This window comes from Chrysoperla carnea, chromosome 3 (assembly GCF_905475395.1).
Source record: "Chrysoperla carnea chromosome 3, inChrCarn1.1, whole genome shotgun sequence".
Taxonomy (NCBI): Eukaryota; Metazoa; Arthropoda; class Insecta; order Neuroptera; family Chrysopidae; genus Chrysoperla; species Chrysoperla carnea.
In genome coordinates, this window is record NC_058339.1 from 83829392 (window position 1) to 83896891 (window position 67500).

The following is a 67500-nucleotide window of genomic DNA, read 5'->3' on the forward strand; positions in this document are numbered from 1 at the left end:
CCATCTTGATAAATAAAAAATAAATAAAATATATATTGTAAATAATATAAAATAGTTATTATAATTTTCATAAACAATTTTTCAAATACATAATTAAAGAAAAACTATTTTCTATTTTAATTTTTTTTATGATTATTGTAAATATTGTCTTTTTGTTTGAATTTGATTAAAATAAAAAAATGTAAATAATATTCCAGGTGTTTATTTTTTTAAATTCCAAATAGATTTTTTTCAGATTTTTTGAGGAAAATTGTTGTAGTTGTCGAAAATGAAGTGAGCAAAATTAACACGACTTTTAAAAATTTATTAATTCTCTTGAAAGATAAAAATAAGTCCCTAAGAGGATAAAAGATGGATAGATTCTTAAAAAGATCAAATTTAGTTGATTTATAAAGTTTCTAGATGTTTCCTTTTCGTTTAGGATTGCAGCGGCTATGTACATGATGGATTTTATGAATTCTATTCAATTTCGTTCTATTAAAACAAAACAAAATTGGATTCTGGTAGTATGGTAGCATCGAAGGTCACAGTTAATTACTTATTTTTAAAAGGGCATAGTTTTCTACGTTAAGAGAAAAAAATTGTGATTTTTTACCGTAGCGCTTAAGAGATATAATTAATTAAAATATGTAAAAGTACACGGGCTCTTACGAATGTCTTTGGTCAATATAGACCGGAAATGGTTTGTGTATGCAAAATTGACACATTTTACCAAAATCTTGATGTATTAAATTTTAAACATGATTTACCGTGCAGTTTTTTTTAATTAAACATGATTTACGTTTTTTAAGGAGGAAAAAGGAGGAAAAATATAATAAATAACATAATTGGTTATGAGAATGGTTATGTTATTTATTGTATTTTTAATTAATAATTACTCTATTAATACATATAATACGAGATCCAATGCTCCATACACAATAGACCAGACAAAATTTAATTTAATACTTGATGGCCCATATAATAACCTGATGAAAGTTTTCAATAAAATACCAATTAAAATTCGTAATCTACATAGTGACTCAAGATTTAAGAAAGGACTAAAAAGTTTATTGACTGAAAGGTGTGATTATAAAGTTAAAGACTTTCTGTACGTTATGTAAGCTAATTATAAAGATCATGACTATTTTCCATGTACAGTTTTGTATACATATTTTGGAAATAAATTATTATTATTGTTATTATTATTATTATATGGTATTTAATAGGACGTTAGTAGTCGGATAACTTTAAGAATATTATTATTTCTTTAATTTTCTCCATAATCATTATTTTTTCCGCACCAGTATAAATCAAGCTTATGTTTGGACAAGTTAAAAAAGAATCGATTTAAAATTTTATTTTTTTTAATGAAAATATCAAATTGATTCTTGATTAACAATATAATTGCACAAGTAATTACCTGAAAAAGTAGAAATTGTTGAATAGGAAAGTAATAATTACTGAACTGCGTACCGAATCTGTAAAATTTATGATAAAAATATAAACAATAAATTAAATTTTCACTAATTTTCTTGCCCAATCGATGTGGTTGGAATAAACCGATGGCAGGTAGTAAACGTAATTTCAAACTGTAGGTAACATTTTTGATGTAACTTGTCCCACTCAAGTGAAAAATTTATTTTGATATATTTATTTTTATTTAACTTTTATGTATGTATTGCATATACTTTTTTCCTAAATCAAAGTATGAAGTTAATAAATTTACTCCTGCACGCCATATCCAGTTAAGTAACTTCTTATACAAGAAAATTCTGGCAAGCGAAGCTATTCTCTGTCACTGGGTACAAAAAACTTTGGAGAAATTTGATAATTGAAAAGTGAATTTTTGAACATGTCGATCACTAAACACCCCGTTTAATTGAATGTCGGAATAAATGATTTTTCCATTTATTATTCGATGATCTTCAATTTGAAGCTAGGGGGCGAATTAAAAATTTTCCGATCTGCGTGAAAGCGAATAGCCAACACCAAAAATTTTCTTCTATAAAATGTTATTTAACAGAACATATACAAATACAAAGTCGTAAAGATGATGCAATCAGTAGGTAAGTTTTTTAGGCATTGGGTAACGGCCTATTTACTTGTAGAAAAATCATTTGAATTCACTGCTGTATTTAAAAAAAAGGGAACTCAAAATTTCCAATGTTTTTACCCTACTGTCAACGAGTGGACTGTCAACGAGTGGCTATGTTTTTCGCACGTATCTTGTATGTATGTATGCATATTTGTTTGTAAGTTTCTTTATTACCTCGTATCTTCCAAGCGGCTCAATAGACCTCCAAGAGGCTTCAACATTTAAAGTTACCATTATATTGGTCTCAAAACCCAAGTGTTTACAGATATTTACTTGAAAAAACAAAACAAAATGGCGGATTTTTGAAGCGAAATAGTAATAAGTAAATAAAAAAAAATTAACAACACCTACCGAGTAGGGGATTACAAAAATACATATAAGTTATATGATTAAATTTAATTAGGTATAATAAATAGCTTTTTTGGTGCTGGGACACTAAAAAGTCTAAAGTAAAATAAAAAACCCGACTGCGTTAAATAAAATCTGTGAAGAAAGAAACAAGTCCAGTATTTTATATAGAGACTTTAACAGTCGGAGCCCATTAAAATCCAGACCGACTCAAATGTTCCCATTAATGAACCCCAACTGTAAAAGTCGCTATGTAAACTACTGGATTTGTTTTCAGATGTGTCATTATTTTCAGATTTTATTTAAGGCAGTCGGGTTTTTCATTTCTTTAATTCTTGATTTTATTAAATAAATAACTATATTTTTAAAAAGATTTTCTAATTTCACAAGGGTAATTCTTTGGATGAATAATAGTCACGATTCAAGATCCAAGTCATAATTAATAAAATATTGACGAATGCATATAATATTTTGATAATAACATGAAAAAATAATTTGAATTTTCGCCAATTTTCATGCCAAGTATATCATATAAGTATTAAGCGCACGTATAAATATTGATTTTTCAAACGTAAACCAATCGTGTTAGCATATTATACGTCTGCGTAAAGATTTTCTCAACAATGGCCTGAACTTGGATAAACAACACCCTTAAAAATGTCATAAGAACGAAAAATTTACTAGAAACATTTGAATTAAATCGGTGATTAAATAAATTATGTATTAAAAAGTGGTGATGATTCAATGCCAGAAATAATGGAATAATAATTGAATTATAATGACGTTGAATGATGCAAATTGAAAATTGTTGAAAAAGACTTTGACTTGTTACCAAAAAAGGTCAAAGTTTATTAAATAAAATACTATTTTATTGTTGTTTATAAATGTATTTATTCTATAAAAATATTTGCAAGACAGCACAAGCATTATGAGCAAAACAAAAATTATATAATTACTAAAAAAATAATAATATTTTGAAGAGTAAAGAAAAGAAGTTAATATCAAAATGGGTAACTTACAAAGTGGTAATGATAAGAAAAGTGGTAAAGTAAAAACACCAAAAAAAGATAAGAATAAAGATCGTAAATCACCAGCAAAAGAAATACAAAAGGATAAATTAAGAAAGGATTCGGAATTACAATTTACAGGTATCGTACCACAAGATATTTCAACAGATGAATATTATGTAATATCTCTATCGGATAAAGATAAAAAACACGTGGAAGACAAAGTACTAACACCAACAGCAGTAGAGGTAACGGGACCACGAGGTTCTTCTAAGCGGTCAGTGCCCTATAAAGAAGAACAACAAATGGCCTCTACTGCTGTTATAAACACCATAGTACCAGCAACAAGCAACGAACAACATACCACAATTAATAATAACACAGCTATAATTCCATTATCAACGTCCTCAGCGTCATCAACACATCAACAAAAAATTGATAATAATAAAAATGAAAACAGTTGTGAATCATCTTCAACGGCAACAGCTAGTCAATTTTTAGTGACAGATTCATGGCGTAAAGTGAATAAACTTGATCAAACAAAAGGTGATGATAAAAATTCAAAAAAAAGTACACAAATAACACCACCAAGTCGTGATTCAAGTAGTGATTCCGTATTTACAGATCCATTAACAACTCCAATCGGTGGATTTACAACTGAAATCAATCAGTGTTATTGTAGTGAAGAAAGTGTTGATAATACATTAAGGAGTAGTGATCAACAATTTACTCCATTAAATAATTTTAAATTAAATGAATTCGATTCAAAAGTGAATAAAACAAAATATGGCAGTGGAACGAAAACATTTGAAAAATCAACAATCACCGATTTACAAGAATATCGTAAGAAAAAATTGGCAATATCAAAAACAAGTTTAATTAGTGTGAGTTCGGATGAGAATTATGCTAGTGACAATATTTATGTGTTTGAATGCAAGGCAGAAGAAAATACGATGTTATCTTTGGATAAAATTAGTTCACCAAATGATTCGGGGAATCATACAGCACAATCGACGGATCCATTACAGGATTCAACATCGGCCGTATTTAGCAGTGCAACAGGAATGTTTGATACAACGTTGAGTAATTCGTTACAAGAACGTCGTTTATCACAACCGACAGGAACAAGTTTTGTTTTGAAGCGTCATAAAAAAGTTGATTTAGCACCTACAAAACCATTAACAGGTAATTATAACTTAATTAGTGGAAACTTTTTAATGAATGTTACTGTACGAGAAATTATTTCATAGGCGTCTGCAAAAAATTTATTGGGTTCTTGAAATTATAATCTGTATCCTTTTTTTTTACAAATGACATATTTGGTTATAAATATTAAAAAGAGATAAATATTATTTGCCATTCTTTCTCTCAAATCAATGCGTGGAGAGTTAATAGGAAAATCAGACCGAACTTCCGAAGTACGTTTCGAAAATTATTGGTATTCGTGCCTTACTATTTACGAATTTCATAAAGGCGCAAATGTTTCTTACGTTTCTTCAGATTACTTAAGGCTCATCTTTAGCAATTTAAAAATTAATATTTCCTTGAAATTGACCTGAAAAAGTAAGCTATTTTACTTACTTTTCATAAAAAAATTATGCAAAACATAAGGAATGTATGACGTCACAGAAAATTCAACATGGTGGACGCAATGTACCTACTTATTTATTTTAGAAAAATAAGGAAGTATTTTTCTGTTATCAACAAATTATGGATACAAACTTTTCTAACTTTAATTCACATGCTCTTACGAAGAAATATACAAAAAAAATTTTCTAAGCCCATGCTGTCAGTAAATTTAGTATTTTTCCCTGTAAAAAACAGAGCTTATCAATACATGGGGGTGCTAAATTACCAGAGAGACATCCGCTTCAAGAAACTTCTTACGATTAAACATTTTAAACAATTCTGTAATTCCCAAGATCTTTAATTTAATAATTTAAGAAATGGCAGAATAATATTTCTTTGTTTACTTGATTGCCAGAATTTTCCAAATTGAATTACCTACGGCGTCATGTATCCTTTTTTCGATTTTATAAATGCGCTTTTGAATCTCTCAATTAAGAATTGGATCTCAAATTAGAAATTTTTAACTTTCTACAATTTTCTATGATTTTTATTCATAAACAAAGCCTCCATTTCTTTGTTTATACACCGTCTATGCGTTTTATTGTTATTATTTTTTTCAAACAATAAAAAATTATTATTTACTTTTATTTAAAAATATAATTTATTGCTTTCTAATTACACTTCACTAACTATGTAAAGAGATCATTATTATTATTATTATTATTATAAGTTTTTTTTGTATTCATGGAAGTCGTTATTCTAATAATATAATATAATTTTTATAAACAAAGATGTGATTTTTGCACCAATAAAGAATATAAAATTATTTTTAAAAATATACAATTAAACAAATACTTATGTGAGTTATCCACACGCTAGCATGATAATTAATTTATATGTTTATCTCACGCGAATGTCGTACATATGATTATTATACCTACCTTCATTGAAGCGACAAAATATAAAATTCCAACCAATATTATCTAGACCAATAACAAAATTTTGGAAATATTCTCAAGATTTCTAGATAAATTATCGCATATAATATCTTAAGGAAGTATAACCGTATCGAGACCGGAAACAGATAAGTCGAATCAGCAATCATTTATGAATTGATTTTTAAAACGAATGCTACAAAAGAATTTGTAATAAAATAACACACAATATAATATTTCATTGATCAAATTTAATACGTATTATACAATAATTAAAAATCATAAAAACATTCTTAAAAATCCAGTTGACTAAAATTTAACTGTCAAATTCAATGATCAGTTGTTTTAATTCAAAAACTTAAACTCAACATTTCCCACTTTTTTACAAAAGGCATCGTAATTTTATTCTATATATTGTTTTGATTATGGATAAAATAATAAAACTTATTATATTATATATTATCCATATTTTTTATTATTTATTATTCGATTGCTTTTAATTAATCATAAACGCGTTATGTGATAACGGTGGTAACTGAGAGTTGCAACTCGCCAACTAGCGATAATAATTTGTACTAATTAAAAGCAGAAGAAAACCCGAATTCAGTAGTTAAAATTTCGACTGCCAGGTGGCAATACTTGTACCATTTTTTAAGGCCTATAAAAATATTCAAATTCAAATCATTTATAAATTCCGCCAAGTGACGATAAAAATTTGTACTATTAAACAGGAAGTGGACCACTTTTTCAGTAGTTTCAATTTCAGTAGTTCCAACCACCTGATTGATTACCAAGGTTCCATTATCAATAATCTAAATCCTTTACAATTTTTTTTCAGTAGAAATTTGAGACATATTTCTAACTAAGAATTATGGCAGGACAATAAAATTTATGAATTTGCCAACCCTTGGTAACTTACTTGAGTTAAATATAAAATCACGCTAGCGTGTGAGTAGATATAGCGAAAAATATACAATAATATTATCTATAGTTTTTAAATTATTAGGGCCGTCACACCTGCGGATACATTGTCTGGTAGATTATTTAATGTTACATATATGTATTTTTATACCTTTTAAACCAACTTCCGGTCAGTCGTCCGTAACCATCAGGGGGAAGATATAATTATAAGTATAGAGTTTCCTGTGAGTAGGTTTATTTTGTTTCAAAATAGATCATCTTCATTAGTTTCATATAAATTTATTTATTTATTGTTTATTACTGTTCAATTAAATGTAAAATCATACCTTTCTGATTTCCGGTATTTGTAGGAGGATGTAGGGTTGTTTGTTTATACGAAAAAGGTGGGGATTAAAATATGCTCTCTGTTCTTTAAAACTTCTGAATGTCATTAATGGCGCCACTTATACGTCCTTGAATTGAATTAGTACGATATTTGTGTTTTGTACTGGCGCATTAAGAACGAAACGTGTATGGACACTCAAAGACGCACTAGATACTCTACGTCGGATATACAATAGCTGCTCAAGAGTCAAGAAGAATTAAGGTATCTTTTCAGTTTTTGTACCTGTATATATGAAATAAATATACAGGCTGGGTCATTTTAATCTATGCATCAGAATATCTCGTTTTGTAGTTAACCAATAGAAAAAGAACTAATACAAAAGTTGTAGAATTTGATGGGGGACATAATGTTCTGATATCAGATTGGACCTAGTTCTTCGGGTAAAAATTACCTTATAAAAAAAAAAACTTTTGTTTGAAACATTTTTTCGTAAACACCACTTTACCTGTGAGAGTGCCAATTTATGACAAAAATTTGATGTCCATTTTCTCCAAGCTATAGAAGATAGGAAGTTGAAAATTTGCAACTAGATTAAACTAGTCGTGTTGTAAAAATGTAAATTCTAGAGAATACTTGAAATTTCACTTTCAAATATTCTCAATGATTGTTCTCCAAGTTTGTGCAACGGAATGCTAAATTTTTTTGAGATGAGTATATGACATAAAAAAGTCTCTCTAACCTCGATAGTTATGATAAAATAATATGGCGACAGACCTCGGGGTTATCACTCAATATATTTGCAGTTTTTTGAGAAATAAAAGGTCAAGTTCGCAAAGCGAAACGAAGTATTTATTAATTAATATAAATTAATTATGAATGCAATTTATTAGAATAAAAATATTTTCTGCTTTATTTAAATCACGGTTACAATTTTCATGAAAAATCATATTATTTGCTTAATTGGTCCCAAAAAATCATTTATGTATAGTTTGTTGCTTTTTGCGACCTTCATATAAATTTCCCCCGAAATTGTATACGCTTTATCTTGGAAGCTGAATGAATTGTTATTTTATTTTAACTTTAATCCCGTTTCACTAGATAGCTCTAAGTCTTTAGGTATTATGGCAGTGAAAGTGGTTTCCCAATAGGTGTACTCATCTGGATAGACATGAAGCGAAAAAACTAATGCACAATGTTTAAATAAATGTAAAGCATATTTCTTTTGCTACAATATCATCTAAGTACTACTACCACCTAAAGAACAGCTGTTCATTTCACCCATTTTAAGAAAAGAGATTTCATCCATTTAAGGTAATACGAGCGCCAAGGCAAGTTTAGACTTGTGGTTGAAATTATTTGTACCTTACTTTCAACTTTGATGATGAATTTTGTTATAACTTCATAAAGGTAGACGAAGAATAAGAATAAAATTTTTCGATATCGGTCTTGGTTTTCGAAATATCGAAAGCTAAATAATTATACAAAATTTTAAATTTTCGATATTTTGAAAATTACTTCAGATAGCGAAAAATTTTATTCTTACTTTTTATCTTATATTGCCACCCACTAGTTTTGGAGAATATCATGTCATCCATCTACCGTTTTCCCATAAGACCAATGTTAAACATAATAATCGGGCAATCCCTCCCCCCAAAATTTGCAGAATTGATTTAGACTTAGTCCAACTTCATATAAAATAAAATTAAACCTTTTATCCAAAATTGCCCTGGTGTTCGTACATCCTTAAAGAGATTTCACTGTAAATTATTCAGTTCAAACACTTATCTACAATGCAAAGACATTTATTTATGAATGAATAAAATGCAACTGAGCGTATAAAACTTACCAATTAAAATTTTTAAAAAAAAAAAAAACAAAAGGTGATTATTGTTAACTAGTTAATATACTTTTGTTAACTCGTTGACTTAATTTCGTTAATAATTGTCGGGTTTAATTAATAAACGACCGCATGGATTAATTGACATTTTATTCAATACTCAAACACTTCTAACCTCATTCTCCATCCAATCACACTGCATAATATATATTATTATGCCTGACCTACACTTGTACATAAATCACATTTATGCCTGATATACACTCATGCCTGACATCCTCCTCTTTAACACAAATTAGTTACAAAATTATAAAAAACATAAAACATAATTCTTAGCACAAATTATTGTTAAAAAAAACATACACTTAAATTATCATGAATTTATGATTTTAAAATTCACAAATCTAACCTCCTAGGAGGTTTAATCAATCTTCCACTAGCCGTTCTATGGCTTGGTAACTTTGTTGGTAAGGTTTCTTCCGCACTTACTCTTTGTTGATCGCCTTGATTGTTAAGATCTTGCATATTTAATTCTTGACTACTTGCATTATCTGTAGCTGGTACATTTGGACTGGTATGATTTTGTCTAAGAAAGCCTTGATTGTTAAGATCTTGCGTATTTAATTCTTGACTACTTGCATTATCTGTAGCTGGTACATTTGAACTGGTGTGATTTTGTCTAAGAAACCACGAGTTTCTACGATATCTAATTCCTTCCGGGGTTTGGATAATGTAAGAATTCGATACAGGATGTTTGTCTATCACTTCGGCCGGAGTCCAATCCCGTGGAGCTCTTCTCCACAAAACTTTTTGCCCCACCTCGAATATTTGATTTGGTGTTTTACCTTTATCAGCCGTAGCTTTATGTTCAGTCTGCCATTTATTTAAAGCTTTTGAAACTTCAGCCGGATCTATTATTTTTGGCTGAAGACCGTGAGGTGGGCACGGTAACAGAGATTTAGTTTTTCTTCCCATTAATCTTTGAGCGGGAGAGCCGATGTTTCCTCTCGGTGTATTACGATTATTTAATAGAGCCAGATATATGTCAGAGTTTTCTTTTATACATTTTTTAAGTAAAATTTTTCCTTCTTGAACGTATCGTTCTGCGAGTCCATTGGATCTTGCAAAGTGAGGGCTAGATATTCTGTGCTTAATATTCCATTGATTCATGAATATCTGGAACTCTTGACTTGTAAACTGTGGACCTCCATCTGAGTTTAATTGATCTGGGATTCCAAACGTAGCAAACCATCTTTTTATAGCATTAATGGCCATCGACGTAGTTGTTGATTTTAGACAGACGAAGTCGAAAAATCCCGAATAGCTATCTGCTATTACAAGATAATCTTTTTGATTCAAAGAAAACAAATCGGTTGCCACAATTTGCCATGGTCTATTAGGAACTGGTTCTACTGTGAGGATTTCCATTGGTTTATCTTTTTGTATTGCTTGACAAATGGAACAAGCTTTTACATAATTACTGATATCTTGGCTAATCTTGGGCCAGAAGACATTTTCCCTAGCTATGCGGAGACAACTTTCCACTCCTTTGTGACTCCTATGTATTTCTCTGAGTATTATTGATTGGAAGCTCTTGGGAATGACTAGTTGTCCTCCTTTTACTACCAAACCTTCATAATAACCTAACTCTTCTTTAAAACTAAAATATGCTTGAACGTCTAAAGGAAGTTCTTCTTTGCTGTTGGGCCAACCTTCTTGAATAAGTTTTATAACCTTGGGCAACGTTGGATCTTCTTGAATTTCTTCTTTCAACTGCTCTAATCTGGATTTTGATAACGGCACATTTACATGGATTGTGATGTTTGATCCGTTTTCATTTTCTGTTTGATCTATTTCAGAATAAGCGTCACGGCTAAAAATATCAGCTAAAACCATATCTGTCCCTCTTTTATATTTAATTTTCGGACAATATGGCATTATTTCAAAAAGTATACGCTGAAGCCGAGCTGGGGCACAATGTAGCGGTTTCTTAGCGATTGCTTCTAGCGGTTTATGATCCGTCTCTATAGTCAAATTTGGGTTCCCCCAGATATATGAATGATATTTTTTACAGCCAACTAGAATGGCCGTAGCCTCTTTTTCAATTTGGCTATAATTCAGTTGACTTGTGGTCAACGCTTTGGAGCTAAAAGCAACTGGTCGATCTCCTTGCAACAAAACAGCTCCTACTGAATGTTTACTGGCATCAACAGACAGAGTAATACTTTCATTTGGATTATAATGTTTTAATATGGGGGCTGTTTTAATAGCATCTTTGATTTTATTAACAGCTTGTGTATGCTCTGCTTCCCAACACCACTCCACGTCTTTAATTAGAAGTTTTCTTAAAGGCGCTGTCAATTCTGATAAATTGTTGATAAATTTTGACAGATATGTAACCATCCCAATATACCTCTGCAGCTCCTTGACATTCTGTGGAATTTTTAGATTGTCGATTGCTTTCATTTTATTTTCATCAATTCCTAGGCCATGTTTTGATACGATATGTCCTAGAAATTTAACAACAGGAACGTTAAAAATGCATTTGTCCGGATTTAATTTTAGCCCAGCCTTTTTGATTCTATCTAGCACTGTTTTCGTGATCGTTTCCATTTCCGCTTCACACGACGCATGTATTAATATATCATCTATGGCTACTTCCACTCCCTCTAAATCGCCCAGTAACGAAGACATCCAACACTGAAACACTTCGGGAGCTGATGCTAATCCAAATGGTAGCCGTAAACTACAATATCTACCCCACGGAGTGGCTATCCCCAAGTATTTCGAAGTTCGATCAGTAACTGGGATTTGCCAAAACCCTTTCGCACAATCTAATTTCGTAAATATTGATGAATTGTGTAGTTTTACCGCCACTTCCTCTATTGTTTTAAGCGGAAATTGTCTACGTCTGACATTTTTGTTTACGTCAGTTAAATCGATACAAATTCTGGGTTTATTGTTTTTCCAAACTACCACCATCGGGGAAACTGCTTGTGCTGGTTCCGTCATTGGAGCTATTATTTTATTTTTTACCATTTTTTCCAACTCTTCTTTGACTGCATTTCTTATTGAAAATGGAATTTTCCTTGGCGGAAAGATTTTAAACGATGGATTATCTATAAGATCAATATCATAAACATAACTGGTAGCACAACCAATTCCGGTGAATAAATCCCTGTCGTATTTAATGGTTTCCACTCTTTTCACTAGCCCCAAAGTTTCACATGTATTTTTCCCAATAATGCACTGGTGTCCCGAGGCTACAACTAAGAATTTTAATATAACTTTTTGTCCTCTTTTTGTACGTATTTCCACGCTTGTTTCCCCAATTACTGGCGTTCTATTGTTACTATATGATATGAGTGATTTAACTTTAGATTTTATCAATATTAACTTAGATTTTTTTACTTCGTCCATTGTTAAAATATCGGCTTGAGCACCCGTATCCAGTTTAAAATTTACTGTTTTGTTTTTCGGAAGTATCAATTTTTCTATCCAATCATTTTTGTCACAACTATTACTTTGAATGGACCCCACATAAATATTATCTTCCTCAGAACTTGAACGTATTGAAGAATTTTGATTCTCATTATCTTCACTAACCGTATTTACCTTTCGTAGTCGCGTACGGCAGGTTTCTTTAAAGTGCCCCGGAACTCCGCATTTTTGGCACTTCTTACCATACGCAGGACATGCGCGTTTTCCATGTTTGGAATTACATCTTCTACAAAAAAAATTGTCGTTCGATTTTTCCGTAGTATGATCAGAACTAGAACGAATATTATTTTTCCTAATTTCATTGACTGGTAGTGTTTGTAGTTGTTCTGAAATTTTCATTTCTGAAAGATGCTTTTCGGCTAATTCTGCCGCTCTGCATATAGAAACTGCTTTATCGTACTTTAGTTCATCTTCAGATAATAATTTTTTACGAACTTCATCGTTTATAATACCCACTACAATTTTATCACACAAAAGTTCATCTTTTAATGCGCCAAATTGGCATTTATTCACTTGATTTATAATCAGAGTCAAAAATTCATCAAATGTTTGTTGCTGCGATTGCATCATTTTATTAAAAAGCAATCTTTCATATGTTTTGTTTTGTTTTGGTATAAAATATTTTTCAAATTTTTCAATAATTACTATTAAATCCTTTTTTTCCGCATCCGAAAGTTCCAACGAATCGTAAATTTCTAAAGCTTCAGGTCCAATAACTGTCATAAATGTCGCAACTTGTTTTTTGGCACTTTTTTTTGATAAATTCGTTGCTTCTGCGTACCATTCGAAAGAATTTTTCCACTGTTTCCATATTTGGCAGATATTTTTGGTTTTATTTGAAATTTGCAAAGGCGGCGGAGGCCGCAAGTTTACTCCAGAATCAGGATCAGACATATTTTCGAATAACACTTTTAACATAGAATTTATAAGTTTTGTTATAATAATTTATTTATCCAACCATTATTTTCTAATTTACTGGTTATAACCACTATTTCGGCACCATGTTAACTAGTTAATATACTTTTGTTAACTCGTTGACTTAATTTCGTTAATAATTGTCGGGTTTAATTAATAAACGACCGCATGGATTAATTGACATTTTATTCAATACTCAAACACTTCTAACCTCATTCTCCATCCAATCACACTGCATAATATATATTATTATGCCTGACCTACACTTGTACATAAATCACATTTATGCCTGATATACACTCATGCCTGACAATTATCTCTTCTTGTCAATTGACTTTTAACATGAATATTCAAAACTTTTTCTTAATAACATATCATGTCCATGCATCATAGTAAATGGCAAAACCGACCCATTTACATATTTTTATGATTTGAACCATAGAGAGTGGAAAGTTCTCCAATACAAAAACATTGTTTTCTGACTGATTACTTGATTCAATCGGAATATTTATCAAAGATTTATTTCTAGTTGATATGGAATCAATTTTAATATAAGTTTATTTGTATAATTAATTAAATTTATTTTATTAATTAATTGAATCACAGAAATGATAATATAGTTTTCTAAAAATTCAATCGATGGCGCTAACATACCAAGAATTAAAATTCATCATTTAAAAAATAAATTATTTTGCAAATAAATTGAATACGTACGATTGAATAGTGCCAAAACTCGCAAATATACAGTACGTAAAAAATCCCATTATATATCCAGGATCTCATTTACAACGTGGCAGAAAGTTAGGGTTCATGGATTTTTCTACGTGCTATATCCAAGAAGCTTAAATATAACTCGGAAGTGATTAGTCTGACTAGCTTTTTCGACTTTCTTATTTGTGTTTTAGAAATGTTTTAAATTTTAAAATTATTATCTTTTTTTCATTACTTCTCTATTGCTTGTCAAGTACTAAGTATTTAAAGAGGATTTTTATATGAATATTTTTTCTTACTTTCGTGTAACGAATCTCATACAGCTATCATACAACCAATAGCTTAAATGGTTAAAGTTCAAGATTGGAAAGCGGGAAGAAGTTTTTATTTGAATCCCCACTCCGGTGCGCTTTTCTTCATACCTAGCTTGCTTCGACTAATAGCTGGCAGGTTGCAGGTTCGAATCCAGGCAGCAGCAGTGTGAACAAAAAAAGTTAATGGGGTGATAAACATCATAAAATTAATTGTACATTCGAATGTAATTTTTCAAATAAATAAAGATTAAATATAATGATGTGAGTGGCCTCTGTTATAGATGTGGTATCAGAAACGTAGGTTAAACCCTATTATTATAGATTTCCATATCTAATGCTAGCGTCAATAAATGAGAGCTATATAGGTTTTGGCATGTGATGTGCTCAACTTCTACTCTCCAATGTTCTTTATGATTTAAGTATTATGGAAAAAGAAAAAAATTAATGAAGCATTTATTATGATTGTTTTACATAAAATTTTATGTTCGTAACAATAATTATAATAAAAAATAACCGTTTTAAAATTATGGCATATACTTTTATATTTATTTTAATAAATATTCTTATAATCTTTTAAAATTATGAATATGGAATGATTTTAATAGAAAACCTACATTAAATAAAACTGTGAACTTGAATATAATATGTAAATATGAAAACCGTTACAGATAACGTAGTTAAAAACATCATCGGTTAAATAGGATTAGATATTGTGGGTTTTTTTTTTCTTCTTACAAGTTTCACTAGTTAGTTCATGGTGAATTTTTTGCACTCTAGGATAAACGGATATATTTTATAACAAGTTTTTATTTTTGCGAAGTCATTATTTTCATTTAATCAAGAGTACAGGCCAACAAAACGGTCTTAGGAGTTAGGTGTTAATTAGAGTATACAGTGTGTCCAATTAAGTCGGTACCATATAGAAAACTTTTGTATTATTTGAGCAAAATTTACATTTTTTGACAAATCTCGCATTCGAATGCAAAAAATTAATATCTGATTATTTCATTTTGCGTTTTAGTATATGCAGAACTTTTTATTAAGAATAACTTACTTTCATAAAAAAAATAAGAAAAGAATTTTCAATATGGTGTCGACTTAATTGGAGACACTGTATATTAGAATCAAGATTTGAGATTAAGAAATGATCGTACTAAGGTATTTCTTGTAGACTGTTGAAGGTTTGAATCACATTTATTTGGCAAAGCAAGTTTATGAGGATGCTGGAAGTATTGAACCCAAATTCTTTTTTAAGTATTTCCTGATTGCTTATTTTTCTTAATCGATTACGTTGAAGTTTCTCTGAGAATTTTCAATTTTATAAGTATTCGGTGAAAGATGTTAGAATTCATTAATTATGTAAGCGGGTTTTTCACGATTTTTAACCCCCTCCCCCTTCTTACGTAAGATTCAATTTCGTTTTTCCAAATAATAAAACGTTGTTAGAGAAGAATCGGTTACACTAAACCCCATAGTTTGACGTAAATTAAAGATTTTTATTCTTTAGCAAATAATTTAGGTTCACATTATATTTCTAATACTTCTAATACATTATATTTCAACTCATAAAATCTTATGTAAGAATGAGTTTTACCACCCCTTCTCCCCGCATAAGGGTATGTATAGATTTTTTGAACCCCCCCCCTCCAAATTGCTTACGTAATTAAAGTATAGCCCTTTTTATGGAACATCCTCCTACTGTCCTGTCTTAAATAAGTACTTTTTAAATCGATAAAAAATTGTAGATATTTCCCATTGTGGACTTTGCGCAATAAAATTAGAAATTTTAAAAATAAAATAATGTCAAGTATTTGAGTACTCATGCTTTTATTATTTTTAGATTTTGAAATTTTGCTGACGTGATTTTTAGTTATTAGAAGATTAAATTTTCATTTTTAATGTTAACTATTATCTAACTCACATGGGAAAAACACTGTTTTTTAAGAATTTACTATTTTTCTTGTACTCCTCCTGGGCTACTAACTTATCTGGTCGCTCTAAGTGTGATACACTCAGGAACAATGTTACCAGTAAAATGATCTTTTAACAGACGTATCAAATTCGAATAGAAATTTAATATTGAAAATTCTTCTAAATCATCAAGTCTTATTGTTTATATGATAAATTCTCAGTAATTAATTAATCCTCAAAATTAACTAAAAGATGAATCATTATAATAATTCTCACAGCTGATACAGTAAAAAATTATCCAGCTTTGTGATGATTTTTCAATAGAATAAGTGATTAGTATGCAAATACATGAATGGATTTTATTTTTAAAAGTAGGTCGTTTGATATTGGATAAAAGACTATAGGCAGCAAGCAGGTGCCTAAAAAGCTTATTTATTATTATATGATCGTTGAGACTTTGTATAATGTGTTCTTCATGTCGCGTTGGACAATTTGTACCAAAGAAAATCCTGGATAGCGAGGCATTCTATCTTTAGAACTCGATGAATGTTCGATATTCAGAAAATTGCAGTTTTCAAGATAACATTGATCAACAATGTGGGGATACCACATTTTATTGAATGTCAGATAAAATGATTTTTCCAGTTATTATTCGATGATATTCCTTTTAGAATTATATTATTTCTGTTAGAAAATTTCCTTATGCAACAAGTTGTCCATGAGAATATAATAAAGAACATATGGCGTGGGTTACCGGACTATAAGTACTATACAATAAACAGGCATTAGGTAATACAGTCAAAAACAAATTATTGTGATAAAAATATATCTTACTGAAGGTCAGAAGGTCAAAAACTAAGTATTAAAATAATTCATTCATACATTTCAAAAATAGCTATGAAGAAATTCGTATTGATCCGTGTAATTAACACAAATAAATTTCTTATAAATATGTTCAATTTTTATGAAAACTCTATACTAGTAAGGAAAACTAAATAGATTTCTGATGAATAATTTAATTAATCATATTAAAAATTTACGACATATTATTACAGATACTCCACCGTCTTCGACACAAAGTCAAAGAAGACCATCATCCGTTTCTGATGCTGCTGTTGTGGGTGGATTTACACCGCCGAATGGTGCATCATCACCTATACCAGAATGTAATGTCCTACGTAAAGTCGCTTCGTTAACATTAGATAAAGCAACATTGGAATCTGCTGCACGTCTATCAAAGCCAAAATTTGTTCCGGAAAAATTGGATTTTAAAATTTATGAAAAGTTTGAAGGTAAATGATATATATTTTTAAAATTATTCTTTAAATTAATTTAAGATATGAATTGATATGAATTAAAATCAAGCCCAATTAAAAAACTGTTTTTAATTGAAAGGTTTTCTTAAGCCTAATCTTCAAAATGAGGGAATAGAGATGGGGCCCCAATAAAATTGTGAACTTTTCTCAGAAAGAATTTTAAGCTCAAAGGTATTAAAATAGTTTTAATATTGATAAACAATAATTTTAATGTAAACATTTATATCATGTTATGTGACAAATAATTAATTATGGTCATAAATTCTTGATATTTTTTGTTGTTGAAAAAATGTGAAAATATTTACTATATACAGATATACCCATCTATGCGAAATAATATTAATTTCAATTCAAATTAGGTTTTGAAATTGATAAAATATTGCAAATATGTAAGGTATTTTAGTGTTGGTATAATCTTTTTGATTGGATATTATAAAATGTGGGGGATGGCCGATCGTATGATCGTTATATGAAATGTCTCGTTCAAACATTATCAATTTCCCTCCCCATATTATAATCCATTACTTTATTAAGAGACTGGTAAGCGGTTTAGAATTAAAAATATAAAATTAGAAACATTTTGCTGTTTTGAAGATAAATTCATTCAAGTTTTATCACTAATCAAGTTCATTCCATAATCGGAAATTAAGGTATACTAATTTCATTAATCTGGTGACTTAATTCCAATACGAATCTAAACTTTAACAAGAGAATTTAAAATCGTTCGAGCCATAATGTCAGTCAAAAAAATTTTTATTCCTTGTCATCCCTTGTCATGCTCCGGTTAGTGCAGAACCAAAATAAGAACAAATTAAAGAAGAAACGGATAGGTAGGTAAGGTACCATCTAGGTAAAAAGAAAAACCCCAAGTTTAGATCTCCAGATTAAGTCCAGCGAAGTGAGTGGGTATCAAGCTAGTAATAAATAATCAAGTTAAGCTGACTAATAAACAAAAAAGCAATATGGTCCAGTTGGTAAAGGCGCTTGGCGTGATTCCAAGAGACTTGGGCTCGAATCCTGGTACATATAATGTCTACTTTTTTAATTTTCTTTAATTAGGATATTTTATTTAATCAAGTCTCGTTGAGCGATAAAATTGTGAAACCTTTGTAAACGCTTAACGACAGTGTGTCTAGTGTCTAGATCGTTAGAAAGAATAATGTCGAATTATTGAATGCTTACGACAAAAATAAAGTTGGATACCTCTCTAGAATTGTAGATAAATATGTATTTTTAAATAATGCTTGAGTTTAATAAAACAACACCACACAAGCTAAATAAACATTACCTTAATAAAATTCACTCATTTAACTGAAATACAAGCAATAATTTATAATATCTTCTCTTATCAGTTGTGTAAAAATATTAAAGATTATAAATAAACTCTTTTTAATATTTAAAATAAAATTTCATTATAACTGAGCGAGTTCTGATAATATGATAAAACATATAATAATACAATTTTTAAGCTTATAATTATAAAAAACGAATTTTAAAAAAACGTTAGCGCTTACAAAATATTGTTGGTTTTATCAATAAAAACAAAAAATTATTTATTAATAATAAGTTTTTGAGTATTGGACATTAGTTATTTACGTTTGATTGTTTAAAATCGTTGTTGTCGTGTGCATACTTCGGAGTTTCGGTCCGGAGACGGTTTTGTTTATAAACTTTTCTCCGTAAACATTTACAATATCGATGCTGCAATGTGTATTCATTTCAATTATTACAAAGTGCCACCGTATAAACATGTTGACGACAATGTTTATAATAATAAAAATAATGTGATGAATTATTTCAAATATAATAATTATAATAAAATAAAAAATAATACTTTAATAATTAATAATAATAGACAATTATTATTTGTTGGTGACATACAAAAACATTTAATTAATAATAATAATTATAAAAATAAATTTAATTTATATATTTTATACGATGAACAATCTGAACGGGTTATATTTTTTATTAAAAATCAGACATTTCAAACGATTTTATTTTCAATTGAATTAAAATTGTTTTTACAATTAATTTGTAAATTTTTAAAACGTAAAAATAATGTTAACATGAAATATTTTCATGGTATGAAAACAATATTTAAAACGGTTTTTAGTGAATGTGATGATGAATATGATCTTGATTTGGATTATTTAACGAAGAAATTTTATAAAAATTATGATAATGGTAGGTAATTTGTGTTTGAAAATTGTAATTGTCAGTTTAAATATGCATGGTAGTAAATAATCAAAAATTGTATTGACATCAATGTGAGATAATTATGTAAATTTATGTAATCAATACTGGAGGAAAAAATAATATAAACGATTAAATAATAATAGGTATGAATCTAGAATTAACAATGATGTTAGTGCTTATTTTTAGGCACCGGTATTTCGATTGAAACATAAATATCATCAACAAATATAAGCGACCAGTTTTTGGTACTAGTCAAAAAAAAAATGTTTCAGATATCTTTTAAAGTATGACACCCAAAGCTTTATGAATTTCATACGTAAAAACTATAACTTGGTAACGAACAATTCTCGAATAACAATAGAAGTTTCTTAGGCTTGTTTTCGTAGCTCAATGAGTTCTTTCTAAGTCATTATACCATGTATATATATGAAATATATATCAAGGTATACTAAGTTTAGTCCCAAGTTTGTAACGCTTAAAAATATTGATGTTACGAACAAAATTTTGTTACAGGTGTTCATAAAATCACCTAATTAGTCCATTCTCGGCTGTCTGTCCGTCTGGTTGTTTGTCTGTCTGACAACACGATAACTCAAAAACGAAAAAAGATATCAATCTGAAATTTTTACAGCGTGCTCAAGCCGTGAACAGTGAGATAAATGAGCAACATAGGTCGATTGAATTTTGTAAACCGTTAGAGATAGAACAAAAGTTTAAGCGTATAAAAATGTTCCTTATAAAAAAGTAAATAAATTTTGTTTCAAACATTTTTTCGTAAACAGCACTGTTTACCCGTGTGGGCGCAAATTAGGCGCATTATTATATAATATGTGTTATATGGGGATATCTGTCATGTGTGTGTGTGACATGTTTGTATGCTGTATCTAAGAGTGGCTGTCTCTCTTTTCTTACATGACGTGAAAAAACAAATGATTCCGTAATCAATACTGTCTATACATGGTATTTCAACAATTAACCCAGGCAATTGTTTGTTTTAACTTTTTATTTTATTTTATTTATTTATTTATTTTTTTTAATATTGGAAAAAGGTATTGGAAAATGTTTTAATCTATTCTTGAGCTTATAATGGTTAAAAATATTGATAATAGGAAAGTAGTTTTGGCATAGTTATTCCTGAAATAATGAATTCTATTTTCATAAACCTGCCTCAGAATCTGCATTAAAATGGTAATTCAAAAATAATAGATTTTATTTGAAAACATTGTAAATTTTTTCTGATTTTCATCTAATATAATAGCTATTAGATTACAGACTACGACAAAAGAAAATAGAAAATAATTATTTAAAAAAAAAAGTTGCCCAATGCCTAACTTTTACAAAATTTACTGCGTGCATATATTATAATCGATTGATTCCATTTTTATCTAAGTATTATTTTTATAATTAGCATTAAGATAAGATTTGAACAAAATAGGATTACGGCCTTGCAAAGGCCATTTTACATGACTGTGTAGGTAGTCTATTGTTATTTTTGAAAATTGATTTTTTTTTTTTACGTTTCTATAAGTTGATAGGAATTTTTTATGTTGGCAGTGGCGTCAAAACAAAAATTAGATCATATGAATTGATATTAAGCAAAGCACAATCAAAAAAATTGCCAGGGGCTTCAGACAGAGTAACTACGGCCCTGCATGTAGGATAACCTTAAAAGAATTTTTTTGACGTCATTTAGAGATTAAAATATAAGACATTGATCGATAATATCTTAACAAATATTTGCCAAAAATAATTTAGAAGGATTTAATGTTGTGATGGAATTTGCCATCTTTGTTTTATCATGCTCTTTTAAGAGGATTTTGTTTATTAAAACTTTTTTTCGAATTTGTTTCTTGAAATGCCTGGAAATTTCAATAAAAACTGGATGGGGTTAAGTGTGCAAAATATGAGTACCACATTTTGTCAATTGATTCTTGATCAGAAAAGCTTATAGATTAATATTGTGAATCTTGCCAGATCCATAGCCTGTGCATCCACAGCCTGTTCTACTGTTCTGATTAAAATTAGTGCAATTATTTGAATAAACTATTCGTATTGCGTCTTTTATTGTAAATACTTAACATTATTACTCACATTATGTTTACATACTTGTTAAAATTTCGAGTGAATTTTGATAATTCAAATACTTAAATAGACAAATAGTCAATTGTTATTACAATTTACAAATGTTATTTGAATTTCCCGACCATTAACACAGAAATAAAAGTGTTTGCGTAAACATACACAATTTTGAATTTGTTATTTACACGTTAACGTTGAAATAAATGCAAATACTGAGTGTAACGCCTTTCATCTGTTGAAATTATTATTTAAGTACAAAAATGAAAAAAATACTCACCTAAATTTTTACAAATTTAAAAACTTCCTGAAAAAATAAATTTTTTTTGAAGTTTTGATGAAATTCAATTTGGATTATCTGTCCTGAAATTCGTCTCTGCAATTTACATTACACATTTGCTTTGCTTACAGCATAAACGTGGCTATCGTATTTGTTCAATAATTTTTTCATGTGATGCTTACAGTCTAAGACTGCTATTAGAAATATTGTCAGATCACTGAATCGTGTGAATGGCCTTGTACAGTAAGTTTCATTAAATTTGATGACAGAATTTAGAATTTAAAAAAATAGTAATTGTTTTAAATTTTGCATTAGCATGCAAATAGCAACTCGTTAAAAAAATTGGTAATATACCTATAGATACAATTTAATTGAAAAATTAATCTTTGGAATTGATAAGATATAAATAATAATAATTTTTATTAAAAAGTACAAATCATAAAATTCAAGTATTTCTTCAAATTTTTGCAAAACAAAATGATCACGTACGCTAATTTTCATGTTAAATTAGTACAGGGTGGTGAGCAAGAAGTGATAAGAAGGTTTAAATTCATACAGTGAACAAATTTCTCTTATTTTTAGTAAAATCTCACTGTATTGAAAATAAGACTTAAAAAGAATTGTTGCCACAAATGGCTTTACCGCAAAAATTGGCATATTTTAGTATTTATTTGTTGCCCTTAAATACTTCAATTTTTCAATTCTTTGGCTCTTAAAAATCTTATAAGTCACACAATTTGTTATTTTCACAAAGAAATTTGTCATTTTCACTAAGTATTTGAGTTATAAAAAACTGAAGTACCGAATAACCTTTAAAGTTTATTAGTAATAATAATCTGTTCTTGCCTTATGTTGCTTTAGTAAGAAATAGAGTTGATAGAGTGGTTGGTATATAATTATTAATGTCATATGTATTAATTTTGCGCGTATGGATTTAACATATGTATTTTTCGAAATGGTCTGGACAAGTGTTTCGTACCTCGAATCGTAACATGCTTCTAGTTATTACTTAAGTGCATCATAAGAAATGCTGTTATTGAAAAATTGTCGGTGTCGAAGAATAAACAGGGTGGAAAAATAAAAACCTGATGCTTTTTACCCTGTTATTATTTTTTCATTGAAAATGCCTTAAAATTAGAGTCGAAAATTCAATGAATTAAAAAAGTCGAGTCTTGCCAAACACGCATGACTTAATAACAATAAATGTACCTTAAAACTTTACCTGAATCGTTAGTACGAAATTTTTTTAACGGCATTTACATTATCTTCAATAGAGCTTGTGACTCGCACATGAAAACAAAAATTACCATCCCACCCTGTATATTGAAAATTGAGTATAAATGATTTAATTAATTAAAACTATCTTTCAATTCAAATAGACAGGTAGGATTAATTCTACATTGGACTTTAGTTCTATTCTTAAATATAAAAAGTTAAATTGAAAATTATGAAAATGGTATAAATTGATTTTTCTTAAGCTGCCACTTAGGCGGGAACAAATATCTCAAGTGATTCTGATGGCCATTAACGAGATATTTTAATGAATGATTTGAATGAGCTATCGGCGAGTGTGACTGTAGATCTGATATGGGTGCCGGGCTTTCGAGACTAAAAAATTAGCTACCTAAAAATGACACAAAATGTTTTATACATAAGAACGTCCGTAAAAACTCTTTGTTTTATATATAAGAACGTCCGTAAAAACTCTTCTTATTTCATAGAATATAAATGGTTAACGATATGATTTACTAACAGTAAGGTTGGCTGATAAGTCCCCGGTCTGACACATAGATGCCGTCGCTAGTATTAAATGCATATTATTTTTATATAGTACCAACCTTCAAATGATTCGTGTCAAAATTTGACGTCTGTAAGTCAATTAGTTTGTGAGATAGAGCGTCTTTTGTGAAGCAACTTTTGTTATTGTGAAAAAAATGGAAAAAATGGAATTTCGTGTTTTGATAAAATACTGTTTTCTGAAGGGAAAAAATACAGAGTCCGGAAACTCATTATCAAGCCAAGTTTTTGCTTCCACTGTATTTTTTCCCTTCAGAAAACAGTATTTTATCAAAACACGAAATTCCTTTTTTTCCATTTTTTTCACAATAACAAAAGTTGCTTCACAAAAGACGCTCTATCTCACAAACTAATTGACTTACAGACGTCAAATTTTGACACGAATCATTTGAAGGTTGGTACTATATAAAAATAATATGCATTTAATACTAGCGACGCCATCTATGTGTCAGACCGGGGACTTATCAGCCAACCTATTATACGTAATTAAATACAGAGTTTTATTATTATATGCAACAAACATTACAATCAGTTCTAACAAATCCTCGGTTTACCACATTGCACATCTGTGCAATATATCGAATTAAAATCATTTTAATAATCATTAAATTTATAACAAATAATATTTTATTATTAAAAAGATATATAATGATATATGGTTCAATGCATTTTAGTGTCGGAAGTTTTATACAACAAACATTACTTATAGACCACAAGCCCATGCTGAAATTTTTCGGGTAAAATGATTCACCAGGAATCATGTTGAAAAAGATGCTCATATACGTAAAAGTAAGTTTAAGCACCATGGCATCAGTTTTGCGCGGTGCAGATCAGTACAGGTGAGAATATGGATGTCCCACCCCTGCACCAGCAAATTTGTACGGCGTTGCTAGATACTAACTCTACATTAGAATTCGAAACGTATTACATAAATGTCGTACAGAAATAAATCCGGTAACTTCGGTAACGAGAGTTAAACAAATATTTGATCTCCCGTCATTTCTGAAGCCTTACGGGTTTACTTCTATACGGTATTTATATCATTCGCTTCGAATACTTATGCAGAGTTAGTATTCAGTAACGCCGTACATATTTGCTGGTGCAAGGGTGTGACATCCATATTTTCACCTGTACTCACAGCATGGGCTTGTGGTCTATTAGTGATTACTACATTTATGAAATTATTTGCATATTTTCAATTATATTTTTTATATTTTATCTTTTACAATTTCATTCTTAATAATATTTCAGTTCAATATATATATATATAAATTCATATATATATTGTATAATATATATTGTATATAATAATAAATAAATATTTTATTTCTAAATAATTTTAATTAATTTTTAAGCGATTATTATATTTTAATATATAATTTCATCCAAATATTTATTAATAAAACTTTTTTTTTTCATTATAAATTTACAGTGAAAACTGGTTACGGTTGGCGTAAAATTTTTTTCGTTAGAACAGTTTTTTCGTAAGACGTCCGTATTACAAGCAAAAAGCATAATGTGTAAATAATACCAAATAAGTTAATTTTTTCAAAAGTTTATTGTTGGAAATATTATACTAGCTTGATACCCTCCCACTTCACTGTGTTTAAAAGCAAAGACTGGTCAAGACTACCGAGTAACGCGTTATAGCTTCCATCTCCTTTGCTTTCACATATTCTCCTTCCATAACACTCGAAGTAGGGGTTATTTCACTTGAAGTAGGGGTAAAATATATGTACAGTTTTTAATTTTTTTTAAATGAAAAATAGTCACAATTTATTTAGTATATCAGAATAGATGGCCATGAATTGTATTTTTGCCTTTTTTACATTTTTACGCTTACCATTTTTACAGAAAGCTTTACTTTATAGTTCAAAATGATGCTCATAGATGGCGAAGTAAAATGGTAGGCTAAAAATTTTTTAATTAAAAAAAAATATATTTATAAATTATAGCCCATGTGTTATTCTGATGTACGAGTTGTATTATTGTAGAGTTTCAAACAAATCCATTCAGTAGTTTAGTAGTGCGTCAAAGCGTCACAAACAAACTAACAAACAACCTTACTTTTACATTTAAAATATGTATAAGGGGTAAGGATAGGCATTAGTTTAGATTTGAGTTAGAAGTAAGTATCCATTGTACCTCCTTATCTTAGGAGGAAGTCTACCGGTGAATATCTTTGAGCCTTTGAGTTTCTATGACGTGGTGAAATGAGCAAAATTATAGCTTGTAATTAACAAATTGAAAGGTTTCTCATTTTCAAAAAAAATAACAATCAAGAAACTGGTGTTTTATAAATTTCTACATAGAAGAGCTTGAATTTTTTTATTTTGAGGAAAATTAAATGATTTTTGAATATTTAAAGATGTGTGGATACATGTTCATAGCTTATTCCAAAATTTAAAATTGGTCCATACGTTCATAACAATGTGCGTTCATTTTTGAACAAGCGCCCCAAAAAAGAAAAGCGTATATTTTTTTTGTAATAAGTTAAACGTACATTAATGTAGATAATCATTTATTCGCCATTTAAAAACTGGCGTTCACTGTATTTTAAAACAAAAATATTTTTAATTTTTTAATTATAATTACTTTTAGTATCCATTATGGTCTGCATTTGATTATAGTTTATGTTATGAAATCGGTATTTCTTTTTATTGGAGTAAATTATCTTTTTACACTAATTTTTATGGTATTTATTAAAAATATTTCATAAAACAATTTTGTAAATATTATAAAAATTTCAATTTTTTATTTTACCAAAAAAAAGATGGTTTTGTAGTACCCCGTTGAATTAGCAAGGTTTCCAATTTACCATAATCAGCAGCTTCCTCTAAAACTTAAAAAAAATTTTATTCTCTATATTTTATCACATTTAATGAATTTAACCCATGAAACAAGGAAATGGATAATTTAATGATTTGGAAAGTGATTTTAGAATTAACATCTGAAATCTGATAGACACTATCGGTTCGAAAGTCGAAATTTTCTACATATCTTTACGTTTCATGGTTAGAGCTATGTGTTAACGAAACTTATTAGATGGAAGTCTGTAGTGTGTACGCCTTTTGTATGTGTGTTCGGGGTGATTTTATCGTTCACGATTTCTCTTCAAGGAAAGGTAACAGCGATTTTTGATTTACGCCAATCGTTACGTAATAACATTAATATCTGCTTAACAAAATGCCAAAATTGCGTATTAATTGGGGTGTTAGGGGGGAGGAGAAAAATATAATTTAAATTTTTTTTCGTTAATATAATAAAACTGAAAATTTTGATCAGTAAAGGTGTACAAAAACAAACAATAATTTATCCCCTGATAATTATTTATAGAAATAATTACGATAATTGATTTTATGATTTTGTTTAACTTTAAAAAAAAATTTTCCACGTGCCGGATTGTGATCTTAGTATTGTGAGATCACAACCCGGTGAATGAAGTTGAATTTGTGGACCAAGGGGACGTACTCATACGAACAGCTTTTTTAAATGAATACGCTGGTTAATACTTAGAATCCCGATAGACATGATATTAATTTGTGCATGTATAAATAATACAACGAAACATAATAAACTGTTGGTAAATTTCCAAAACTATAATAAATTACGGTATAAATTTTGACGGTTATCTACACTAAAAAAAAAACTAGTTTTATAACATCAACTGACGTCATTTCGATTAATATCTATCAAATAAAACAAAAGTAATTAATTTTGTTACCGACATTTACAAAATCCTTATGGGGGAATGAATTATTAAAGACAGAATAAAATAATTATGCGGGGGACTTGTTTAATTTACTGTAGGTAATAATTAGTTTTAGCACATTTTTTGCAATATATTTAGGTTATAAAAAAAATTATTGTCTACCAATTTAAACAAAATTGGGAAGAATATACACTAGAATTCAATAAAAATGAACGAATAGAACAAAATCTGTTACTGATTACACTAAATATTTACCGCTAGTACACAATTTAAATTTTTTTTACCGTCTTTGGCGAGCGTCAAATAAAATATTTTTCTAATTTTTATTAAATGACTTTCTTTTATTTGAATGGCAACAAAATTCAATACCACTCAATTTTCTGCCCTTCTAAAAAGATACAATTTTTGTAAGGAAAAATGTTGTTAGACTTAGCATAATTAAGCCACACAAGAACTTCTAGAACAGTATCTGAACTTTAAGATGTAAACAATCTAGAAATATTTTTCTCTAGAAAATAGTTGGGAAAAAATAAGAAACGGATTTTTAGCAAACTACTGAAAAAACATTCTGAGGCGTGAAATAATGGTAAAAGGTAAGCTTTTGTCGAATTAATCGACGTTGGGTCAAATCTGTGCTATAACTTATCGTAATACTTATGATTAGTCAAACTAATCTAAGAAAACAAAACTAATTTAGAATCAAACGAATAATAATTATTTTTATGTGTTATAAATATGGAATGATGACATTTTACAAATTTGATAATCAATTTAGTCTTAAATCATTTAATTTAAAATAAATTTTGACAAATTTACTATCAAAATATTAATTTGATAACAAATTATGAATAAATTAAGTCATTGATTTAAAAATTTTGCTGCAAGTTTATGGTAAATAGTAATTTTTAACCGCCTTCAAACAAAAATGGAGAAGGTTATCAATTCGACTGTATTTTTTTTTTATGTGTGTTACCTCAGAACTTTCGACTGGGTGAACCAATTTTTATGATTCTTTATCTATTTGAAAACTGGTGCTTCCCGTGTGGTCTCATTTCATTTTGGTGCAGTTCTGACAACGGCATCCATGAGAAAATCATAAAAGTCTTAAATTTGCATTAAGTATGCACGACAAGAGGACGAATAATTCGACAAGAGGACAATTAATTTAAGAGGATTCCATTCTTTTTTTAGTGACAAATTAGTTAGTGTCCTTCAGATTCACTAAATATCACAAAATAAGAAAAACTTTTCCAAAACAAATTAATATGCACTAAAAAGTAAAAAAATATCGATAATATAATGTAGTTAAAATTATTGTTATTTTTGGAGTCGGTGTCAGCCAAGGAAACGACTCTTGACAGAACAGTTTGCTACATTAGCTCAGCTGACACCGACTTCAAAAATAATTATAATTTTAACTATATTATATTATCGTTATTTTTTTACTTTTTAGTGCAAATTAATTTGTTTTGGAAAAGTTTTTCTTTTGAAGTCAATTTTCTGTTTGTTAATTTTATTTATAGAAATTATAAGCGTTTATAATTCTATGCACAGTTTTGCAGAATTCATTGCAAACTTGTTAACACCTATAATTATACTGCACACTTTTCAAATAAATCTACTATTTAATTATTTGCATAAAGTTGATATTGGTTGACCCATGTTAAATAGTTCTCTGATAAAAAACAAAAAACGAGTTGATTTATAATGAATGTTAAATATGTTGGTTGTATATGAAAGTGATGTGAGAATGTTAAAAATTTATTATTTTGTTATGCTTATGTGATGATACTAATATATATGTTACGTATAGTAATTTAATGTTTTTTTTTCTTTAAATGTTCATTCAATAATTTCAAATTACTATTGTTTCATAATAATAGAGGTATATTTGTTCATTTATATTAAGTGATCCACACAAAAAAGGTATTTCTAACGACATTAGAAGACGACTTTTTGATAAATCTAAAATCATCAACCTATTTCACATTCCTTAGGTTTCAAACTACCAGCCTTTCCCCTAAAATAAAAAAGGGTACGTTCGCTAGTGAAAAATAAATTATGAAATTTGATAAAATTAAAATTTATGTAGAAATATACTTAAATATTCTGATTTTGAGTCATAAAAGCATATTATTGTTTTATTATATTAAAATTAAAAGTCGTAATTTCACGTGACCTAAAACATGAGCCGCCATGATGTGACATCATATAAGCAAAAATAATATGCACTAATGACTAATTTGCTGATGCCTTTCGTAATTTTAGGTTATCAACTTTAATTATACATATAATTATTACATACACCAATGTTGTTTTTACCAATATTACGCCACCAAAATGGTTGACAGTGTTTTTGCGAGAATAAAAAAGATTTAAAATTTAATTTAATTTTATTTTTTGTGGCTTTTTATTAGGAAAATCAACATTTTGAAATACTTTTTCAAACATAGTAGAATACTCTATAAGGTACTGTACCTCGTAGCCAGTTTTGTAACATTTTTAGGATGAAATGCATTCGGCATTTATTGTATCAACCTGTAAAATTTATACCATTATGTTTATATTGGTAATACGTCTATATTGTATTATAAATTAAACTTAACACTATTTTATTTATTTATTTATTCAAAAAAAATAAAAAGAAGTTAAAAAGTCAGTTTAATAAAACATACATAAGCCACAATAGTTGAATAGTTAGTTAGTTAGTTTAAGTTGACTTAACTATAAAGTGATCAAAGTTGAACTGGTTTTGCAAAATATCATGTTCAATAAATTTATATTTTATAAATATTTATTATATTATATACTTAATTATTTAATATGAGATATTTATATATACATAGTTAATAGTCTAGGAGGTGGTAGTGAGTGTAAGTGGGTTCAAATTATGCTTTTTTAAATTGATATTCGAAGTGTGATGTGTTAAATAGAGTTAAAAAAAACCTTAAAAGTAGTTTTCTCCAACAATTATTTTGGAATGTTCGAAATTCTTTTTGATCATTCATGAATCAAGATAAAATGTACTAAAACCGTATGAAAAACGGAATGTTAAGTGCCCAGTCGATCGAAATGATCAGAGTGAAACCTACCCATTTCAAATTTGGTTTTAAAGTGTGAATCCTCTTTATGTCATGTATGAGTGGCTCATAAGAAAACATATTTTCTCTTTTATATCACAATAAAAGCTTGTCCCCAAAAAAGAATTTTTATTAAATTTTTTGGTATATATATTTTAGGTCTAGAGTGAGAAGGGATGATACTAAATGGGGTATAAAATTTCGGATCGAAGTAATTTGATCTATAATAAAGGCTGAATTTTAAGGAAAAAGTTGCGATTGAAGAATGTTGAAAAGCCGTTTTACTAAACGAAAGAAAAATTTGTAACACATGTGCTATTTCCTCCTTGACTATAAAATACATATATACTAAAAAATATTGTGTAACCAAAACAACTGGTGCTCTTAAAACTCTCTGCAACTCCAACTCTTTTTTTTCAATAATAATTTTACTCTTAAATCATTTCTAAAAGTTCTTTTATAATAATCGCACATATTTATTATTATTTATTGACTTTCAATAGTGTGTATTGTTTTATGTTTTAGTGGTTTTTAATTTATCGTATGATTAATGATGATTTGAAAAAAAAAAATATAATAATAATTATTTAATTATTTTTAATTATATAAAATTATTCTTCATTATTGGTTTGGAATAAATTAATAATATATTGTGACTCGTGTGTTCTGTGAAAATTGGTTTTTTTGTGTTTTTATTGTGATGTCAATAAGTTTTGGATTTAATGTGAATTAAAAATTTAATAGATATATTTTTTTGTTGATAGGTAATTAAAAGTTTTACATTATATTGTTAGTGTTATTGATTGGATCCAATAATTCAATGTTTAAAATAAATTTCAAAATAATCCATTTTTGAATGAGCAAATTTTAAAAATTGTCACGTTAATTGTTAAAACAAAGATTTTGCGCGCATCTACTAAAATAGATTAACTCTAAATCTTCTTAGCAGGATCTTTCAAATGAATACCTTACACAGAAAAAATGGTTTACTTGGTTCAATAATGTTAAAAGAAAAACAAAACACTTTCTACAAGAAATGTCTCTTGAGAATAATTCTTTCTTTCTTTTAAATTCTTGTTTCAAGAAAAAAACATTATTGGTTGACTCAAGAAAAAAAATTTGCGGCAAGAAATTCTTTTTTTTTTCTGTAGTTTTCATATAGTTGCCTTTTAAAACAGACGGTGTCGAATTTCAGTAATTTTATTACTAACTTACAGTAGGTTAAGTACCCTTTTTCCACATGGTTTTCATTGCAGCTAATTATTCCTTGCGTGCGTATTTCTTTGCAATTTTGAATTAAATTTTTTGTCATAATAAAAAGAACAAAAAATTGCACAGAAAAAACGAGTGTTTTAGTCGAAAATTAGTATGAAAGTGGCAATAAAAAAATTGTATTTTTTTTTGAAAAATTTTTGATATTCGGAGTCTGGTTTTATCTTTTTCCAAACAAGTGTCATGAAGATTTCAGCCGATAAGTTAAATAGTTTTTTTCAGAGTCGTGGCAACCGTCCTGTGTATGTATATCTACTTTATGGAAATAGGGCTGTCAAATCAAAATTTAAAAAAACCGCAGATCATACCACTAAAACCGGAGAAAAAAATTTTTTTTTTGTCTTCTTACATTTAAAAAGAGTAAATAATGCATAAAAAACCGGGTATTATACTTCGAAAACCGAAGACGCCGGTCCAAGACCGAAGAGTTAGCAGACCTACGAGGAAAACGCTTTTAAAGTTTTTTTTAATGTTTTTCAAATAATTCCCCATAAGCTTCGTTCTGTTCCGCTAGTTGCTATTTTTAAGCTTTTAGTTTTTTAGAAGCGATTGTTATTAAGCGCGTTAAATATAACACGCTAATTTTTTTGTACTTATTTGTTTATAACTTCAAAAATAATACGAATTTTGCTTTGTAATTTTTGGAGTAAAAATGAAAAAAATTATCCATCCAGCATAATATTTTAAAATGCATAAAAATTGGCGACTAATATTTTAAAATTATAAAATTGACAGTTAATATTTTTAATTATAGAAATACATACACTCAACCTACCTACAAATTATTTATTATAATAATTGTCGAAATATTCGATATTAAATTACAAAAAAATTATTAAATTAATTATTAATTGAAATTAATTCGATTAATCTAGAACTTGTTGCACAATATAAAAATTTTAATTTGAAATTAATTGAATGAAGAAAACTTGTTTTTCCAGTTTCAAAATCATTAATCTTTTATGTTTATGATAATTTTTCTATTTCCGCGTGGCTTGTTTTAATCAGTTTGTTTTTGAAAAAAAAAGGAATTATTTACCTTCGGAAAAACTTTTTTTTAGATGTTTGTTAGAAATTATTAAAACAAATATAGAAAATAATGAATAATTAATTTTAAAAAAAGTTGTCTGTACTTAAAAAGTCAGTGCTACTTGAAATACCTTTTTCGGTTCCTCGTTTCTGAGTCATTTTTATTCTTGCTTCTATTAGCAACAAAATCTAGAACAAATGCCATAATTTGGTAAACTTTACCGTGTATCGTTTAAAATGCACCCCCTTATTAGACTAGTGCCTTCACTCAGATTTAAGAAATGTTTTTCGTTTCCAATCTTACAAGTATTTTAATAGCTATCAAAAGTAGCCAAGTATAAAATTTCAGAATAATTTAGAAAAATTTATAAATCTGTATGTGGTTTTACCTACCCTTCATAAGGAATATGAGTAGTTAATGCCTGGAAAAATTTGTTTAAGTCTAATAGTGGAGAGCCGTTAGATTTATACCTCTGAATCCAGGGATAGTCAACGAATCTTTATAAAAACTGTTCGACTGCATCGTTTAAAGCTTAATTAAAGAAGTTAAAAACAAAAATTTGTGCGATCTTGCCCAGGGGGTGAAAGCCACCCCTTCTGGGACGTGGAAAAATTTCGTTGAAAATGACAACGGAAATCGACAGAAGGATAAATTCTAGGTAAAAAGAGTCATTTAAGCATATTTCGAAAAGTCAATTGGCAATTGAATTTCGGAGTATTTAACGTCAAATAACTTTCAAATTTGAAGTTTTTTGAAAAAAGTATACCATACACTCTTTAAAGCACTATATAAACCATGAAAATGAAAACAATTTCAAGTCATTTGCGTGAAAATTGGTAGAGCTATAATGAAAACAAAGTTCCTTGGACTATTCTTTTTATGTTTTATTTAGTACAAAAACTGATGAACTTACCACGAGAACTTAAATTAATGCTTTCCGCATTCCAATTAACTTTATTTAGGTTCTAGAAACATGCTCAAATAACATAATAAGAAAGGTATGAAAAACTTTGTTTTCATTATAACTCCGTCAATTTTCATGCAAATGACTTTAAATTTTTTCCATTTTCATGGTTTTTTTATAGTACTTTAAAAAGTGTACGATATGCTCTCTTCAAAAAACTTCAAATTTTTCAGTTATTTGACGTTAAATACTCCAAATTTCAATCGCTAATAGCTTGGAAAGTATTGACTTTTCGCAATATACTTAAATGACTTGCTTTGCTTAGAATTCATCCTTCTATCGATTGTTATTTTCAACATAAACTTATCCACCCCCAAGAAGGGGTGGAAAAACAACAAACGAACAGTTTTTTTAAAGATTCATTGACTACTATCCCTGGATTCCGAGCTTTTAACATATTTATACCTTACGGATCTCTGTTATAAGAAAAAATAACAAAAAATAACCCCTGGGTTGTTTATTCGTTGCATGCAAAACCAAATTCAGTGTTTTTAGCGAAAGAGTTGCAAATTCATAATATTATTAATTTGAGTTTTCACACAATGTTTGCATCATTAATGTTATAATTTTGTTTGTATCACCAATTAATGACAGGTATTCTTTGTTTATAGACATAGGCAATATTATTACATAAATGAGGAAATTATGCATGAAAAATATAATGAAAGGAAATAAGTATTTCCACGAGTGGTGCTAAAAAAAATTCTGCACGCAACGAATAAGCCGATTCTAAAACAAATTATTGGAAGTATCTTAGATAAAGTCTTCTGTGCATATATCAGCCAAATGGAGCTGTCTATCACTTTTATTTTTTTTTGAATAGATAATTAATTTTAAATGTGTACAAATTTTTTAATTTAGAGAAAATGATTTTTCATAAATCATTTAAAACGGAAGGACAGTTTAAAATAAATAATAAAACCTAATCATGATTATTAATAATTCATAAAAGAAAATACCCACACGACTCAGTGTCTGTGGTGCTATGTGCTGTGGGAATTTAACTTGTATGAATATACATAACCACCCACACTTTAAATAAAAATAGGTATCTATTACCACTCCTTCATGATGGAAAGTTTAAATAAGCAAATCATTTTGATTTCATGTACTTCAGATATACAGTCTGTCTTTTAAACTATCGAAAACTTCGCGAAAACGACCTCTCTGTAAATTTGCCACCCGATGTTAGATGTAAAAGATAGCTTATCAATGTATGGGAGTGCTAAATTTGCAGAAGTGCGGAGTATATAATCTAAGCACAACTATTTTTATCACTTATTTAGCTTGTTCAAATTGAAATGAGACCGCATAAGAGAAAGTGTAGATATATTATACATGTTGGTATAAATATGGACCCATCTAATATTCTCTCTCGAATGGTCCCATTCCAGGTTAAACGATGTGTGACGCTATAGACAGTGCGAAATAGGAATCGTACCCTTAGAGCATTTAACAGGTTAGACATTCTGGATTTCAATCAAAACTATGTCAATTGGGGCTATAATCTAATGATGTTTACTCAAAATAAGAAAAATAGAACGAATGACAAAGGAATACAGGAAAATAAGAAGCTTTAGATGGAGAAAAGTGAAATGGTGTTACTTGCAAAGACAAAAGCAAATTTAAAGGAGCAAGAACGAAACAAATTCTTGGTATATTTGTATTTTAAATCAATCTTAATTCAGGTGATCTGCAATGAGTTTCGCGGTTTTATCGCCATTCTTTTTCTGAAGCTGATGACGAGCACTGCCGCATTTACAACTTATATGGCTTCTAGTCGGACTTTGTTGTGGCCACTACATCATTGTTGATACTGCCGCTTTTTTTTTTTTTTTAGTAAATGTACCTAATGCCCCCAACGAGAGTACTTTGACTATAAATTGGGATCTCGTAGGTTAACTAAATGGTAAATGCGGCACTGATGGTTAGGCACACGTGCGAACGTGCGAATCCTATTTCACTGATAGATCTTATAAGCCATAGGTACTCTCATCTTAAAGAAAATGCAAGCCATAAAGTTTGTTGATGTACTAAATTAGCACTAAAAGAGTTAAATTTTTTTGGCTAGACTAATTTTGTGTTTCCTATATCAAATAATTAAAAAGACAATCTGTATACCGAATTTTAGAACCATCCATAATACAAGACATTAGAAACAATTCAAACAAAAAATAAACAATGCGTTATTCATTGTTAAAAAATTTTTGGTATTTATTGATTTTTATGCAATACCCATTTATCTCATCTGTCGTATTGTTTCATTGTTTTCAGATGTCAAAAATTTTAAAATATTTCATTTTCATAATTTACGAGTAAAAGTTGTTTTAAATTTAGAACAAGTGAATTTAACGTCTTTGCAATCTTTTTGCATCATAATCGATTTGATTAAAAAAAAACTAACATGCCATGCCAATGATGTAACAAAAGGGCAGCTATGCCAAAAATATCGCATAAATGTTTTAGAATGCGGCTGGACTCTGCAACGCATATGGGTTGAAAGACCAATAGCTTACTCATGTATTGGAACAGTACTACCGATAAAATTCTCTCGTATTCTCAACTTTGATGAAATGATGGCTTAAAAACTGTATCCAGATCACCATTATGGGATTGATTTAAAACTGGAATCTATAACCCAATTACCAATGTTCTATCTTTTATTTTATAGTTTTGGGGAAAAGCTATGAAAACTTCGAATAAAATTCTAAAGATGAATAGAGTCATTAAACTTTTATTCTGTATTACTATACATAATACATAATTCCATAGCTTTCTAGTCAGTCTAGACAAGTAAATATCGAAAGTACTTACGTGCATTTACCTTCTGTTGGTGATAGCTATCAATCATGATATAAAATATTTATTGTGAAATACAGTCAAACCTGGGTAAGTGAGAACTGGATAAGTGAGAAAACTCTATAAGTGAGAGTAAGAGCCAGGACCGGTCATTTTAATCCCCCAAAACCTCTATTAGCGAGAAACAGAAACCTCTTGAGAGAGTCGTTTTTCCCTCATGGACCTCCGTAAATGAGACTGCTACTTATCTATACCTCTATAAGTGACAGTCGAGCTTAATTTATTTATATTCTTTAGGAGGAACTATAGCTACAATTTACAACATTCGTGCTAGCTGTGACTTGTTATTGCTGCGTACCTCTTTAAGAGAGAAACGCTACCCATGTAAGTGAGAATGGGATTGTGGTCCCTTGAACTCTCACTTATCCAGGTTTGACTATACGTTTAATCAAATTCTTTTTAACATTCATTTTTGTAACATCTTCATTTTTGATTACTTTGGAAAATTATTTACAAAATATTTTTTATATAGAAATTATGAACACAGATGTTTCAAAACTCATAAATCTTACAATCTTTCATCATTTTATTTTCAATAAATTTCACACTATTTTGATTTTATTCAGCAATAAAAACAAATAAAATATTCTTCATTTCTTAATAAGTGAAAATTATTTTAACAGTGATGAACATGTTTTGCAATTTATGAAATAAAATTTAATTCATTAAAATATTCCAATTAATTTAATAAAAAATATTTTTTTAAGTGTAAATATACCTACTATACTTAAAAGCTTTAATTGCACCATAAAGTAAAAAATAAATATTTTAATTGAGCATAAGTGGGCACCGGTTATTCTATTTACTCTGTAAGGTCTGCAGGTAATTTTCGTAACTTCTAATGAGAGTAAGCAAGATGGGCATGTTCTGAGGTGAGATTCACTCAGTGTAAATACAGTGTATCCGGCCAATTACTTTTCTTTAAATTAAAACATTTATCTGGGAAGTAATATAATATGCAATGTAATATAAATTTAATTATTTTTATAGATTGGAAACCAATGGTCTTTTCCATTATTAAAATCACTTACAAAATAAAAATCTTTCTACAGTGAACGACAGTGAAAAAATTGATCGGGGCACTGGGGCGAATTTGAATTTTTTTTTTAAATATCTAGCGTTCTGATAAATTTTGCCTCATAAATAGAATTATTTATAAACATTTTGATTTTGTTTGTTCGTCTTTGTTTTTGCATCATACAAAAAAACAAAACAAATAAAAAACGTGATAAATTAATTGCCCTATTTTAATAATTAATAAACGTTTTATGAAATATATGGCCAAGAGAAAGGATGAATTTATGTTATGATTAATTATTAATGAATTAAAATCATAATGATCATAGGTCTAGTACCAGATGTAGTATTTGATATTCATTTCAAAAAGATTGAAAATTTGAGTATTTGGTAAATTTTTAATGTCGCACCTAGCATAAAATTCATAATTATTCATTGAAGGCGATATTCAAATAAGAATAATTGAATAAAAAAATGCAAAAAAATGTTAACGAATAAACCAACACTAAACAAATGAACCGATTTTGATTTTTGTTTTGTTCGAAAGTTAATTTGATTGAGATTGTTCTTAGCTATGTTTCAAGTGCGAGTTTAGTAAACAGTTACAGTAAAAAAAGATCTTTGCTTATACAGTCTCTAAAATTTCCAACTTTCCTGAATTGACTATCAAATTCTTCGTTTGGTACTAGCCCTATAAATACATAATAATAATAATAAACAAATCGGTTCTTTGTTTCTTACTATTATTATTTTTTTGAATCCGGAGGTTTAAATCGTGAACATGAATTTAATATATGGGCGTTTTGTTTTTATAACAACGCAGCGTAGTACTCTGATTCATTACCTAATCTGATTTAGAAATTATTTATGTGTATTTATTTGTATATTTACATTTGTAACACATAGATAAATATGGGCGTATTTTGTATTTAGAGGCTTTATTGTGGGAAAAAAATATAGTCTTCTGGAATATTGGGATTTATGAAAAGTTTGAAAATTCGATATTTTGAAATGAAACTTTTATACCATGCATATATGTAATATGCAAGGTATACTAAAGTTTAGTCCCAAGTTTGTAACGCTTAAAAATATTGATGCTACGAACAAAATTTTGGTATAGGTGTTCATAAAATCACCTAATTAGTCCATTTTTGGTTGTCCGCCCGTCTGTCTGTCTGTCAACACGATAACTCAAAAACGAAAAATAATATCAAGCTGAAATTTTTATAGCGTACTCAGGACGAAAAAAGTGAGGTCGAGTTCGTAAATGAGCAACATAGGTCAATTGGATCTTTGGTCCGTAGGGCCCATCTCGTAAACCGTTAGAGATAGAAAAAAATTTTCAGTGTAAAAAATATTTCTTATAAAAAAATAATCAACTTTTGTTTGAAACATTATTTCGTAAACATCACTGTTTACCCGTGAGGGTGCAAATTAGGAGTAAATTGTATAGTATGCATTAAATGGGAATATCAGTTATGTATGTGTGGCATATATGTATGTGTAATGTGATAGAGTAATCAACACTGTCTATGCATGGTATTTCAACAATTAACTCAGTCAATGTTGTTTGTTTTCTCTTGTTTATTGGTACAATATAAAAAAAATTACCGGATTAACACGATTTACTTGTTCGTTGAATTCCTTATAATAAGTAAATATTTTTTGAATCAATAATCTAAACACTTAATTCAAAAAAAAAAGTACTTGATTGCTAAAAAATTTACTTGCACCAAGAAAATATTTACTTTACCTATACCATGTTAATAACGTATTTTCTTGCAATTAGTAATCTTTTTTGCAGTATATATTTAGAAAACCCACTCTTTGATGATATACCAAAACATCTCACATTGAATGGTTTAAATTTTTTAAAGTCTATTTTAGAACCATTTGTGTCTATAATAAAGGCTATCCGTAACATGATTTTAGTACAGTGTGTCCAATTAAGGCGGCACTACATGGAAAACTTAATGTTATTAATTGTTTCATTAAAAAAAGTTATTCTTAATAAAAAAAATTTTGCATGATCTAGAACGTAATATTAAATATGGTGTCAATTTTTTGCATTCGTATACGAGGAAGCTTATGCCGAAAATGTATTTTTTACACTTTCGAAAAATTTATTGAGAAAGATATTCAATATTGTGTAAGCCTTCAACAAATTAACAACGAGTAACATAAGCTATCTATAAGAGAAATTAAGATTAGCTAATTCCTGCTGATGATAGCTATATGATAATCGTAATACGTATATTTATATAATACAAAAATTGATTTACGGAATTGGGACTAAAATCGAAATTTAATTTCAGAAACAAGTAATTGGAAAAAAAAACCTAATTTTGTTGGAAATTTGATATTATCGAATTGAATTTGAATAATTGTGTGGTTTCTATAAAATATTTGATTTGAAACTTATTATGTATATCTCGTATTTTGAACGATTTTAAACAATTTTCGCTCCTTGACTTTTTTTACCAAATTTTTTTATTACTCTATTTAATTTATAATTTATCTTCGTATTTACATTACACCAGCTGATGCCTCCTTTTATAGATTTTCTGCATTATTGGAAAATGAAAAATGTCATCACCTATTTTTATCATCAAAATAAATACGTTTATTTTTATGGTTGAATGATACCATAGATGTAAATAATATAATTATTATTTTAAAAAAATCAATTACACGTGTCAACATAATCTCCCTCGGTCTCTTTTATGTTCTTAAGTCAATAAAATAAATATTTGTTAGTTCTTTACCAGCTACAGATTTAGTTTATCTCGTAGTAGCTTCAAAATTTTAGTTAAATAAACAATAAAAAAATATTCTAAGTAAACAACAGAAATTTCTTTTATTATTCCCTCCAGTGGCGGATATTTATAATTCATGTTAGGTACTAAAAGAAAGGTGAGAATTTATCACTTTTGTTTCTTTTATTTTTAAAAGAAGCGTACGTTTTGGATTCCTCTACAAATCATTTCTTAATATTGTAGGGGCCAATAACCATCTCTCGAGTTGCGGATACGCAAAATTATATTCTTTTTATTATTAGGTGAATATTAGGAAAAATAAAAAATGTAATATCTCTGTTGGTAATAAATAAAAATGTAGACATATTTTTAAAAGAGGCAGATGTTTAAGGAAACGTAAATTATTTCTTAGATCGATGGCGTTTGGACGGGCATGTATATTTTAGGAGCATGTTTATTTACTCGGTTAAGTAATAAAAATAATCGAAATCAAGAAATAATATGCAAAATGGATTGGCCTTTTTTCATTCTTTCCCAGTGGCGTACATTATTGGGATGGTTACACCAATAAAATTTTCTTTTTGACTTCCTGAAAATGATTTTTTTTTGGTGGAAGCTCGGTCGTGCACGGTTTTTGCAATACATTACATCATCCGTTTATCTGACATCAGATTCCCAATCAGCGACCAAAAATACCTCCTATATAACAGTTTGGACGATAAATACATAGTTTTACTATTTTGTGCAAAAAAATGAAATTTCGTATCAAAAACGGTATGATTATTTTCGGATTCGTATTCAGCGACCAAAAATATTTACTAGATGACAATATTAAGCCAAAATAAGCATTTCAAAAAAATTTGGGCTACATACAAAAGTACCATGGGGTCCTATAAACACGTTACAAAATGTTCCATTCAATCGGTGCTGTTTCCCCACTTTCGATACTTTGTTTTCATTTTCGATAATTTTTTCCGGCTTATTCATTGTATTAAAAAACAATTTTGCAAAATTTTAAATTAATGGTGTTTTTTTCTTCACCTGGACAATTTTTTAGCTATGCAAAAATAACTCCAAAAAATGATGTATTTTGTTGGTCCTATTTTGCTTCTGGCATTATTTTTCTTCATTATTTTTCAATTTTGTGATATTTGTATCTTGTGAATCTATCTGAATATTATTTTGGTCAATTTTTTTTATTTGCGTTTAATTTTGTGATATTTTTGATACAAGTAGGTACATACCCACTACCACAAAAATCCTTGAAATTCCCTTGAATGTAAAACCGATATGTATTGTTTGTTTGTATAAATTTAAATTAGTTATTAAACAAAACAATAATGAACTAATTTAAATTCTGTTGAAAATAAAAACACTTTTTTTTCTATTACTAATTAAACTTAAATAAATAGGTAATGCCAGCAGCCAGTATTCATGTGTGGTAATAGCTAGCCGGATTTTTTTTAAACATTTTTAATTGAAAGGTGTTTTAGTTTAAATTATTCGTTTTTTGTGAACAAGAAAAAAATTAAAATTCATTAAAATTTAAAATATTAATTTTTACATTTTTTGGATTGAAAATTTGTTGTGTAAAATAAATTATTTAAGTTTGATCTAATAAAAGTGGAACTTAATTAATTTTCCAATTTTTAAAATATTCTATAAATATATTTTTTTATAATTTAATTTTTATTTTGCAGGCCACATGTTAGTAAACTGGTTTATATCTGCATGGACGGAGGAAGATTCGACAAGAACCTGTCTGTCATCAAATGATTTACGAACATTGGTGACACTGTGCTGTAATCATTTACTCGCTGCAAGTGTACTACGTCAACTTCCTGATAAAAACGTAGAAATTTCTCCTACTTTTCGAGTAAGTAAATTATCGAAATTGAGACTTACCTATTTACCCACTTTAACGCCTAAACAAATAGAGTAGTTTTCCCACTTTGAAGCGAAATTGCCAATGTGGTCACCGTTTTCCCTTGGCCAGGCGAGGATATTTGATGGAGACCTTGAAATGGATCATGACTTTCGCCGTTATTCATAAAAAACTTGTAACAAAAAAACCGAAAAAAGACTATTCGGAAAAAAAAACTATTCCAAGACAAATTAATATGCACTTAAAAGTAAAAAATAACGATAATATAATGTAGTTACAGTTATTGTTATTTTTGGAGTCGGTGTCAGCCAAGGATACAACTGTGACAGAACTGTTTGCTACATTAACTTGGCAGACACCGACTCCAAATATAACCATAATTGTAACTTCATATTATTATCGTTATTTTTTTTACTTTGTAGTGCATATTAATTTGTTTTCAAATAGTTTTTTTTTTGAAGTCGGTTTTTTTGTTGTTGTGACTTTTAGTGAATCTGAAGTACACTAACTAATTTGTCACTAAAAAAATAATCATCGAGATCAGTTGACGTGATTAAGTTATTCGTCCATTTGTCGCGCACATACTTAATGCAAATTTAAGACTAATATGGCTTTCTCATGGATGGGGGTGCTATTTTCACGAAGTTTTTCTATAACTAAGTACTTTAATAATTACTACATGTCGTAGTCCAAGTCTTAACCGATAACAAATGTTATCGCAAACTAATAAATTTACAGATTAATTTCTTTTATCGAAGAAAATATATTTAACGAATTTATTATGAATTTTTAGCCGGATTTAATGTACTATTGGGCGCATAATGAAGCACCAGCATCAATGCCACAAACGCCTGGTCGTCTATCACAATTATCCTGGCCACCAACATCACCTGGATCAAATGAAATGTTATCATCATCCGGCGATAGTAAAGTGCAAAATAAAGCATTAAGATCGCCCGATATATTCCCGGAACAACGCAATAATCATGAAAATGAGAATAAATGTAATTATCCAATATCTCGCTCGGTGTCCGTACCCGAAACAAAACGCATTTTAGAATTAGAAGAAATAAATAATAATTTACGACAAGAATTGGAAAAATATAAAACATTAGTTGAAATACAATCGTTAACATCGAATGCAATCAAAGATTTTGGTTCGCCAGTAAAAACCACATCATCGTTACCCGCATCTAATCTTGTAAATAATAATAATAAAACCGTATCAGAATTAAGTAGTGTAAAAAAAGTATCGCAATCAACACAAACAATAATCGCTTGTGCAACAAGAGATATTGGAATTTTATGTGATATCCTGGATGAAGCTGCAGCACAAATCAAAAACAATAATAGTAAATTAATTAGTGAAATCAAGTCTGATGTAGATGAACATAAAAGAGATACGAATGAGACTGATATTATCACCACGTCTGCTGAAAGTGTACAGTCACAATCACAATCTAATGTTCCTATTACAAGTAGTATTGTTCCTAGTATACCATCACCTCCATCTACAATTTCATCATGTTTGCCAAAAATCGAACCTAGTGAAACAAAATCGACATCCCATTCCTCTGTACAAATCCCTCCTCCTCCGCCACCACCTCCAATGCCTCTAGATTCAAATATTCCAATACCTCCACCACCTCCACCTCCAATATCAGATGTACCTCCTCCTCCACCACCTCCACCATTGCCATGTCCTATAGATTCAAGCATTCCAATACCACCTCCACCACTCCCAATAACAGGTGCACCGCCACCTCCTCCACCACCACCTATGCCTGGTGCTCCCCCACCTCCACCAATGCCTGGCGCAGGAATACCCCCACCACCTCCTCCTCCTGGAATGCCTGGTATGCCACCACCACCTCCAATGCCAGGTATGGCTGGTATGCCTCCACCTCCTCCAATGCCAGGAATGAATATTCCACCACCTCCTCCACCAATGGCTAGTGGTGGTGGTCCCCCTCCTCCACCACCATGTCCTGGAATGTCTACAGATGGTAGTAATGGTATACCACAACCACCATCAGCGTCATGTGGAACACCCGTTCCATTTCCAGCACCACCTGCTGGTGGATGGAATTGGCAAAGTAATAGTACGTATATTAAAAAATTAATATTACAAATTTTATTTTAAAATAACCCTAATAATAATGCATGAAATAGAATTAGATCATAAAATTAGTTTTAATGTTTCATATGTTAAATATTTTTAGATTTACGAAGCGGGATTTAATTCATTCAATCTCAGTAGATTAGGTGTTATGGGTACTGTCGTTCCGAAGTGTGAACTCGGATTGGAAGAGAATATTTTTTTCAAAAATACTTTTTTTTGCAAAGTTGAGACTTTTATAAAAACACGTCAAATTTAGCGTTACAATACTATATTCGTTTTTGCTGGTATAATACCAATTTTTTTTAAAGAAATGTTTAATGAGGTTATAGGCCTGCCGTCAAATAATTTTGACTATTGGTTCGCCAGCCCTGTCCTAGGACTTTACTTATTCATTTCTGACACAATTGTCTTAAAACGTATTTATAAGTTTTGCCTTGTCCAATTTAAAATAAATAAGTCTCTCAATAAAAATTTTTATAATTTTTGTACGAAATTGAAAGAAAAAAAAAAAAAAAATATTTTGCGATTGTTATTCTTATTTTTGTTATCAAGAATGATTAAATAACATCACTCCAGCTAGCAGTATGGTAACATGGATTATCATTATTAACAGAACTTATCCAGCAAAATAAATAAATCTGAAAACACTTCAGAATGACAAGACCCCTGACCGATTAACATCGGAGAATAAATTTCCTTAGTTTATAAAAGATTTAAATTCGTCTAAATTTTAATTTTTTTTTTTTTTTTTATAGAATTTTTTATATTACTAACATTAGAATGACTTTTATTTTAAATCTAGTCTTTTTTTCTATTTTTAATTAGTAAGGAAAATTAATATGAAATAATATAAGATTCTTTAATATTTTTTGTAATTATGTTCCAAAATTTGGAACTAAGAAAAGTGGTTACTTTAGAAAATAGTTAAACTAATTTTAGATCTTTCTTGCATTAACAATGTGGTTTGAATCTTCTCTGTAAAACTGTTTACAAAATTGTGTTATTAAAAATTAGTACTTTCATTTCATACAATAATCCGTAAGGTAGCCCCGCGATCTGTGAATGAATTTAACGAAGCTATCAGAAATCTTAGTCCGTAATGTAGGTAAAAAGAAATGTTAATATATGGATGGATACATGTATATACAGGGCGTTCTGTTATTGACTGCAGATCGTTGGCCTACAGAATAAGCTCATAAAGACGAAGGACAAAGTTATTTACCAATTTTGGATCTGAGGCCTACTTTTCGAGATAATTAACAAAATAAATTAGTATAATATTAATAAAAAGTAAATAACTTGATCGAATCACAGTTCAATTGTTCTACTAAAATATTAAAATTTTCAACCGCGATAAATATTACGCATTCCTATCCTTTAATTTTTTTTAACAGAGACGGTAAATACTTGTATAATGTTTTTTACAATTTTATGTCGTTGAAAACTATCTCTTAGAACAATTTTGTGGATAACTACTTTTAGTCTCATGTCGTTAGAAATACCTTAAACTGAGTCTATTTTAAGTCAATCTACTGACAAATATAGAATTTTATAATCTATGAAGGAAATGAAAGTACTATGGAATCTACGTATAAATGTTATAGAATTGATATTGTAAAAAGTCCTCACACAAAACACACTCACTTGTTTCGACACTTTTAGTCTATTACTTAGTGACGTACCTAAAGAAGGTAAAAGGTTTCTTATGAAAAATTGCTATAGTAATTTTCAATAATTTTTATGGTACTCTTTTTTTAAAATTAACTAATTCTTCAAGTTACGTCATTAATTAATGGTTGTGAACAGTTTTGCATGCTTAAATGTAATTATTAAATATTTTAAGTAGAATTACTGAATGCACAATGTTTTCCTCTCTTTAGTGCCGGTGAATGGTCCTAATTATCCAGGTAAGGTATAATTTAATTTTATGCATCTTTTTTGTGTTTGTATGTCGTCTATTCCATTTTATTAAAATGTTCTCATGTTGATTGGTGATTGTTCGTCCTGTAGTCTGTGTTGTTGTTACATGGTTAATATAAGTCGCAGTCTATACAAATAGTCGTGAAAACCACGATATGTTTGTTTAATTCCAAAAGGATACATCAGTGAGAAAAATTTCAATCATTTAAGCTTTATATGAAAATTTAAAAGGATGATTCTAAGTAATTTTAGCTTACCGTAAATGAACGCAACGGTAATTGAGTGTCGTTTCATTGTGTGTTTAACAAGCGATAAGTCAATACCTATAGGTAACTACATCTGTTAACCAATCGAAATTGGTATCAAAAACAACATAGAAATTTCTTAAAAAAATACATTTTATCTGGTTATCAGATGGATGAAGCTGAGGAGACGGTATTAGATCGACCTTATTCCGTCTGCTGTACTATGAACCAATAGCGCGTTGAAATTGCAAGAAATCATCCTTTTAATTTTTTAGTTTTAAGGGTTCTAGTTTAAGAGGATCTCTATTTAGTTTGCCCTTTCAAGGAGAAGAACTACTTTTTTTTCTATTTTACCTATACCGAAAAAGGATTGTTCAGGTAAATTAATCTAGAACCTAGTGTACGTCTGTAATAATTAAGCCATCATAATCATTTAAGCTTGACACTTTGAAATGCAATTATAAATTTTCATTTTATTTTCTTTTCAAAATTGAAAATAGTTTTAATCAATTTTGATAATGGAATATGAAAAGACAAATTGTATTTTAAAATGTTTCAAATCATAATCAGCTTTGAAAAATAATATCGATTTATAAATAAACAAAACAAATTTTTAATATGTTTCAGCTTTAAGAAAAAATCCAAAAAATCCACCAGTTCCTATGAAACCATTATATTGGACACGTATAGTAATACCAATAACAAATCAACCAGAACCATCAATTGATACAACTGATAAACCATTATGGTTACAATTAGAAGAAACCCCATTACCAAATATTACAGAATTTGTGGATTTATTTTCACGACAAGTGATGACAAAAAAACCAACAATAAAAAAAGTTGAAAAACCATCAAAAATTCAAGCTGTGAAAATATTAGATAGTAAACGATCTCAAAATGTTGGCATTTTAGCACAAAGCTTACACGTTGATTTCAGTGAAGTTGAAAATGCTATTTACAATTTTGATACATCTGTTGTTAATTTAGAATCTCTTCAACAAATTTATGAGGCTGTAAGTCATTTTTAAAATAATTTTTTTGAATATGAATATTTTTGGAACGAATTAAATCTCCTCACAGAACATATTGCATATGGTATCAGGATCGATACGTGAGCACCAGTATAAACTTTCGTTTTATCAGGATATGGTCTGTAGAAACGAATGGTATACCTTTAAAACCCATTTCCAATTTCACGAACCAACACAAAGTCGAGCGAAGCATGATAATGTGCAGGTAATACTTGTGATGTCTCGCCTCGCTTTATTCGACTTCGCTAAAAAATCGGTTTTTTGTACCCATGTCAAAAGCATCACGAGGCACCCAGATGAGTACAGGCGAGCTTCATCTCCGCATTCTCGCAAAAACACTTGCTAAATAAGACAAGAGTTTGATAGCGAGTGTTTCACTACGGCTAGTTTTGGCAAGGATACTCCGTGAGAATTTGGTTGGGGGTTAATTTTGCCTAGTCTTCAATTCAAAATATGTAAACGGGATGCTTTCAGCATTGGCTGGAGAACTTTCGCCATTTTTTGCAACTTCTCAATTTAAATTTGGGAATTATTTTCCAAAATATTTATATTCATCATCTCATCTCATATCATTTTTTTGTCGGACTTTTTTATAATAAATATTTTGATTTTTTTTTAGAGAGCTACCAAAGAAGAACTTTCTCAAATAAAGGAACATATTGCTTCAAATCCGGATGTCCCATTGGATAAACCAGAACAATTTCTTTTACAATTAGCAGAAATTCCAAACTTTGCTGATAGAATATCATGCTTTATGATTCAAGCTGAATTTGATGATGCAATATCCACAATTAGCGCTAAGATAGATAATATTAAATTTACCTGTGATGTAAGTCGAATTTATAAAATTGAATTTCGTTGAATTTGAATTGTAAGCAAAATAAAGGGTCGTGTTATTTTTGCAGTTCTTAACGAATAAAGAAAGTCTCAAGTCTGTATTGGCCATTATATTAACATTAGGTAATTATATGAATGGTGGTAATCGAACGAGAGGTCAAGCAGATGGTTTTGGTTTAGAAATTTTATCGAAATTACGTGATGTTAAAAGTAAAGATTCATCGGTTACGTTACTTCATTTTATTATACGTACATACATCGAAAAATGTGATGAACAAAATGCCGCAAATATCCCGTTACCCATTCCCGAACCAGGTGATGTCGATCGAGCATCAGCTGTTAATTTCGATGATATCAAAGCAGATTTAAAGAAATTGAATGATCAAATTGCCGGTAAGATTTCAAAACTTTATTAACCTCCCGATGTATATCGTCAAATTATATTTTGGCAAATCCGAGTACCTACCGCTGTTTGGCAAACATTTTTAGTTTTGTTTTAAATAGTGAATTTTGACTTAAATTATTTTTTTAGAATGCGTAAAAACAACAGCGAAAGTAATTGCTGCATCAAATGAATCCAATTTACAACCATTTAAAGATAAAATGGAATCATTTATTGAGGTGGCTAAAAAATATTTAAATAATGAAATGGAAAGTTTAGAAGAATGTAGAAGTAAATTTATTGAAACAATGAAATTCTATCAATTTCGACCAAAATCTGGTACATTAGAGGATTGTCAACCAGAAGATTTTTTTGTATTATGGTCATCATTTTGTGTTGATTTTAAAGATATTTGGAAGAAGGAACAAAATAGGATATTGAATGAAAAGTAAGTTTGTTATAAAATATTATTTTTCTTCTATACAAATTTCATTAGTAGTTACTCCGATTTTAATGGTTTCTTCGTTATATTTGTTACCACGCATGAAAGTACTATGGACTATTTTAAAGGGGTATACATGTTTTGCAACATGTGCGGCAGAAAATACCTCAGTATTCAAAAATATCAACTCGTACTTTTCAACGCAATAATTAGAAGAAAAGTAATATTTTTGAAAAAAAAAATTCTTTGAAAAAACGGAGTGCATGAAATTATTATTATATTTTTTTTTTATCGGAAAGGTGTAAAAAACCGGGTTTTGCAAAAAAAGACTTACCTTGACAATTTAATCAGCAAAAAAAAAAAGGTGGTTGGTTGTAACTCTAAAAGATAAAAATGAATAAATGAATCATGCTGAAGTCAAATCCGTTGGAAACTTTATACTCCGGCCGCTGAATGGGTTTTCGTGGTCGATTGAGTTTCACGAAAACGACCTATGGTTTTCGCCAAATTTTTTCTGCTGAATCCGAAAATCAAGATCGTTTTTGCGAAATACTCTTGCACACGCTTGTTATAAACAAGTTGAAACTGGAATAGAGTACTTTACGATAGTCTGCTTTAGAAAATGTGACTAAGAGCGAGCTATCACACACGGGAGTACCGGCATCTAACTAATTATCTCCTGAAAAATCAAGTATCTAGTAAAAATTTTTGTAAAATTTTATGATTTTTAACCGCTGTAACTTCCTTTTAAACAATATTTGATTATTACATGACACCTAAATTAAATGTTTAGATCTGTAGCTTTTATCATAGATCTATAGCTTGTATATATAGATCTGTAGCTCAGCCCGTATTGTTCTGTGAGGCACCTTCATGGTAGAGAAATAGAACGGTCTGGAAACTAACTTCATAATATTTAAAAGTGGTTTTCAAGGCAATTAAAAAAATGGTGTCAACTTTCAGAAGGAAGGAAAAAAATTGTAGATTTCTGTAGTAAGATGATATTAAATTTATCAACAGTGACCTATTGAAAGTGGCGTTAAAGTAATGGGGAGAATTGAATTGAATATATCAGATATCATGATATGATATCCATATCTTAAAACTCCTTTTTAAGATATGGATTGCATGGAAAAAATTTCTTTATGCATGTAATCTAAAATGTTTATCTGATAGGATTATCACTTTATCGAAAGTGCATTTTTATTTTTTTTTTTATGGAGTATAGCGTCATCAATTAGTCGTGGCTGAATATCACTATTTCCGCGTTCACTTAAAAATTGAGTGATTCGTTTATTAAAACTAATTTATAATGAAATTATCCATTTGAATCCGTTAAATCTGTCTATCGAGAAATCGTCATCATTTTCTTTTTACATCATGAAATGTATTAAACCGCTAATAGAAGCATTTTAGAATTTGAAATTTACACGAAGCACTCGTGTTGTTTAAACGAGTGTATCAGAAATAATTTGTAGCGCACCAATAGATCTGGGGTCGATTTGAAACGAATTATTAAATTATTTGTATTAACAATAATTCTATTTTTTATTTTTATAGGTTACAAGAATTGAAACGAAAATCGCAACAAAGGAAAAATCCTGTAATGAAAATACGACCAGGAGGTTTAAAGTCTAAAATATTAAAACTACAAGGAAAAACAAACTAAACTAGAATAAAAAATACAAATAAATAAATAATTAAAAATAAAGTTTATATTTGTTAATAAAATAAAAATAAACATACATACCTTTATATAAATATTAAAAATAGTTTATTGTTATATTTAATTTATATAGATTTGTTAGATTTTTATAATTTCATAAAATATTTAAATGATTTGATATTATTTAATGTTATTTTAATAAAAATACTATATTTTTATAAAAATTGTTTCTTTTAAAAGTTATTTTTTACCTCTTTTATTATATCTTGTTATTTGTTAATGTTTTTACCTTTATTTTATTGCTCCAATATTTTCGAGATTGAGCTATTAGTTATTTATGTAGTTGATATACCTGCAAACACGAAAACTTATAAATAAATCATATTCGCAAAGATTGCTCACTAGGTTCTTAAATTTCATAGCAAGCAAGTATTAATTAAGACTAGAATTAAAAATCATTTAAAATCTCAAATGAATTTTTTGTATTTCTATGGAACTTACCTGACCTTTCACTGTCTTTCAAAGTTTTTGTCTCCATTTTTGTAATTTATAAGGTACTTTACCTTATGATAACCCTCCACTTAGTTCATTTTTACATCACTTGAAAACTTTTATCCCAAATATGGGACATTCATTTTTAATTTTAATTGACGGAAAATCACAAACTATGATATTTATTTGCCATGTACGGGAAGTTTTGAAAAACTATTAGGTTAACTTTATTTTTAAGCTTTCAAATTATCGGACAGTTTAATTTTTAACTCAAAATATAAGAAAAATAAAATTTTTTCCATCTCTCAATTGTGTTGTTGTAAAATATTTTGTATTAGTTATCATGAGGTTAATAACCAAAAAATCAAAAATCGGGTTTATTTGATGAATGAACTTGTTTCTCGGAAAGAGACAAAAAATTCCATTCGAAGTGCGATTTTGTGGATCGATTTCAGACCATATCTTATAAGCTATCTGTCTAAATTTGTACTTTTTTGGGAAATTGGACCTAAAAATTAAAAATAGTTAATGAATTTATTCACGGGCATCGATTATCGGTCCTTACGCTTACAAGACGTAACAGAAGGCAAGAAGACGGATAACACACTGATAGAATTTTCTGGCCTATTTTTTCCGGTTTGCACAATTTAAATTTTTCACTTGATGGTATCATTAAAAAAAATTCAAAAAACTGTTATTTACGTAGCAAACGAATGGAATTATGTTATTTAAGAATGCAGATTGTAGGAAACAGGAAAATTGGTGAGATTGGATTATCCAAGAAGTTGGCCAACGTATTTTAATGGGCTTACGTACTTGGTTTTGTAATTGCCAGTGTTGTACCCCCTCTTTTAACGAAATAATTGAACAAGTAATTTCATATTTCGAAATCCGTAGTTCTAACGACTATAATTCTAATTACTTACAATACTTTTAGTTAGTGATCAAGAGATGGAGTTTTCGATATGCTTTTATATCAACCTAAAAAGTTGGTATCGAATTACAACATCGACGACAGCGAATAATAGGTACTATTACAGTTTTTTCCTTTATTCTTGCATTGTGTGTATAATATGTGTTTTTTCAACAAATAAATTTTCAAAAATTATTGATAGGAAATGTTTTTTATCGAATGTATTAACTTTACAGTCCAACATTTCTCGATTCCACCATGTGATAATTGATGTTATAGAACCATGGTTTATGTAGATTTAATAAAATTTCCCTTGCAGCAATAATCTATACATGTATATATAAGAAAAATTCGATGACTGACTCATCACGAGATAGCTAAAATTGTACACCCAATTGACTCGGAATTTAGCATTGTTACTCATTTCGCGATGTAGACGCTCGCTTAGAACGGACTTTTGGATATTAAACTCCTAAGGTGGTGAAAAAGGGGATGAAAGTTTGTATGAGAATTCTTCATTTTTGAATCCACTACTTAAGGAATTTTAAAAAGAATGCTACATTCATCAGCAAGTAATATATCTGTATATTATCCAACAAAATAAGGTTTCGCATCAAAAAATTAAAGCCCAGAAAATTCTTAACAAAGGGGAAATAAGTGAAGGCAAGGGAAGAGAAGGCTATTACAACACGGGTAGCCTTTGCTTTTATACCATGTATATGATATATACATAGTATATTAAGTTTAGTCCCAAGTTTGTAACGCTTAAAAATATTGATGCTACGAAACAAATTTTGGTTGGGTGTTCATAGAATCACCTAATTAGTCCATTTCCGGTTGTCCGTCCGTCCGTCTCTGGACACGATAACTCAAAAACGAAAAAAGATATCGAGCTGAAATTTTAAAGCGTACTCAGGACGTAAAAAGTGCGGTCGAGTTCGTAAATGAGCAACATAGGTCAATTGGGTCTTGGGTCCGTAGGACCCATCTTGTAAACCGTTAGAGATAGAACAAATGTTTAAATGTAAAAAATGTTCCTTATAAAAAAATAAACAACTTTTGTTTGAAACATTTTTTCGTAAACATCACTGTTTACTCGTGAGGGCGCTAATTAGGTGAAAATTTTGTAGTATGTATTAATATGGGAATATCAGTTATGTGTGTGTGGCTATTTAAGAGTGGAAATCTTTCTTAATTTGCGTGACGTCAAAAAACAAACGATTGCGTTATCAAAACTATCTATACATGGTATTTCAACAATTAACTCAGTCAATTGTTTGTTTTCACTTGTTTAAGTTGAAATTACCCAGCGACGTAGGCGGTTAACTACTAGTTTTAATATTCTCAATATTCAATACAAATATAATCATAATTCAAAATTGCCTCTTTCGTATCAAATAACAGAATATAAATATTTTACATGTTATGTAAAATGTGGGAACGTTCGGGGTGTCCTGTAAATGATACTATCTATTGTTGTTATGTAACAATAATAAAAGGTTATGATATTATGATATATGTGAGATAAACCTTAATTAACGAAGGATATTATAACTTTATATGATTGTCTTTTAGGGGAGCGGAGGCTAATACCGTACAGCGGCTAATTCCGTACATCACTGTTTATCCTGAAGGAATTGAGCTGCGTGCGTTTGCTTGGTGTCAATCATTAGCGCAGTAGTGTTAGTGTAGCCTCTTAAGTTACTGTGCTATTAAGGGTAATAGTTTTGGTATAAATAGGTGTTTTGTGATTTGGCGCTCGTTTTTACAACTTTTAAACATCAAAAAATAAGTGTAAGTACCTATTTTTATTAAATTTTGTAATGAAATTATTATATTTCGGACTATTAATATCTTTATAATAAGATTTTGATCAAAGAATCGCTTTATTGAATTTTTTTTTAGGTAAATACTCATTCTTGAAATTTGAATTCGGTTTCGGGAATTTCCGTACGCTGTACGGTATTACCCGAAATGAAGCATTGCATGAAATTATTTCTCCAGAAGCAGCAGAAAATGCAGAATCAGAGATATCACATGAACTTATTTCACCAGTAGAAGCAGTAAATTTAGAATCAGAAATATGAGGAGTCATGAATTATGTGTAATATATAATGAATTTGGTAGGGATATGGAATTATGGTACAGATGTGTGTCATGTGACAAATGGGCACATGCTTTGTGTAGTGGCGCAAATTCTGCGGACGATTAAATCTGTGTATTTTGTGAATAAATAAAAGATTACCCACAGTTAATTAAAATTATTTTTTTTATTTGAGAAAAAATACCTTTTTTCAGGCTTTTTAGGTTCTTAAAATTATGTACGGAATTAGACGCAAGTCTCGGGTAATTCCGTACAAATAACTTTATAGAATAATTTGATTTTGACACTGTTATATTGGACACTGTCAATTATAGATTATTCATAATTACATTAACATAAAGCATTGTATTCTAATAAGTAGGTTCGAAGAAATACACGTTTAAAGTTAGGTGTACGGCATTACCCTCCGCTCCCCTATTATTTGATGAGGATCATCTTTTACTATATTAATTAGTGCGTAAGAATATGTGTTGTGGCTTTGTTTAAGTTGATATTTCAAAACTTTATACATATTTTTTAGTTTATGTAATGGAATTTTATTTTCTTTGATGGAAGTTTGGTAACCTGATGACCTACTAATAAAGTTTTGAATTTTTGCGGTGAAAACATCCAATTTGCGAATTTTTAGATTTTTTCTTCAGGTTTAAGAGAAATTAACTTTCAAAGTCAGCGTTTTAACATAAATAGAAATCTTATACCAAAAAACTATGACTTTGAAAGTTAATTTCTCATAAACCATTCAGAGAATCGATAGGAGCTTTTTATAAAAGATGTTTAAACGGGTGGTTAATAAATAAAAATAATAATTTTTTGTATCGTTTTCAATTTTACACTTATATTGGGTCTCGAAATACCTCAAAAGTTTTCAAAAGTATTTTCCACTTAAATAAATCACATACTTTTTTTTGTTGTACCTGTAGTGTATTTTTGTTTTTATTTAAGTACCTACATGAAAAAAAATCACATAGTTAATTTTCTTGCTGAGACAAAACTATAAAAAAAGTTTTTCTATTTACATTTTATCATCATAAAGGTGACAGTAAAGATTATTATGTAAAACATTTTAACTTTGAAATTTCAGACAAAAATTTTTTTACGTCCAAATAAAATGTAAATTATGTGTTAAAAAACATCAAAATTAATAATGTTGAGCTGCTAGCTTTCCGATTTTGAGTCGGAGTCTCCGGTATTCGAGGTGTGCCTGCGCTGCTCGAGCAAAGGTAAAATAATCCCTCCGGAACTAAGCGAAAAGTAGCTTTTGATCTTCCCAAAAAAAAAAGTGAATAACATAATTATTATAAAAAAATACTATAATTGAATAGAGAAGTTGCTTTTTATTTATTTATTTTTTTTCTAAAGATTACGAAAAATTAAAAAAAAAATTTTAATTGATTTTTCATGTAATTTTACAATCGAAAATCGTTTTTTAAAATATAAATTCAAACGGCCGTGACGTCAACACCTCGAATTCGTAACGCCATATTACGGAGAAATGATAAAATAACATGAATAATGATAAGTGGATTGTTTTTCAGCTAGTTTTTACTATATTATAACGCAAATTTTCATAGAAACCGATTGGATCACAGCCTCAACGAGGGTTAATACATCACTTTCGTTTTATTTATTCAAAAATAGAATCATTTTTTTATATTAATAATTAATAATAAAATGGAAAGTGTGGATTCGGACTCGCACAAGAAGGGTTCCGAATCTTAATAGAAGTTATTTAACTATGTCATTTTTTGTAAAATTTTTGGTTCCAATTTAAGCCTGTTATTCCACCCTCTGCTATGCCTAGTACGCTCTCTTTAATTCTTTGGTTTTTCATGAAAGACAGCAAAGAGTTTCATCATAGTTACTTTCCGTAATCTCCCATTTCGACTAAACCGAATGAATGATATCTTATTCCGGCTTTGGGAGCACATTGTGCCAGACAGAATAAGTCTACTGTCATACTTGACAATTCGCAAAATTTATAAAAACTATTCATTTATAAAACATAAAAATAAAGTTTGATATTTGTGAAAAGATCCTGTTTTCTTATGGTATTTACTTTCCATTATCTTATATGTAACAAATATTTATATTAACTTAACTTTATGGGCGTAAAAAACTGGCATAAAAACTGAAATATAATTCAACTGAATTCAAAAATAATACATTTAGAGATGTAATAAAAAGACAAACGTAAAATTTATTATATCTACTCAAAAATATTACCTATTTTATTCTTTTGTATCATCGTCCATATAAGAGTATATTATAAATGTCGAATTTACCCTGCCCTAATATATTCAATTTTTTCATTTATGGTTTTTATTTCTCGTTTATTGTTCAGGCTATGGGAATAATTTAAGGATAGACGTGTTACAATAGTCATTGGTTCGATTTAAGAGTCAAATGACGAGTATTGAAGGTCATCAAAGTAATCATTCATGTTCCTTATTGTTCTGTTCCTTTTATAATAAAGGTGACTTTTCTATAAAAAGTTTGATAATAATGAACATGGAAGTCTTAACCGTGGGTGGTATGAGTATTGCTTTAACACAAAGTTTTCGGTTTACATGCTTTGGACGACTTTTTTTGTCTGCCATGATGTGAAAAGAAACTCATGGATAACATAATTTGTAACTTCTTTTTTTAAATTCAACCATTTTTAAAGTTTTCGATGTATGCAAATCGAAAATCCAAAAACTAATTTTGATTCTCGGTTCACAAAACCTCAACTTTATTTTCTTTTCTTTATTTCAAATGTAACTTTACAAATCTTTTAAAAGGTAAGTAGTGTAAAGAGTAACTTTTCCAAGTAAATGCACTTTTCACAAAAAGCTTTTCTTTACTTAATTCAATAAAAGAAAATGTGCATTTAAGAAAAAAAAATCCATTTAAAAACTCCGCACACGTATTTTTAAATTCTATACAGAATAAAAATAATGGTTGATGTACCTCTAAATACTGACAATAAGTCAGTAAAATGAAAAATTCTGTTTAATATTCTATCGGAGTTAATGTGAACATCGTTAAGAAAATTTTAATTAGCATTTTAAATTTAATATTAAAAAAAAATGTTAAAATTTTTTAAAACTTTTATTATAATTCTTTTCTTTCGTTCCGTTTGGGAAAATAATTAGGTAATCGATATTGATTTGTAGAAATTTGTTCCAATTTTTTGATGATGATGAAATAATATTTCAATAATTATTCATTTAACTGTCAAGTTGAAAATAATTTTTGTAATTTTTTAGTGGACCTTCGAAAAAATATTTGTCGAAAAAAGTTGCTTTTGTTTCTTGTAAAAACCAATCTGGTAGTTTTCCTCTATCTGTTACCATTACTATACTTTTACAGTCAAAACCGCTTGTAACGATAAAATTGAACGATCAAATCCATATATAAACACGAACATGAATGCATCGGCTATATCAATATCAGATACACCGAGATATCGGCACACATATCGGTTATAACAATCAACGCACGCACTTACTCACTTTCGTTAGATGTACAAACTTAAGTTCAGTTGAACAAAACAACATCATAATACTAGTTTGAACCCCATAAACTTTATTTTGAGCCTTATTAACTTTATTTTGGATCTTATTAACTCATATTTGGGCTATAACGACCAATTGTCATTAGAATTAGTCAGCATTACCGACCAACATGTGTACGTATTCACATACTTTCACTTTAATATAAATATATATATCACTTATAACGACTGTCGGCTATAGCGACCATAATTCTTAAGTCTCTTCAATGTCATCATAGCCTATTTTACTGTGAACTTTCTATTGAGTATATAGATATATTTTTAGATTCGATTTCCGTGGTTGAATTTATTTAGAATAGGCTTTTGTCCACTAAGAATAAATCGGTTGGATAAATTCTAATGATTAATCTTAATTCTAATGATTATTTAAAAAAAAATAATTTTAGTAAAACTAAGCATTCAGCTTGACAGCAAACACCAATCAGCAAGTATTGAAAGTATTACGTTACGTCATGATGAACTTAAACATACACAAAAATGCTTGAATGTCAAGTCGTGATGTCATTCAAGACGCCATGACACTCTACATTGTTTTCGAAGTAAATTTGAATTGATTTTTGAAAATGCAAAATACATAATGCAAATAGTATTTTCTTTTTTTCTTTAAATAATAATTTTTTCGTGTAAATCAGATACTAATGTAACGTATAAACCAATTTTTCAAATTTTGGGCCAAAGCCTATTCGAAAAAATGTTTTCAACAATGTTCTCAGTGGTTTTGTAAAGTGTTCTTCTATTTCTAATCAGTCAGCTATGGGCATGAGCGAATTTCTACATGATAACAAAGCTAATAGCAATAGGTAACCTTCCAAGTAGAATAAGGAAATTATTCGAACTTTTTTTCCCAAACATCCATTGAAGAAATATCCAACATAATTGTTCAAAATGGTACATATAGGTATAATACATCTGGTATGGAGTATAAAAACAATTGTTAACTAGATTTGACATATTTAATACTACTTTGCGACAATCTAATAAAATAAAAAAACATTACTCAATTAGAAACATTCTAACAATAACGCCACCTGAGACCAAATAACATAATCACTTAATATAATTACGAGGAAAAAAAAGTTTGTGATGATATATCAAATTATATTATTTTATTTTACAACTTATTTAGTATATTTGTACAGATTTTCTCGATTTCGTAAATTCATGTGGGTTCTTGATAAAGAATTCATTTTGAAAATGTTTTGCAAATTAATTTAACCTGGTATTATTTGTAACCGAAATTCATTATATACAGGAGAGTCTATTGAGTCTATGGCGTATCGTGGCTTAAATCGTACCGGGCAGTTTTTTCATAACTGGTAGCTTTTTTTGCGAAATCTGACGATTAAGTTAAATAGTTATAAATATAAAGGTGGCAAAAAATCAAAGAGTTTTTCTAAATAATATTTTGACATTTTTATTTAGTTATCAGGAAAATCATACTGTAATTTTTCTAAATTGTTCCTACATTAATTTTTTTTAAATTACAATAATTTTACTATTTGATAAGATTAATTTCGTACAATATTTTTAATTAATTATAGAGGTTATCTTGGCTTAAAAAAATGTATATTATGTTTTCTAAATCGTACCAATACAGAATTGCTGAAAGCGTACATTTAAATTTCTATACTAAACGTTGTGTAGTCAACTAGGTAATTTGAATGACGTATATGTAATAAAATGCTCTTAAAATACCGTAAACTAGGAAATTAGTGGAAATAAAAAAAGAAAAAAAACTATTTAAATTAAAGTTAAAACTTTAATAAGTTATTGAAAACAAAAAAAACCCGTTGTGAGTGGATAAATTAAAAAAAATATATATTTTCAATTTTGGTGAGGAATTATAGCTTGACTTCATAAGACGAAAAGTTAGAGTAAAATTTTTGGATATTATTAATTTTCAAAATATCGAAAATTGAAAATTTTGTTTAATTATTTAGCTTTCGATATTTCAAAAACCAAGGCACATATCGAAAAATTTTATTCTTAGTTTTCGTCTACATTCATGAATTTATAACAAAATTCATCATAAAAGTTTAAAATAAGGTACAAATAGTTTCAACCACAAGTCTAAACTTGCCTTGACGCTCGTACTACCTTAAGTTAGTGAACACAATTATGGCTACTATACAAAAAAAAAAAAAAGAATAAAGTTTATTGGTAATCCATAATCGCTACCTGTTATCCGCCCGATAAATTGGCCAAACATTTTTATTTACCGAAGTAAAAAAAAAAAAAAAAACAATGAATAAATAATAAATATACGAAACTCTACATTAAACAAACTTTATATCGCCAATTTTTGATCTTTTGTTTCTATATTTATTATACGTAAAATATCTGCCCCAAATACATGTAATAATAAATAAAGATATTAAAGGTATTTTTTTTTTTTTTTTATTTATGATTTAATTAAAATATAAAATGAAAATCGAATGCAGGCTTAATTGCTATTTTTTAATGATTGGAACGAGGATTATAAAATGTTTGAAAATAAAAATATTAATATTATTATTATTATATTGGTTGTTATTGAACAATAAATAATTTAATGGATTTTCAATTTATATAAACACATAATACATATTAGGAAGTGTTTCAATAAATATTATACCACATTAATTCATATACCTATATGAAATATTATTACGGAAATTATTATGAAAAATTACTTGATAAATGTCTTGCACGAGAGTATATTTCACACTCACCTGTCGCATGCTTTATTTTTCACCAGTCTAACATTAATTGTTTACTTTCGAAAATCTGTCTTTCAAATGGAAACAATATCTGCGTATAAAACTAGCTGTGGATGGAGTCTGGTGCCCTTGACACGAATAACTTCCCAGCATAATTAAAAGTTATAAAACATTTAAAAAAATAAAAACTCGACCGACTCGAAACAACTTGATTGAATCTTATGAAATTCTTTTCGGATCATACTGCCGTTAGTACTCTTCGATCGGTACCTCAACTAAGTCGATATCATTTTTTGTTCGCGCGATATCGTTCAGGAAAATAATTTATGAAAAATCTCACTCGACTCGAAACGACTCTACCGAATGTAATGAAATTTTTTCAGATCATATTGTCGTTAATACGCTTCGATCGGCCCCTAAACGAAGTCGATATCAGTTTTTTTTCGAGCGATATCGATCATTATAAAATTTAAAAAAAGCTCCCTCGACTCAAAACGGCTCGACCGATTTTTATGACTTTCTTTTCGAATCATATTGCTTTTAATACGCATTGATCGACACCTCATCGAAGTCGATATCATTTTTTAAGTAAGTACGTACACACACACACACACACACACACACACACACACTTCTTCTCCAAATTAGTGTTAATGCCTTGTCCTAACCATGAAACGTAAAGATATATGGAAAATTTTGATTTCGAAAATCGAACTCATTACAATAACTTCCTGTAGTGGGAAGTTAAAAACTGGTCAGAGTCAAATTGATCAGAAATTTTCATAGCCAAATTGTAACATGTATCAATATTTTTAAACGAAGAAGTGGTAAATAAGACTTATTGACGTTAATACTTTAAATGTAATAGCCCAAGAGCTCGTGACCACAAATTTGGGAAGGTGTTTTGGGAAAGTTAAAATAAAAAATAAAATCTTATTAATTAGTGAGTCCAGAATTCTGACTCAGACAGGAGGTTTGTAGCCTATATGACATTTGCGAAAAAAACAATCCAAAAAATATGTTTTAGGAAATTTGTTTAACATGTAATTTTAGCATCTACTTAAGCCAGAAATAATAATGCCAGAATTTTGTTTTTTGGGGTTATAGAGTACAACCCGACCCCCCTGAATATGTTTAATAATAAATAATCCCCTTTATATTGGGTAAAATGATCCCTATTTTATGTATAAAATTGAAAAAAGTAAAAATATCAAAAAGTGTTGACTTGATTACTTACCCACTTTACCAGTGATTTTTGTGTTTATACTAACCGTTGATGCAGCGTCAAATAACAATTAATATTTTATGTGAACTGTTTAGAAAAAAATAAAAACGATCCCTTTTGAGAAATATTTAACAGTTCTAAAAATTTGAGCAAATCAAAAGAAATCGGCTGGTCAATATTGAAAAACTTAGATAAAGAAACCAAAAATATTTCGACGAATTTGACTATAAATTACATCTTTTCTTACGGGAGATTTTGAAACACTCTCCCCCAAATTCAATAGTCTATTATTCAATTTATAGCATAATTATTAATAAACTAAAAAAGTTAATAAAAACAGAGCAACACAACAGATATAATAAAAAAATTATGATAAAACCCTCAAACAAAACGTATCAAATAAATATTATTTGAAAGGGTTTTTAGAATCATCAGCTGTTTGATAATATTATCAACACAGTCAGTTGTTTATATTATTAAATAGTCGAAATTATTATCTGTATGTAAATGCATAGATAAAATCGATTTTGTAAACCATATTTAAATTCTACTATATCTACTTTAATGACATATATTCCGAAATATAAAAAAAAAGTATTAATGGAAAATTATAAAAACAACAAATTTTACTAATATTTCAAACAGTTGTATCTAAAAAAATTATCGAATTTGAAACCTTAATAGCTCATTTTGGAATCTATTGCTCAAAAATTTATAAGCCCTTGCTATTTTCTTCTGAGGCTTGAAAGGGTAGGAAATGTTAAGTTTAATTTAAGCTTTACTCGAAAGTTTATTTGTTTTTCTCGAAAATGAGCTATAAAAAATTTCTTTACGAGCATTTTGTAACAAAGTAATTATTCCCTTTTCAAGCAAAATTGACACTTTTCGTTCTAAAACAATGTATCTTCTGAAATAATCATCGTACTGAAATACGTCTCATATCTTTCGAAAACTGAAACTATCTTTGTTTACGCTTTTGCTCATAGTTTCGTAAAAAATACCTATAAGTCTCCCAATTTTCGTCAGAGAATCTCTTTCAGAAAACCTAGAAAAATTTTAATTGTTCGGTGAGTTTTAAATCGATGGATGTTTGATGATGAACAATACAGAGTGTTCCCCCCCAACACCTTGAAAATTGTAATCACAAAACGAACATCTCGAATTTTTTATTCGAAAAATAGACTTTTTTTTAAGGTTAAAAATAACATTACTTGTAAATACCATAGACATATAAGGCGCCAGTAGGTCACACCCAAAAAAAGAGACAAAACGTTCGTCAGAGCATCGTTCTCTTTTTACCGAGTCTGGAATCCCACTTACACGATCGCCCGTTACTAGCGCGGTCTATTCTTATATGTCTATGGTAAATACCTATGAAAAGTTTAATTATTTCAAATCTTTGTAGACCGAAGCTAAGTTCTTTTGAATGTTAATAACTAGGTCAAAAATAATTATCGTTTTGGTATTGCCCGAGAAATTCGTTTATGGTATTCGTATTCGTTTGACCGTAGTTAATAACGATAGGTATTTATATTTTAGTTAGTTATGTCAATTTATTAAATTTTATTGTAAGACATTAAAAATAATTGACCATTTTAAAATAATATTATACAGTTTTAAATGTAGTCCTACAAATACGTATAGAATAAAAACTGGTCAGATAAGTGTTATATATTTTTAAATTGTAATAAAAACAAAACGGTAAAAGATATTAACATGTTTTTTTCTTAAATTATAGACAATGGATTATGGCATTTTTATTTAAAAATAATTTCATGTAAATGATCTCCTTCTTTGGTAACAAAGATACACAAGAAACAGTTACTTTTTGAAAATGATTATTTTATGCAAAAAAGGATGAAAATTTTATTAAATAGCTTCCTGAATAGACAAAATTGGCGCTTTGGAAGAATGTATTCCCCTAGTCATGTTTACATCCAGAAAAATTAACCATGTATTTGAAGTGAAAATAGAAAATATTTCTTGCAAAAGAAAATAACATTGTTATTGTCGTGAAAAGGCGTACGTTTACATGAACACATAAATTTTTAAATAAAAATGCCATGATCAAATCTTTAAAATTAAAAATGAATAAACTTAATTTAATTACCACATTCTATTCTACTGAAAAATTTGAAATATTTTTTCTAGTAAAGTTCATTCTACAGGGAATCAGAGAAATTTTCCTATAATAACGTTAAAGTACATGTCTATGCTTTCTTCTATTACATCTAAAAAAATTTGAATAAAATTTTTATGACCTTAAATAAGAGCGCTGATTTGAATATTCGACAACAAGTTTTGTTTACGTAAGGTTCTCACCCGTGTTCGGTCACTTTTTTCGAATGATTTTGATTGTAAAAGCTAATCTTATTGACGTATTACACAATTTTATTGAAGTACCACTAGGAATTGTAAATACGATCCTTTTATTTACTCATTGACTCTATACATTTATACTTACCCATGATCTCAATTGTATTCTGACTATCGCAAAAAGATTTCCGTATTTTTTCCCAACTTACCAATTCTCAGATAAAAAAAAATTTAAGTATGTGAAAGCATCTAAATGATTTTATGTTTAATTTATTTTAAGCTTTCAAGTAAGTTTATTTTCTGCAGTCGAATATTTTGTATTTGAAATATTCTCTTTAAAGTCTTAGGGGGCCTTTTCAGTTAAAAAAAATTTGTATTATTTATAAATTAATATAAGTTTATTGAAACATACAAAAAAGAAACAATAAATTAAAGTTAAATACAAGCACTTCTAAAAAAATTAAAGCTAAAAACAATAAAAAACATGGGTCAGGAATCGCTAAATAATAATAATTAAAAAATGTTAACTGCAAAACATAAAAAAAAAACGCGCTTCGACATATGGTTTTACAAAACGATTTTCAAGATTCTGAAAAAATGGATCTATAGGCTGAAATCTTTGTGAAATTTGCTGAAAATAACTAAAATGTGTTTTATGCCGAATACGTCAATAAAACGTCGATTTTTAGTCTAAAAAATTGAAAAGGGCCCTCAAATCAAACAATATTAATCGTTATTTGTAATACTAGCAGTTCCTCGTCCGTTTTCTTTCGGGAAATTTCTATGACTTCGGGAAAAACAATAACTTCCTCGTTTTAGATTACCTTGCCCTCCATTATTCATGGGTTTTAATTTTAAAAAATTACAACCAGTATTACCCGCTGTTAACATGTTAAGTAGTTTTTAAGTTAATTACTCCATTACAAACATACAAATATATAGTACAAGACACCGTATAAGGTCGAACTCCACCCATCAACATAACCTACACCTAACTATCCATAGAAAAAATTGATTTAAATTAATTTAATTAAAGAGCCCATGGAAACTTTTCGATAAGAAGAACTATGATAGGCGTGTTTAATAATCAATAAAATTTCATAAAAACTATGTCTCATCTGGTTATCAGATGGGTGAAGATCGACCTTATACCGTCTCTTAGACTAATACAAAAAATCAAATTTTTCATTTTACATAATTAGTTTAAACGATTCAGATCACGAAGTAAAATGTGATTTACTTTTTATATTGAACCTTCAAAATATTAACTTGTATTCGGCAAGTTTTGGTGTAAAAAGACTAATAATTTTAATTTTTTGATTGGAAATCTTATCGTTTTTTTAACTGTACGTGTGTATCTGTCTTGTATTATATATTTGTTAACTAAAAGATGATGTTTATTTGTATTCCTTATTTACAACAGTATGTTATGTAGGTATTGTTGAAAATGTCTATTACATGTATTTATTTACTTTATTTATTGAAACTGTGTCACACTTTAGACTACTAAAGTCTCTTAGTAAATAATGATCGATAAAATTTGTTTAAAACTTACGGATATTGATTTAAAAGATAACTTCTTTGAGGTAAAGCAGTATAGAAGAATCCGAGCTAGTAGGTGTTTCGAAAAATTCCAAGAATGACACACAGATTGAGTCTCTGATATGCATTTTTTTCCTTCAGGCAACATGTGTCAAAATTTGATGACTTTTGTAACATTAACTCATACCGTAGATTTGATTCCCAAGTGGCTGTTGTCTGGACCTAAATCTCACACATATCACAAACACACAAACGGAGTCACAAACACATAAATTGAATCTCTGATATAACATTAATGCACTTTTGTCCAGCGGCAGCCTTCAGGCAACATGTAGTCCCCAGATTTGACTCCCCGATGATTGTTAAGTGTATCCAAATCAGAATGATACAGTGAAAATGACAGTAATACGAAAGGAATCTACACACTTTTGACGTCGAAGGGATTTGCTTCTGATGAGATGCAATCATAGTGGAAGAATGTTTTTAGAATCAACATCTATATCTCAGTCTCAGGAGTTTTCAAATATGTTAGTATCCTGGTGATAAGGAAAGGCAAGAAAATGAATACAAGAGTATATAATACGATAGTCGTCACAGTTTCGCCTAGCTACAAGTCATTATGTGATTGGGAGATCATATTGCCGCTTACATATACTGTCTTGTGATTTACTAAACGTGCAAATCATACACAGGAGAAAGGGATCTAAGCTGAATATTGAATAAAGAGTCTGAGGTCGAAGAAGTGAGGCGGCGTTTTCGAGTTTTCGAATATTTACACTCCCTGCAACTCGAGCAAGAAGAAAATTCGGATGAAATTCTTAGTGGAAAGAAAATTAAAAGGAAATTACTACCACTTCAATTTCTATTAGTAGGAATTCGGATAAGAAACTTTACAATAAGCCGCCTAGTAAGAAATCATATAGGAAAAACTTTTAAATACCTTCATTCAACGTGCTTCCCATTGCTGGATCGAAGCCGTCTTTTGATGCTCAATGAGGAAACGCCAACGACAATAGAGAGAGAGGGAGAGAGTTAAGTTTAAGCAGAATAAAGGGGTAGTTGTCCAGAGTAGCAGGGAATTAACTACTTGTCTACAATATTAGGATGATGATTTTTCTCAAATGTTATAAATCACACAATAAAAACTTAGGATTGATTTATAGTATAGATATAGTAGAAAACGGCATGTTAAGTTTTACACTTGTAAAACTTGTCAATATTGTGATGGAGAGAACTAACCTATTATAAAGAAAGAAAACTTATTGAATGTAAGAAATCATTATTATTTCATCATGATTTTCAATATATGTGTTGGTATAGGTATGAAAATATGTGCTGCAACTACCAATCATTCAATTCATTTATATGGATTCGATTTTCAAATGTAAAGA

At 28.9% G+C, this 67500-nt stretch overlaps 2 protein-coding genes across 4 annotated transcripts; one reads left to right on the plus strand and one right to left on the minus strand.

Annotated features, from left to right (window-relative positions):
• The first annotated feature begins 3425 nt into the window (after positions 1-3425).
• LOC123296540 (formin-2-like) lies at positions 3426-51289 on the plus strand. 3 transcript variants are annotated; one of them, XM_044878051.1, is made up of 11 exons: positions 3426-4617; positions 17427-17663; positions 42430-42605; positions 43408-44433; positions 44470-44716; positions 46617-46643; positions 47529-47917; positions 48555-48764; positions 48841-49165; positions 49305-49602; positions 51157-51289. In XM_044878051.1, exons 1-11 carry the CDS (start codon positions 3432-3434, stop codon positions 51263-51265), a joined length of 4230 nt encoding a protein of 1409 aa, XP_044733986.1. In that variant the 5' UTR covers positions 3426-3431; the 3' UTR covers positions 51266-51289. The 3 variants fall into 3 exon arrangements, with proteins under 3 accessions (XP_044733986.1, XP_044733984.1, XP_044733985.1); XM_044878049.1 differs by having other exon boundaries at positions 43408-44716; XM_044878050.1 differs by lacking the exon at positions 46617-46643 and having other exon boundaries at positions 43408-44716.
• Positions 9153-13740, minus strand: LOC123296542 (uncharacterized protein K02A2.6-like). The gene is made up of 2 exons (XM_044878052.1): positions 9664-13740; positions 9153-9570 (listed from the first exon to the last, which is right to left on the minus strand). Exons 1-2 carry the CDS (start codon positions 13436-13438, stop codon positions 9416-9418), a joined length of 3930 nt encoding a protein of 1309 aa, XP_044733987.1. The 5' UTR covers positions 13439-13740; the 3' UTR covers positions 9153-9415.
• Positions 51290-67500: the final 16211 nt, after the last annotated feature.

What these genes read in the sequence shown, in the direction of transcription:
- LOC123296542 (XM_044878052.1), bottom strand. Translation starts at nt 13,438, where the DNA reads ATGTTAAAAGTGTTATTCGAAAATATGTCTGATCCTGATTCTGGAGTA. An exon ending in TTCAAATGTACCAGCTACAG is followed by an intron (nt 9,571 to 9,663) that starts ATAATGCAAGTA and finishes TACCAGCTACAG; the next exon opens with ATAATGCAAGTAGTCAAGAA.
- LOC123296540 (XM_044878049.1), top strand. Translation starts at nt 3,432, where the DNA reads ATGGGTAACTTACAAAGTGGTAATGATAAGAAAAGTGGTAAAGTAAAA. An exon ending in GAATGGTCCTAATTATCCAG is followed by an intron (nt 46,644 to 47,528) that starts GTAAGGTATAAT and finishes AATATGTTTCAG; the next exon opens with CTTTAAGAAAAAATCCAAAA. An exon ending in TTCAACAAATTTATGAGGCT is followed by an intron (nt 47,918 to 48,554) that starts GTAAGTCATTTT and finishes ATTTTTTTTTAG; the next exon opens with AGAGCTACCAAAGAAGAACT.